The sequence below is a fragment of the Salvia splendens genome, chromosome 4, assembly GCF_004379255.2.
Source record: "Salvia splendens isolate huo1 chromosome 4, SspV2, whole genome shotgun sequence".
NCBI classification, from domain to species: domain Eukaryota; kingdom Viridiplantae; phylum Streptophyta; class Magnoliopsida; order Lamiales; family Lamiaceae; genus Salvia; species Salvia splendens.
In genome coordinates, this window is record NC_056035.1 from 40,213,804 (window position 1) to 40,282,940 (window position 69,137).

General features: G+C 35.5%; 11 protein-coding genes across 12 annotated transcripts in view; 2 read left to right on the forward strand and 9 right to left on the reverse strand.

Moving 5' to 3' along the window:
• Nucleotides 1-2,622, reverse strand: part of LOC121800053 (probable acyl-[acyl-carrier-protein]--UDP-N-acetylglucosamine O-acyltransferase, mitochondrial) — a 5,644-nt gene extending 3,022 nt beyond the window's left edge. The window contains exons 1-4 of the mRNA XM_042199612.1: nt 1,692-2,622; nt 1,000-1,192; nt 741-841; nt 71-195 (exon numbers count right to left, since the gene is read on the reverse strand). Coding sequence (XP_042055546.1) covers nt 71-195; nt 741-841; nt 1,000-1,084 — 311 coding nt within the window. The 5' untranslated portion in view covers nt 1,085-1,192; nt 1,692-2,622. The remainder of the gene's footprint in view (nt 1-70; nt 196-740; nt 842-999; nt 1,193-1,691) is intronic.
• Nucleotides 2,623-4,636: 2,014 nt separating this feature from the next.
• On the reverse strand, nt 4,637-6,930 carry LOC121800058 (serine acetyltransferase 5-like). The gene is made up of 2 exons (XM_042199616.1): nt 6,428-6,930; nt 4,637-5,289 (listed from the first exon to the last, which is right to left on the reverse strand). Exons 1-2 carry the CDS (start codon nt 6,809-6,811, stop codon nt 4,798-4,800), a joined length of 876 nt encoding a protein of 291 aa, XP_042055550.1. The 5' UTR covers nt 6,812-6,930; the 3' UTR covers nt 4,637-4,797.
• Nucleotides 6,931-7,534: 604 nt separating this feature from the next.
• Nucleotides 7,535-12,576, reverse strand: LOC121800057 (mitochondrial carrier protein CoAc2-like). The gene is made up of 7 exons (XM_042199614.1): nt 10,921-12,576; nt 9,138-9,223; nt 8,816-9,023; nt 8,407-8,533; nt 8,122-8,306; nt 7,915-8,037; nt 7,535-7,831 (listed from the first exon to the last, which is right to left on the reverse strand). Exons 1-7 carry the CDS (start codon nt 11,083-11,085, stop codon nt 7,667-7,669), a joined length of 1,059 nt encoding a protein of 352 aa, XP_042055548.1. The 5' UTR covers nt 11,086-12,576; the 3' UTR covers nt 7,535-7,666.
• Nucleotides 12,577-12,770: 194 nt separating this feature from the next.
• Nucleotides 12,771-15,474, reverse strand: LOC121800059 (thiamine phosphate phosphatase-like protein). The gene is made up of 4 exons (XM_042199617.1): nt 15,237-15,474; nt 14,780-14,901; nt 14,500-14,695; nt 12,771-13,204 (listed from the first exon to the last, which is right to left on the reverse strand). Exons 1-4 carry the CDS (start codon nt 15,375-15,377, stop codon nt 12,911-12,913), a joined length of 753 nt encoding a protein of 250 aa, XP_042055551.1. The 5' UTR covers nt 15,378-15,474; the 3' UTR covers nt 12,771-12,910.
• A 1,465-nt stretch (nt 15,475-16,939) lies between these two features.
• LOC121801316 (protein NDL1-like) lies at nt 16,940-20,666 on the reverse strand. Of its 2 annotated transcripts, none has more exons than XM_042200787.1 (11): nt 20,437-20,666; nt 19,062-19,161; nt 18,866-18,963; nt 18,693-18,781; nt 18,511-18,571; nt 18,347-18,433; nt 18,187-18,264; nt 18,060-18,116; nt 17,915-17,970; nt 17,690-17,825; nt 16,940-17,476 (listed from the first exon to the last, which is right to left on the reverse strand). In XM_042200787.1, the coding sequence occupies exons 1-11, from the start codon at nt 20,497-20,499 to the stop codon at nt 17,249-17,251; spliced, it is 1,053 nt and encodes a 350-aa protein (XP_042056721.1). In that variant the 5' UTR covers nt 20,500-20,666; the 3' UTR covers nt 16,940-17,248. The 2 variants fall into 2 exon arrangements, with proteins under 2 accessions (XP_042056721.1, XP_042056720.1); XM_042200786.1 differs by having other exon boundaries at nt 18,060-18,119.
• Nucleotides 20,667-27,447: 6,781 nt separating this feature from the next.
• On the reverse strand, nt 27,448-31,051 carry LOC121800062 (protein CutA, chloroplastic). Its single transcript, XM_042199620.1, has 7 exons — nt 30,947-31,051; nt 30,231-30,443; nt 30,023-30,138; nt 29,187-29,249; nt 28,382-28,413; nt 28,137-28,231; nt 27,448-27,849 (listed from the first exon to the last, which is right to left on the reverse strand). Exons 2-7 carry the CDS (start codon nt 30,395-30,397, stop codon nt 27,768-27,770), a joined length of 555 nt encoding a protein of 184 aa, XP_042055554.1. The 5' UTR covers nt 30,398-30,443; nt 30,947-31,051; the 3' UTR covers nt 27,448-27,767.
• A 2,887-nt stretch (nt 31,052-33,938) lies between these two features.
• On the reverse strand, nt 33,939-37,977 carry LOC121800061 (probable disease resistance protein RXW24L). The gene is made up of 3 exons (XM_042199619.1): nt 36,836-37,977; nt 34,536-35,943; nt 33,939-34,436 (listed from the first exon to the last, which is right to left on the reverse strand). Exons 1-3 carry the CDS (start codon nt 37,926-37,928, stop codon nt 34,433-34,435), a joined length of 2,505 nt encoding a protein of 834 aa, XP_042055553.1. The 5' UTR covers nt 37,929-37,977; the 3' UTR covers nt 33,939-34,432.
• A 2,018-nt stretch (nt 37,978-39,995) lies between these two features.
• On the forward strand, nt 39,996-41,005 carry LOC121801135 (heavy metal-associated isoprenylated plant protein 8-like). Its single transcript, XM_042200587.1, has 4 exons — nt 39,996-40,122; nt 40,211-40,377; nt 40,592-40,679; nt 40,767-41,005. Exons 1-4 carry the CDS (start codon nt 39,996-39,998, stop codon nt 41,003-41,005), a joined length of 621 nt encoding a protein of 206 aa, XP_042056521.1.
• Nucleotides 41,006-43,336: 2,331 nt separating this feature from the next.
• On the reverse strand, nt 43,337-46,078 carry LOC121801317 (protein arginine N-methyltransferase 1.1-like). Its single transcript, XM_042200788.1, has 9 exons — nt 45,666-46,078; nt 45,572-45,582; nt 45,313-45,468; nt 44,943-45,006; nt 44,697-44,839; nt 44,469-44,556; nt 44,260-44,375; nt 43,996-44,146; nt 43,337-43,746 (listed from the first exon to the last, which is right to left on the reverse strand). Exons 1-9 carry the CDS (start codon nt 45,904-45,906, stop codon nt 43,541-43,543), a joined length of 1,176 nt encoding a protein of 391 aa, XP_042056722.1. The 5' UTR covers nt 45,907-46,078; the 3' UTR covers nt 43,337-43,540.
• Nucleotides 46,079-47,319: 1,241 nt separating this feature from the next.
• On the reverse strand, nt 47,320-55,366 carry LOC121800066 (xaa-Pro dipeptidase-like). Its single transcript, XM_042199623.1, has 16 exons — nt 55,142-55,366; nt 55,014-55,063; nt 54,039-54,099; nt 53,386-53,481; nt 53,147-53,296; nt 52,534-52,665; nt 51,225-51,352; nt 51,043-51,085; nt 50,617-50,700; nt 49,726-49,767; nt 49,203-49,273; nt 48,378-48,431; nt 48,185-48,290; nt 48,004-48,072; nt 47,689-47,832; nt 47,320-47,608 (listed from the first exon to the last, which is right to left on the reverse strand). The coding sequence occupies exons 1-16, from the start codon at nt 55,277-55,279 to the stop codon at nt 47,477-47,479; spliced, it is 1,500 nt and encodes a 499-aa protein (XP_042055557.1). The 5' UTR covers nt 55,280-55,366; the 3' UTR covers nt 47,320-47,476.
• A 9,547-nt stretch (nt 55,367-64,913) lies between these two features.
• Nucleotides 64,914-66,827, forward strand: LOC121801136 (1-aminocyclopropane-1-carboxylate synthase 7-like). Its single transcript, XM_042200588.1, has 4 exons — nt 64,914-65,105; nt 65,207-65,335; nt 65,605-65,765; nt 65,963-66,827. The coding sequence occupies exons 1-4, from the start codon at nt 64,914-64,916 to the stop codon at nt 66,825-66,827; spliced, it is 1,347 nt and encodes a 448-aa protein (XP_042056522.1).
• Nucleotides 66,828-69,137: the final 2,310 nt, after the last annotated feature.

Below are 69,137 nucleotides of genomic sequence, written 5' to 3' on the forward strand. Positions count from 1 at the left end.
GATTCAGATTTGAGCGGAAGGAATCAGTCAAATTTAAACCAGTCTTATATGTAAGCTACAATTATCTTACATCATCAAAGTGCAATCATCCCCTATCGTTGTATGTCCACAGACATGACTCCCCGGGTATAACTGACAACCATTCCCTAACTTTGCAGAAGGTCCAGCTGTGCAAAACGGACCAACAGAAACACCCTGCATTTAGATAAGACTTAATCAGTTTACAATATCTTAAAAATGCAAACGAACAGTATCTCTGTAAAATTATAATTCCATTCTCATTCCTCAAAATATCCCTAAAAGTTAGTATCCAGGTGCCAGATGTTCTCTATTTCAAACTCAGTGGCACAAGTAAATTAACCTATCAATGGCTTTTGAGGAACTGTTTGCCAATTAAGTCTCTTCCATAGAAAAGATTCAACAATTTTATTTCCAATCACCCAATTCCTCAGAGAATGTAAAATCATAACCGATTCTTCAAAACCTCAGTTTCTTACAAAGATTCCCAGCTTCATCTTGTTCACAAGTAGCAGAGTTATCTCATTTTCATATATTGACTCAATTTGCAGCTTACGGGTATTGCAGCTGATAATATACATACTATTCACATTAATTTCACAACACTAAGTTACAATAAAGAGCTTGGCTACAATCTTTCATCAATTACTGTAAAATTTCCACATTAATTTAAAGTGCTTGGCTACAATCATCTAACATTACTCGAAAATTGATGTCAATACCTGACCTAATATGGCATCCGGATGAACAACGGCAGATGGATGAATAAAACTAGAATTGCCCCCTGTTTCCATACAGCTCATTTTCTGCTCCTCCTTAAAATCTGCCAACGAAATAAATAACGCTGATAAAAGATACTCCATTGATGGGAATAAGCGTAGTTTTGTGTGAGCATACATATACATTCATATAATCATATCTATCATATGCATATGTAATGAGGCATAGATGCTAGAGCAAAAAGGAGAAGCGTAAGCATACTGGGGAGTGAGGTGGAGAAGCATCGGTGATGGAGTCGTTGAGCTGCAAAGGACAATGGCCTTCGAATTCCGAGAAGCAAAGCCATCGTTAAGAATTTGGGGGTTTTGCAGCATTCATAGGTTTAACAGTTGAAAAATTTGCAGAATATATGAGCTTGAAGTCGACTTATTGAATTGCTACTATTCATCATGCCCTAAATTAAATAAATAAAAATAATTTAAAATCGTTAATTATTTTTTGAAAGAATTGCCGAAAAAATCGTGTTTTAGTCAAATTCTCATATTTCCCGCAATTTTTAAAGTTAGGATTTGTTCGTAGTTGCCGGAGAAAATACAAATGCCTCAATGGAATATATTGTTGATATTTTTATTCTCATATTTCCTGCAATTTTTAAAGTTAGGATATGTTCGTAGTTGTCTTATGAGGAAAAAATACAAATGTCTATATGGAATATATTGTTGATATTTTTAATCTAAAGTACATCATTTTATGTATAAAGCGATGACATTGTTTGACTCATTGATGGTGATGTTCACGCTTGATTTTCTAATTGTTACAATAGATACAATTTTACAAAAAAAATTTGTTATAGCAATTTGCCCTCTTTTAAAAGATTAATAGAACATGTCTTGCACTGGACTTGTGTTATCTATACTAATAAAAAGTAGCAGTAGGGTTAAAAGAGTTGATACCTTTTTTGGAAGGAAAATGCAAGTTGCATGTGTAATTTTTTTTTTCTTTTACAAAATTGATACTCTTCTCGAAACTGCAAAATTGATTTGACAAATAATGGTACAATGTACAGAAAGCTTCTCAAGGAAATTACAGATAATAAAACATTATTACTTGTGCTTGCTGTCAACGAGAGAGAGGTGAGAAGAAGAAAAAGAATAGTAAGGAAGGAGAGAGAGAAGTCCGACGGCGACGATTGCATCTGTGCAGACCCACCACCTCCATCTCCCTATCATGGCATTTCCAACCGCCGCTTCGTCCATCTCCAGATTCATCCAAAGATCCAATCTTTACCGCCCGGAGAGTGATTGTATCATCGCCGGCGTGGAAGTGGATGGCAGCAGCGGTTGTGGCGTAAGAAAGAGAGAGAGATGAGAGAGGAAGAAGAGAGGAAAGAGATAGAGAGAAGAGTCGGCATCGCTCGCCGGCGATGCGACTGTGCAACGCGGGGGGTGAGGAAGGCGGGGCGGCGAGGGAGAGAGAGACAATGAGCGAGAGAGATAGATGGATTTGGTTCATTTGGAGGCCGAGAGGCACGACTGCGGTATTGTGCCTTGCGGCGGCGGGGAGACTGATGTTTGGTGGGTCGGCGGTCAAGAGGAGGTGTCCGGCGGCGGCGGGAAGCTGGTGTTCAGCCGTTCCGCCGATTAGAGGGATGAAATGAGGCAATCGCCGGTTGAGCAGGCATGGCAGCTGGCGGGTGAGGAAGGCGAGGCAGCGAGCGGGTGGGAGGAAGAAGGAACCCGCTAAACACCATATTAATTTAGGGTTTGAGGAATATTGGTTTATGTATGCTATTTGGGCTATTGTTTGGGCTTATGGTATGGATTTTGTAATTAAGATTTTAGTTTATAATTTTGTAAATTTGATATTCTTTTCGGTTGAATAGAGTTTAATTTGAGTGTTGGATTTTATTATTTATATTATAAAATTATATTTAGGAGTAATAATTTATTGGTTTATGATATTACTGTATTATTCTATTTTGATGTATGAATGTTTTGAGCATTATTTATAAATTGTCATTATTTATTATAAATATTTGTTTTTTTAATTAGTTTCATGAATTTTTTAATAATTATGTATTTGGAATGTGGTTGATTTTTCATTATTTGGATGTACTTTAATCTATTTTATTGATTTATGAACTCCGTTTAGTTTTATTATTCTATTCATTTTATTAGTTGATAATCTTAAATTAAATTATAAAATTTCATTATAGATTATTTATGTCAAAGGTCAATTATAGTAGTATGTTGTATTTTCAAAAGTCGTGAGATTTTAGTCTACAGTGAAGAGGTTGATGTTAAACTTGATTCTATTATAATGTTGTTTACGAAGAAGTTTTATATAATATAGGATATAATTATTAGTTAATTATATTATTATTCTATCCAGATTTTTTATGTTATGTTTAATTCTTATATAATTTTTTTTGTCATTGATGATTAGTAGTTGCATCTTATTAATAATGTCATAAAATAACAAAAGATTACGTAAGAATTCTTGAATATTTAAAAGTATTTATTAATCATTTTTATAATTGATTTTTAAAAGCTTCAAAGCTTGGGCATATCGATTTTGTATCTGAAATCGATAATCATAAAAAATACTCATAAGAATAATTACTAAAGATAAACATATACAAAAATTCTACTACACAATTTAGTATTTAATAGAATAAAAAAGTGTTTAAAAATATGGATAAAGAAATAAAAATATGAAAGAACACTATTAATCATCAATCTTAAAAATGATTAGTAAGAAAATTGTTACTTACACAAATGTCTATTATTAATTACTAAAATAGTACACTACAAAAGTCCAAAAAAAATTTAAATGTAGATTTAAAAAAAAGGAAAAAAAGGAAGTAACGAAAAAGAGGAAAATCACACTATAACTGCTGCGTTTAATTCACTAACTTTTGCTTCTTGAAAATAACACTGTATTCAATTCCATTTATGTTTTAAATATCTATACATAGGAGAGTATTCCAGAAACTTACATAAATGCCATTGTAATTAATTTAAATTTATATAGTAGTAATAACTTTAGATTTTTTTTAACACAATTTTTTTTCTTTGACCACAGGTCTTCTGAACCCGCCTTCGACGGAATCGGATTAATCCTGCTCGACCGGGCTTGCAGATTAATGTCGAAAGTCTCCCAGCGGGTGGTGGAGTTTGAACCCGTGACCTCAAGGTCATCACAGCTTCACGCTGCCAACTACGCTTATTCTAATTAACTCATACTCTTTGATCATTAATCACACATTTTCTCTGTCATTATCTTTATTGTTTTTACCCCACTTAAATCATAAATTAAAATTGTATAAAATCATTTGCTAAATTTAAAATGTTTCATTTATTAGGGAGTGGTAAATTAATCATTTAGAATGAGACAAGATAAGTACATTTTTGTTTTTATAAATCTTCATATTGCTTTGAATTCTTATTTTCTATATATTCATTATATTTTGTATTATTATTTGAAATTCTTATGTTCCGTGCATAGCACGGGTGTTAATACTAGTTTGACAAACAAAAACGTAAATTTCATTTTAAAGTCAAATGGTCACTAAATTCACAAACTTATGCAAAATTCGTCGAAAAAATTATACTCCTAAACTTTAATCTAGTAGAGAATTTCTTGCGATTGACGAATTTTCCCAAATCCAAGCTGTTATGGCCAAATTAAAAATTTTAGTGTTGAATCAATTATGCACACAATAACAAATTTATATGCGCGCGCACACATCTATATAGTAATGGAATCTCAATATAAATACCCTTAATCATAATCATTGTTCATGCATTATAATAATTGATACTCATACATAACTTTCAAGAGGCTACATTGATCAGTAATTTTGTATGTACAATCAACAGCTTCTTGTGAGGCAAAATGGAGAATGAGGTTTCATTTATTCCAACTCATACCATAATCAAGTAAAGTATAACAGTCACAGACAATGAGGATTTATTACTAAGATATGTAGTTACCTTGTAACGGTCCTCACAGCCACCTATCAAGATAATAATCCTAAACATTACCGAACGATCGAGATCATATTATATAGTCCGACCACTCGGACATAAACGATGTGTGATCCATCGACTCTCCAGGGATCTCCTCGTGCTTCGTCGGCTGTCCCTTGCCACCCACTAATCGGGCTGGATTGCCCACAGCTGTTGTTCTTGGCGGTACATCTATCAGCACCACCGACCCTGCGCCGATCTTGGCCCCCTCCCCGATCATCACGTTTCCAAGTATAGTCGCCCCAGCACCAATGAGAACTCCATCACCAATCTTAGGGTGCCGGTCACCACTTGACTTGCCAGTTCCTCCCAATGTTACGTGGTGGAGGATGGAGACATTGTTACCAATAACAGCAGTCTCTCCTACTACAACTCCTGTTGCATGATCAAAGAGGATGCCTTTTCCAATCCTTGCACCCGGGTGGATGTCAACAGCAAAGACATCTGAAATTCGAGCTTGAAGTGCAAGTGCTAGAGGCTTTCGTGATTGAGTCCACAGCTTGTGAGCCACTCGGTGAGCCTGAATGCACATATGTGACCACTTCAGATAAGGTATATGAGCAAAGTTTAGAACAGTTCATGCAACACATAATTACAAACGCAGAATCGAGCATATTACTACATTGTTTACGTGATACTTCAAAGCATTCATAAAAATGAACAAAGAGTAATAATTGGATATCATGCTCATAGAGCGGCCACTGACAACCTTCCTACGAAAATCCTAAATACTGCATTGCCTGACCCTATAAAGGGCCATACCAATTTGCTTCCAGCATAACCAAAAAATACAGATTATCAAAAGACTTGAGTGCTTTCTTAATGTCCAAAAGGTGTTAAAAAAGACCTATTGAAGGCCATAATCAATCACTAGAAAGCTGAAAGCCCAACCAAATAAACTTGAGAGATGAATAAACTTCAACAAGAAAGTAGAAGATCAAATAATTCGTGTTTTTGTCCACCATATTGACCCAAGTGTGAAGCTACATAACACACAAGTTCAGTTCTCTTTCAAACTGAATTGTCCAAGAGGGTTTCCAAAGGAAAAATAATGCTCAGAATCAATTACTATAAGGGGAAAATCATTGAAGAAAGACATTGCATACAAAGAACAAGACAAAATTGGATGATCAAACCATTCAAATCTTACTCAAACACAGAAACAAAGTACATTAAGCAGATTTCTTCGTATATCAGCGATCAATATCATCACGCAAAGAATAAGAATTTAACCTCTTCTGCAGTAATGGCATGCGGAGTGGAACTTCACTCGATGCTGAGGAATGAAATCCTAAAACTACTACTCTAAGAATACACGCATCATAAATAATGATAATCTAAAATTTTTACCAAAGTAAGCTCCCAGATACTATTTAATTATATCAGGCAATAATCACAATTATAATCATCAATTCAATTCAGTGAAAACTCAGCAACCACAACCACAATTGTTCATACACTGTTATCAACTTGGCTAACAGGATAAGCTTCAGATAAATCGAAAACTAAATTCAGCACCACAAATTATCCATTTCATGTCACCGCTCAAAATATTCAAGCAAAGCAATCAAACAAGACGATTTCGATCAATTCGAGCTCCAATTTAGGGCGAGACGGCAATCAAATAGGTTAAAGTGCTTCTTTACAAAGCAATCTACCTGGCAAGCGAGGAATCCCTTGTAATTGAGAAGGCAGTGGGAGAAGGAGATACAGGCGGGGTCACGGAAGCGGGCGGCGCGGAGGTCGGCGACGGTGGCGGAGCGGAGGGAGGCGTCGGTGGAGAAGATGTTGAGGAAGAGGTCGTAGAGAAGCGTGGAGAGGAGAGTGGAGGAGCAGAGCTTGTTTCCCAAGTGGAAGGAGAGAGAGCGCTCCAAGGAGGAGTGAGAGAGGATTGTGGAGTAGAGATAGCTGGCCAGAGCCGGCTCGGCTTCAGCGTCTAGGCGAGCCTCGGTCTTGATGTGGCCCCACAGCCATTCCTCCTCTTCCATCGAACCCGGAGGTACCTGCGGCGGCGAAGGGTGGCGGAATTCTCCGGCGGGCATTGCGGATGAGGGAACGGCGCCGTTTTGGGTGTGGTTAGGGTTCGCCGTTGGAAATGACGGGAAATGATGTCGTATTGCGATTGGATTTCGCTATTAAAATCGATCGCTTTATAAGAAAAACGAAATGAAAGAAACATGAGTATAAATTCATGCACATTTTGTGTTACTATTATTTTCTTTCTTTTTAATTGTTTTTAATATGCATAAAAAAGTCTTCATGTTACTTCCGTATTTTTTTAGACACAAAATTTTTAAAAGTTGTGTTGGTAAATTGAGATAAAAGTTGAGCAAAAGAGAATATAATTGTAAGTAAATAAAAATAAATATTTTGTTTTTTATTTAAAGAAAAATAATTCAAGTAACTTAAGAAAATTCAAAATGAAATACAGCTCAAATGATATAAAATGGGAAAATTATTTATCAAAATGAAAAAATATTTTTATAGATGCCAAAATAAATAAATATGGGCGTCTGATTGGTGAGGATATTTGCACTTTGTAAGTACAATTATTGGACATGGAGTTTGGTTCGTACATCACGACAAGTAATAATTTAAGGATAAGTATGATTCCAAATGACGATAGCTATTTTGGATTTAAAAAATCATATTCATCTGCTACAATAACTAAAGAAATACTAGTAGTTTTTTGGATTTAAGGGTATTTAACTATATAATTATTTCTAATAAAGCCACATCAATGAGTTGAACAATAGCAAGCCTGCTTGACTCAAATAAATGGCTATATTCAATCTTGAAGTAATTCACTAGTGTACAATGTACATATATACTTGACTAAATGATCCTATATGTTGGAGCTGGCATTCAACCATATACCTTTAGGAAAGAATGAGGGACTATTGTTGAGTTTGAGATAATGAAGGTGATGAAGGAATCGACGACTGCTGACCGTGTCGTCGCCCCGACGAAACCCCAGTCACACCCTCGTCTCTCAACGGAACTCTTAGCGACGCCTTCATAACATCGTAGACGGTGAATCCGATTGCTACTGAAGGCACGACCTGAAAATGACGGACGCACTCACATTGAGTCTTTCCGGGGTTGTAAAACGAGTCGAGTATTTCGCGAAAGAGGTTGCTCTCACCTTGAGGTAGTTGATGCTGAGCCCAGAGAATAACTGCTTCCATCCTTGCATCCGGACAATCGCGACAAGAGATTCGACAGTCCCTTTCGTAGGACTGCTGTCAGATATTATCAGCCGTTGAACCTGCCACGCGATACAGATCTTAGCCGTCTGGGTTAATTTCAAACACGGATATCATGGGGGTTGAGTTAGATGAATGTGTGTTACCTGCATTTGCCGCCTGACGACATCAAGAGGGTACGTGAATGTTTGTCCGAGTAAGCCTGCAACCGAGCCACACACGAGCTTAACTGTGATGTCCTTCTTGCGATCTTCGGGGACGTGCCTTTTCATTTCCTCGTAGAAGTAGAATTTCAGTCCAGCGTAAGGAAAGATCCCGTACAGCGATGGGGCTGAGAACGAAAGACATACAAGAGTTGGAAGGAAGTTCGAGTTTTATAGCGTGAGACGAATTCAAACACATATTCGAGCCTTTGGCCGTAGGAAACATACCAACGCCTCTATAGAGGCCTCTCATGCCAGCCTCTTTGTATATCCGGGAGAAGCAATCCCGGATACCGTTGTAGATTATATCTTTCCGAGCATGCCTCTGTACAGCGGTTTTCGAGGATTCAACAACCTGCAATGCACTCAATTGTTGAACACGTTGACAAAAACGGGTTCTTGAAACAAAGTAACGGTTCAACTATGCCACCCCTAACCACTATAGGACATCTATGTCCCCCAAATTGGCGTAAGGCCCTTGTCCGGTTATACATGTGTCGTTAGCTTAATCTTCGTTGTTTTTGTCCATCCCTCGACTCTTTTGGTCCACTATTTTCGGGTTATTCATATATAGAAACTGAAGGGCAATGTTTTCTTAGGATTAAGTAGACTCAAGAGAGAGTTTCGTGGTACTTGCCTGATAAGCCAGTTTCGTCCGAACTAAATCAAGAGGATAAGTAAATAGCACAGCTGTTCCTCCCGCAAATGATCCAGCTACGAGGTCAAGGACGGGGCCTCTCCCCACGTCAGGATAACCCAAGATGATCCATCTCCGATATTCTTCATAGGCCATGTAATGCAGTGCCGCATAAGGAACAATGCGGGCGACACTAGCTCCATTCCCTCTAATAACAGAACATGATCGTGAATGGTTAGCAAGACTGATGCGACGATTAAAGGAAAATACGAAACAAAGAAAACACTATAGATTAAATGAAACAACAAAGATAAAATTCTACCTATAAAAACCAAGCACCCCTTCTGTTTTTGCAATTTTTGAGAAGGATCCCAACAAACCAAGACTATGGAACTCAGATCTTCTGGTCTGGGTAAAATATGAAAAAAGAAAAATGTTATTTGCCTTCCCCCCGTCATATATTTCCGTGTTACTTTTCCGACAGAGAAAAAACACAGTCCGGTTCACTTGGAACCAATGCAGTTAACCCAGCCCACAAGAACCACATTTTTTATAGCGATAATACACAAGCTTGTAATAAATTCTAAAGTCCACCGAATAAACAACATGAAATGCTCCTCATAAGAATGTCGTATCAAAAGATCTGGGCACAAGTGAAGACAAAACTCACTGTACATTTTCCATTCGTCTGAGGTTGCAACGAGAATAGTGAGGCCTTAAAGATGAATCATATGCTAACCTAGAAGTTCGGTAAATACAGTAAATGAACCTTTCGTTTAGTCATATTGACAGAACATAACCTACTTGCCATGCTTCAGATAGAATCAAGCTTTTCATTACGTATTCAAGGATAAGGACAACAAAATGAGAGAGAGAGAGAGAGCACCGATGTTTTCTTTCTTCTCTCTTCGCTCTTGAAAAGTGAGTTTACGTGCAGAGCCTGCGAGCTATATACCCTTCATCATACTGAAGTAATTATTACGTCATAACCTCATTCTATTTTGTTGGAAGCTAACTTAAAAACACAATTTTTGTTTTGTCATCAAGGACAAAATTTTACTCGAAGAATATGCAATGGCTGATATGGCCAAGGACAAGGCATATGCTTCTGTGGTCTGATAATTAGAGGAATATTTATGCTGTCAGTATCTTTTATTTTCTTTGGAGACGGGGACGAATATAAGGAGCCACGTTTATCTCTCAGGTTACAGGGAGACTGAACAAGGAGTGAACTATAAAACAAAAGACAAACACAAACACTAAACAAGAAGCACACTCTGCCAAAACGAACTTTTAGAAAGCAAACACTGTTAATTAAGGCACAAAGAGGAAACGTTCATGTAATCATAGGCCAACCCACCACCTATTACAGCGTAATAAATAGCAAATGCAGCATCCAAGAAAAGACCATAAAAGTTCAACAACCTCTGTATAATGCAAACCAACCCCTTCAAATCAAGTGCAACCCACTATATGGATGTCCAATGACAACATAAGATTGATAATCTTTATATAATCTAATCCTAAGTATAAGTTGATAGGTACTAATCAGGCTCTGTACATACTTTCAAGATATGCTTCCAACACCCTAATTCCACATCAGAAATTGGTTAGCAAATATGCTTAGATTGAATTATGTCCAAAATTCTCCCTCTCTCTCTCTCAAACAAACAATTCTAAATTCTTGAACCCCTTTAACCAATCTCCACATTAGCACAAAAAGGGGCATAAAGTTGAAGACTTTGAGACAAGATTCAGTACAAGAATCGCAAGAACCAAGAAACCATCTTTGATGAAGAAAACAAAAGTAGAAGTTAGGGACTAATTTATCAGGCTCTGTGCATACTTTCAACTGCAACTTTTGGCAGCAAAAGACTCAGTAATGCCTCCAACACCCTAATTCCACAGCAGAAATTGAATATGTCCAAAATTCTCTCGCTCTCATAAACACACAATTCTAAATTCTTGAACCCCCACTAAACCCAATCTTCCACATCATCACAAAAGGGGTCATACAGTTGAAGAATTTCCGACAAAATTCAGTTCAAGAATCAAGAAAGCAGCTTTGATGATGAAGATGACGAAAACAAGAGTATGAAGCATACCTGAAACAAGATCTTGACGCGTTCAAGGGGGGCAACGACGGTCTTGGCAAACCCACCAGCCACACCACCGGCAATCAGCTCCTTCACGAAAACAGGCATCCCTTCTATTAATCCATTCATCAAAGCCGCCGCCTTTTTATTCCCGCCATCCCTCTCTTCTCCCATTGTCGTATACAACACCCTCCTCAGGCCTGCTCCCCAATACAAACCTATATATGGAGAGAGAGAGAGAGGTGGGCTCTGCTCCCTCTCTCTTTAAAATTCCTTCCAAAAATTGAATTCTGCTGACTGAGTTGTGGTGTCGTTTGGGACAAGAATTGACGTCGAATCAGCGGTTAATACGCAAGCGGGACAAGTTTATAACGATCTCGGGTAGATTCCAGTTCCCGATTCTTTCCAAAAGAATATTCATTAAATAAGGTAAGTGGGAATTTTTAGTTGGTCTAATTGGGTGTTCTCCATCGTGAATGATGCGATGCTTGATTAGTTTAGCAACGAATGTGTGCTGATTATTTTGCTTTTTACTTTTCTTATTTATTTGTGATTTGTGCCCCCTACTACAATACAAGTCATAAATGTTCAAGCTCAAGAGTCAAGACCAGCATGACAATTTTTACTCTCTCAATTACTTGTATACTAAGTCAACTTGATTATGTTTAATGTGTTAGTTCTGCCATTTTTGAATTGATATAATATTATGACATTCTTTTGTGAGGTCTTAATGGATAAGTGTGTTTTTGCGCAATCTTGTTTTTAGACTTGTTTCTTGTGTATACGACGGTCTTCTTGTTTGGAATCTCATGAGTTTTTTTTTGCAATCATGTTAATTTTCTTGTGTATATAACGGTCTCTTGGTTTGATTTTGTTTATAATTTTGATTTTGTTAGATCAGTGATTTGTTTGGAATACCAAGAGGCAACGATTAGTTGGAATAACTTGTTTATAATAATTTTTATTTTAGAACAAATTGCTACAAAAATCATCAAATTTAGTTCATTTGTGATCAGACATTTTATGTGTTTTAATTTAGTGACTAAGTGTATTAAATGATATCGTTTTGATTTATAAAACTAAAGGTACGGCTTTGACTGTATATTTTCCATCTACCACATTAGACTCAATTTTTTCCAAATCTGAGAATGAAAAAATTAAGAAAAATGTAAATTTTTTATATAATCGACTATTTGATGATTTTTTTGAAATATTATTCTTTATTTTAAGTTGAGAGGAAGATTAGTAGTGGAAATTGAACCTTAATTATTTCTAATTTTATAGAGAGAGTGCATTCTTTGTTAATTTCACTCATTTACAAAGCAAAAAATCATAGCTAGTCTAGACAAATGAATTATATATATCGTTGAAAATGGACTCATTCGCTTGGGTTAATAAAGTCAAAAGCCCAACCTATCTCCATAAATAAACTCCATTAGACACTTTAGTGAACTAAACGAGAGCAAACTAAACATATATATATGTTTCATTTTCATAAGTTATGTAGCAAAATATTTCTCTATTTCTTTATATAATTGGAATTTATTACTACTATATACTTTCAAGAATATGAATACTTTTATAAGAGATGCGAATTTTAGAAAAGAAAAAGTATCAGTTCTTTTCTCTTCTTTTTTATGTTTTGTCCCCTGACGAATATTTTTAAAAGGTAAAATATGTCGAACTGAGTTATTGCTGGAAAGAAATGATCAATCTAAAGTGTCTCGAGAAAATGCTCGAAAAAAATGAGGATCTGATAATGTGGATGCTATAATGCTGAAGGTCTTGGAAATCCTCAGATTCAGCAACAGTGCAACGCATACGTCGACATATAAACTTAGATTATGAAGTGACAGAAATTAATTTCTAAAGGTATACTCTTGAACTACACAATTTGGTTAATGTAAAAAATATCATGTTCACTTAAGTAATAGAGAATGATGCAGTGATGGCTGGCAGTTCGAATGCATGTATGTTGCATAGTAAAATAGATGACTGACTAGAGCTGAGTGGTCGAGGAACTTATCTTGTCTTCGTTGGACATGCACTCGATAAGTTTCCCGAGGATCTTAGCCAGATCTTCACTGCTGTTCCATTCGCAAACCTTAGCTTTGACAAGATTGCTGTTCTTCGAGATACGGCTCAACAGAGGGAAGTCCTTCCTTGGCAACACAAAGTCTCCGGCAGCAAGCTTGAGAGTCGGGCAGAAGTCGTTCCCCCCATCACCAACATATATAAGCCTTTTGCTTTCACTTTCAGATAAAGAAACCTGGATCTGCTCGATGACACGACCCTGCAGTCAAGCACAAGAGAAGAATTGGTGTCTTACAACTTATCAACAAGATGTTAACTCGCCAAAACCTGTCCAACAAACCATCTGACTCCTTTATGAAGAAAATCAACTGCCACTAAGCATATACATACATAAAAGGACACTTTGACATTCAGAAAGGGATGATCAAATAGCCCTTGCTCTTTCATTGTAACGAAAATATGAAGTTAGCTAGAGCTAACATTCTGCAGCCAAAATATGCAGCTCGAATATTATTAATCCTCACGATGGTTTGGGCCCAACTAAAAACAAATTTTCTAGGGAATTCCACGGAATTTCCATCATATTTGGAGACTAGTTAACACAACATAGAAAGGGCAGCTACGGCTGTGTTACCTACTAATATTTATTATTGATTGTGATCCTTTAGGTTTGCTGTCATTGCATTCAAAAGAATCAAAACCCAAACAGTTTGCTTCAGTCTTTGTTACCTTTTCTTCAAATAGTTTGGAGGCCGAGGCATGCTTTGGTACATCAGGATGCACTGCTGATTAAATTCTAATTGTGATCAATAAACCCCAATGAGATTTAATAAATTTGGATGCACAGTAAATCCTGGTGGACATAAGTTTTTGCCATTGTATTAATATCCCATATTGGAATGACGCATGTCGTGTGCCTAAAGGAATCTATGGAGAAATGTAGTATAATTTTTTAAAAAATGTGGGTTAGTTGCAGTTTGAATTACAACTTGACTAACCTCTTCTTCAAACTCAAGAATACGTACATAGAATTCAACCCAATAACAGCAATGTTAATTGTTAAATGTGAATCCTTATGCAAAGTTCAACAAAAATTGCAAGTTCGTTATCAATATTGCAATTTTAGAAATATTCTAAAATTGCAAATCTGGACGGAGACTGTAATTTTCTAAGCAATTATTCGTTCCCAAGAAATGTTAAGTAAAGTTACAACTGTCATTTCAACATATTCATGATTGGACCACCTTAAAGATGGGATGAAGAACTATCTGTATGGAGAATGCAATTATATTAGCAGGAGACGTATGTATTATTTTCCCTTAATATGAGGAGATAACGAGGCACCGCAATCCACAACAATACAAACCAGGTCATCTTTGCACAATATAGCATCTAAATCTGTTAAATAACATTCAACTAGTCTATGATCTCAAATGAAGCAACATGACATTCAACTTGTCTATGATCTCAAACGAAGCAACAGTTAACAGAGCATAATACAAAGCCAAGGCACCAACACATATACACAGAAATTTAAACATCTAACCAACATACCTTGCATAAGTTGGATGGGCAGAGATCACAACCATGTGGTGCAGCTGAACCGTGGTAAGGAAAGATCCTTAACCTTCCTTTATCCACCACAGCAGGGTTCGTGATGATCTCTGAAAAACAGCTATATATACCATAATGTTCCAAAATAGTTCTGATGTAAAACTGATTTGAGTCGCTTGCCACCTTCAAGTCACATCTGAAACCACCGAAGATGCTCATATCACTCGCTAATCGAGTAACAAAAACATAAAAAAGGACGAGAATTGGGGCGAGGAAGTACCCGAGAGCATGAGCTTGCTTAATAACTGAAACAACACTAGGATGCAACGGCATTCCTCTCAAACAATCAGCAATATCATCTATTGATTTTCCTAAAACGTGCATCTCCTCCAATAGCCTATCCTATATAAACAGTGGACTAATCACAACACAATACAAAACTCATGAAATTAGCAACTAACAACAGGCTGCACAATTCCATAGCAAAATTAGAGTTCGAGTAATTCATTGAGTCGATTTCTGACATAATTATCCATTTAAAGCTTAAAACATATCGATTCACCCGAATCAAAGCACTAAATTAAACTAAAAGCAAGTGATCGGAGATAAAAATAAATCAAATCATATCCAGCTTTGAACAAGATGGAAAACTAAAAGAGAAGAGAGTAAAGGAACGCAGAGACACACACTACACTATATACGTATATATAAATGTGTATGTATAGTAATATAGATACCATGAGAGAGTTCCAAGGGAGTGTGGGGCGGAGGTCGCGGAACAGCTGGGTGAGATCCATCCTGGTGAAGACCCATCGGTCGCTGTCGTCTTCGATCAGCGTTCTATCGAAATCAAATATTATCACGATCTTCCCGGCCATTTCAGCCGGACCTCTCCCTCTCTCTCTCTTGATTCATCAGCAGACTGTTTTCTTCTGCATATTATCTCTGAGAGTGGTAACTGAGCCACGTGGAAAGGACAAGGAAATGGGCCGTTTTAACGACTTGTTAGTTGCCGCCCAGTTTATATTTGAGCTTTTTAGCAGTGTTATTGGGCTTTAATTCGTGAAAATAATTCATTAGCAGTATTTAGTTTACATTTGACATAATTTATTTTATTTATATTTTATATCTCATAATTATTTACATTATTATTTTATAATAACATAAATATCAAAGCAGAGTTTATTATATTAGAGAGTCGTCACTCACACTGCTGTTGGGTCATGGGTGCACCGTTGCCTACCGGATACTAATAGATGGTGTATTAAATAAGTATATTTCTAGATAATTTCCGAATGATATATCTATCGGGTCGATTTTTCAAACTTTTTTTCTCATCACTAAATGAAATGTCACGTAGGCTAGTTTCGTATTTTCTTCTACATTGTATGTGCACATATTGCATATGTGGTTGAATATAAATTGATAGTCTAGTTGTTATAAAAGTCATATACTAGTATACTACCAACTATGAGAAGCATTGTCATATTTTAGGAAAAATCCAAGCCGTAGAACTATAAGTATTGGACATAAAAAAGTTTTCTAACAAATAATAATAATAATAGTTTAAAATACATATTATTTCTGTAGTACACAATATAAGAAACAAAAACCAATGAAGGATTTCCAGTTGGTACACAAAAAAACAAAATTAACAACCAGGGTTACCATTCTCATTCGTGCATCGCACATATAACTGTTTTAATTTGATTAATCATGGGTCCTCCAATAGTACTAATATTAAATATTCACATTGCTATAATTTTGTTTTCCATGACTGCCACCTCAAGACAAATGGCCGACTCCATGTGCCTGCGCTGCAATCCCATTTCACTCACCATTTTTGGCTTTTTGCCAATCAACCAAATTGACAGATCACACATATGTAATATGTGTGTATACACACACGACTAACAAGATAATCATTCACACTAATTCGAATACGACAAAGTTAAGAAAACCTCTAACACGAAGATGAACTCAATTTGCAACATTCAAACCCGCATATCATATAAATACCTTAACAACATAATTTTATTCTTATTGACACGACACAATAAAGAAACAGCAATGACACAAATACATAACAACAACACAACAATGAGCATAACAAATCACATATTGCAAGAAATATGACTCGATAGCATCGTAGTAGTAGTGATTGAGGTGAAGGGCAATGAATGAAAGTATCATACGTAGGAAAATAAAAAATAATCTTAATCTTATAAAATTATGAAAAATAAATTAATTATAATAATATTAATTAGTAATGAGTTGTTTGAATCAAATCCAACTCAAAATTATCGTGTTTATTAGATCAATCAAATCAGAGTATAAATGGCTTGATACTAACCAACTAATTTCGTATTTTCATATCGTGTCAAAAATTGTGAGCTATATGTAAAAGGGGAGGGGGAGGACTAGAGAGAGAGACCAGATCTGCATTATTTATTGATAGCTCAGCCGTCATCAAAAGGTGTCACCTTCAAGATTTACAACAGATGTTTACAAGATGATGAAAGACTACAAATGAATGAATCATCCAACAAACTCCTCCCACCCTATGTCCAACCAAAGAATTTTCATGTCTTTTACAGTATACATGTACATATATATATATCTACAGCCCTCTCTCTCTCTACCCCAACATTTTCCGACAACAGTAACAACCAAAGAATATGACAAATGGTAGAAACAAGAAAAAACTATCATGTGGCCCTCCCAAATTTACAGAGTGACAAATAGAAGACTAATGCAGTCTTTGTGACGTGACGCGGGTCTTGATCGGTTTTAGTTTCAATCCCATGCTCTCCGGGGAGAGGAGCTCTGGCGAGATGCAAGTAGGGCTCAACGGGCTCCTTGGGCTGCCGCTGTACTGACTCGGCATGTGCAGCCCATAACCCATCAGGAAATACTCCATTGATGTCAACATTGCTTGCGGCTGCTCCTCCGTGACAATTGATCCACAATCAAGCACCTGCACAGCACCGTTCCTCCATTGCATAAGCAGAGTTCGCGTGTGTGTAACTACTATCATATGCAGCATTACCAATAAAGTAACACACAAGATTCGAGATATAGCCTAAAAATCACTGTCGTTTCTAAAAACTACGCGTATAAAATGATGCTTACTTTCTCCTCTTGAGATATTAAAAAATGATTTCATTCAACTTTTAAGAAGTACACGAACCTCAACTAAGGCACTATATCTCTTGTCCAGTTTTGCAATCATGTCGAGAGACTCGGAATGAAAAGGAGAGCTATCCCCAACAAATATCAGAGTTCGGCACTTCAATTTCCTCAAACCATCAGTTAGGTCAGGTCTCCTATAATTGGCAAAAAACAAACTGAATAAGATAAGATATTATCATGAAAACTTGGACATGAAATCACTATCATATGTGAGTTCATTTACCTGTCTATGGCTTGAAGAAAACGAAGCACATTTGCGCTCTGTCTTTCATCCAGCAGCTGGATTAGATATATTCGAACAAAAATCACATTATTCTCCGGGGTATTGGTTTAAAGAAAAATAACAAAAATAGATTCTTCGCACTTACTCTTCTACATGCTTGAACTATGTCAGATTCTGGAACTTCTGCATTGCCACGAACTTCCTGCTATACAGCAAACAGAAAATTGGTAACCAATAACGTCCAAGAAAACCACTCCAGAAATGTGAAATACCTTGCTATAATATCGGTAAAGTAAGCATTCCTTCAGAAGACCACACATACCGTAATAGTACAGCAAATTTGACATCACCTGCATAGTTCGATTATAGTATTTATTTCACACATCATATCATGTTGAAAGACAATAGTAATATGGAGTGTAGATGTATAACCTTATTACAGAGCCATTCTGTCCATGATGGTGCTTTGCACAAAGGCGATACAAGTATCAAACCAACAACCCGCTCCCTATATTTCATCTGCCAACATCAACACTCTTTAGTCTTAAAGACTTGATGACTATCAATATAATAATGAAACACCATTGAACACTTACAGCGAATAAGGTCAGGATGTAAGCGCCAGCCATTACTCCCATGCACATGACTGCACCAAGTCTGACCAAATCAATTTCCATCAGTTGAAAATATATATCTGGAATGACGCAAATATCGACAAGACGCAATACAAGGAATCTAAGGTTAACAAATTTAAAAATAGATGCAGCATTTAGGTCACCTGAAGTAGTTGAGCACCTCAAGAATTTGATCTGCTAAATCATCAACAGAAGGCACGGGATAACCTTCACTAATTGCAGCAGCTCCCAACTGGATATTATATAAATTTCTGTGAGTGATATTATTTATAATCCTTGGAGCATACTAACAGATAACACAATGAAAAGAACAAACCTCATGCCCAGGAGGGCTGATATGGTAAACACAGAAATTGTGAAGAAGCAATGCCGCAGCTTCCGGACAAAAAAATAAACCTTGAAAACATGATACATCTGATGAAAAAGAAACACATGCATATATACTTCTTAGAGTAATGTCACAACAATTTAAGGAAAAATATTAGTATTAGATAGAGAAACTCATTACTCACGATTTAAAGCCAAATCCGGATAAGTGATGAGAGCTGGTTTCTCTGGATCACCGTATATAATAACAGATACCGAAACAGTTCCTGTTCGCACAATATGCTCCTGATTGAAGGTACGCATCATAGATGATAAGAAAAAGTTCACAATCAAGTTTACTCAACTTCTTCAGAATATAGTAATGTAAGAGAGAGAAGCCAAGTATAACCAGTATTTTCTTACCAAACAGGAAACCATTAGTCAAACAAAAATAACCATTCATTTAGCTTGATCATCCTTCAAGGAAAGGAAAACCCCATAATTTATTCTGGCACCTTTTTCATTCTTAAGAATAAAGTAAACCATGTGCATCCACCCAACTTTTAGTGTGTTAGCCAGAAATAATTCTTACAAAAAGTTAAAGCAGAATAAACTTCAGCAGTTCCCAATCATTTGACACATCAAAAGACTCAAGTTTACAAATAGCACCAGCACCCTCTAGAATCGAACTATTGTTATGCTGACAGATATGCTAATATTGTAATGATTGCAACTTCTAATCATTTGCACAAGAAATGGAATAGACGGAGCAACAGCCAAGCTATATTACATACAACTACAATAACAAAATCTACAGGTAACACAAACCACTATAGATGACAAACCAGTTTTAACAAAAGGCTATAATCTATCAGAAGCCAACAAGCTCGAACAGCAGAACCAATAGAATCTACTCCTGACTAAGACACCGCTGATGCTTCAAAAAACATTGTGTCACACAATTTGCATCACATAGTAATTTCTCAGAATCGACAAAGTAATATCTACGTTATCATCTCTCAACTCTTCAAACGAACTTGGCTGAACTAACGTGTGCCAAAAGCTACTTAGTATTTTAGCAAGACGAACAACAAAACGAGCTGGATAAAACAGAAAACATGGTATTCTTTCCTTCAATTGATTCAGGAAACAAAAGCAAAGCTATTCTGACAATTGCTAGATTATGAAAACTTAACAAACAATAAAATAAAAAACAAATTTTTACACCAAAGCAACACAACAATAAAAAAATAAAGCTAGAGTGATTCAAAAGAAAAGTTATCCCAAAATGAAGCTGTCATATATCACGCCGGCAATCCCGAAATCACAAATAAACTAAAACGACCCCAAATTAAATCAACAGCAGCTCTTAATTCTCAACATTAGCCTCCAAGTTGTCTGGGCATATTCAAGGAGCAAACGAATAACAACACAGCCAAAAAAAAGGAAAGTAGCTCATAAATACAGCATTCAAATTCCAAATACCAAAATGAGCAAGTTTCATTTCAGAAACAATGACGCATAAGCCTCAATTCAAATAAGCAGAGCAATAAACATCAGAAAAAAAGGAAAAATCGCAACCTTCCCGCCGAGATAGATTGTCTCCACATCGAGGCAAACGGAATCAACGCTTAAATCAGCCATGCCGTCGCCTCTTTCCTCACACACGCACACAATATTGGATTGTTACTCTGAGATTCTCTCGCTAATCTAGATAAACGTAAATATCCGATTATACATACATATATCGAATGAGGGGTCTTCAGCTTTTGATGACTTATATACGAAGCGATTCTTTCGCCCCTCTTTTATCTCACATATGAATTATACGAACTGTGTATGTATGTGTACATGATGATCAAAATAAGTATGGGTTTAAATCCAGAAATGCAGACCAAATCTCAGCCCTAGGATTAGATGATCTAATGGTTAATAATTAACCAAAAACACGGAAGGTCATAATTAAGCAATTTTAGGTCATATTATAATATTTGGATTTAATGTCATACTAAGATCGTTTTAGGTCATGCTTTGTTAGCATGACCTACAAATTACCTAATTATGACCTAAAAGTGCCCTAATTATGATATTGTTCTGCGTTTCTGTATTTAAATCCAGTTTTGCATAGATCAAAACCCTATATATATATATATATATAGAGGATTGTATTCAAATCCTTTTTAACTAGTAAATCCTATTTCCTTCTTAATCTAGTCCGTCGATTTGCACTGATCCAACGGATCACATATTAAACTGAATCATTAGAATTTAATTAAGATTAGCCGTGTAGAGGGCATAATAGGAAATAGCAAATGAAGTTGGTTATGGTATGTTCCACGATTCTCTCCCTTTACGCTCAATCCATCAGCCAGAGCGTATGCTCCTGTTCCCCTCTTTTGATTCGATGGAGGTGGGGGTTGTGCCGGAGGCGACGGAGAGCTTGGGGAAGAGCGAGAGCGTGGCGGTGCTGGGAATGGATAGAGAGGCAAGGGTGCTGAGGTACAGAGAGAAGAGGAAGAACAGAAAGTTCGATAAGACGATTCGATACGCGTCGAGGAAAGCGTACGCGGAGACGAGGCCGAGAATTAAAGGGAGATTCGCGAAGCGGTCTGAGCTGGAGGTGGAGTCGCTCCTCGGCGGCGACGCTGCGTCGTACGGCGTCGTTCCGAGCTTCTAGTGAGATCCAATGATATTGCCTAGGGTTTAATCAAATTTTGGGCTCTAACATTTGACGATGATGATGATTAATACGTCGTCGTGGTGGTAAATATTGTAAGGTTACTTGTTCTCGATTTTGTACTATCGTTTTCCATTTCCTACTTTTGTATAATATAAATTGTATTTACTCCACTTTATTTGCAGATTTAAATTCGTTCTTTGTGCATCTATGTTTCCAAAAGCTATTGTACTACTAATTACAACCTCATAATTCACTCAAAATATATGCACTGTACTCAATAATACAATTTTTATAGACTTGCCGGAAAAATAATTACAGTACTGTACAACCTAAGGAATGATAAAATCAAACCCTAGGTTTTCCCCAAGGGTTTAACAAGCCTAGGGGCTAGGGTGTAGTATGTTCTAAGTATAAAAAACGTTGTCCAAATACACGAGTTGCAGTAGTTCGTCTGAGGTTGCAAATAATGTATATTTTGTATAGTATAATGCGTAGTTTAGATTCTATAATGCATTCTTTGTGATATGTAATGAACATTTATCCTGACCCGTTTAATTTAAGTTGTGCCATGTGTCGTTGTTTGGCGAACGTTTCTTATTTTCCCTAAGGGTTTGATAAGCCTAGGGGCTAGGGTGTAGTATACTCTAAGTCTAAAAAACGTTTTCCAAATACACGAGCTGCAGTAATTCGTCTCGGGTTGCACATAATGTATATTTTGTATAGTATAATGCGTAGTTTAGGTTCTGTAATGCATTCTTTGTGATATGTAATGAACATTTATCCTGACCATTTAATTTAAGTTGTGCCGTGTGTCGTTGTTTGGCGAACGTTTCTTGTTTTCCCTAAGGGTTTGACAAGCCTAGGGGCTAGGGTGTAGTATGTTCTAAGTCTTACAAACGTTGTCCAAATACACGAGCTGGAGTAATTCGTTTGGGTTTCCACATGCATAACGCGTAGGTATATTTTAAAACAGATATACATAATGTACATATTGTGTAGTATAATGCGTAGTTTAGTTTCTGTAATGCATTATTTGTGGTATATAATGAACATTTATCCTTACCCGTTTAATTTAGGTTGTGCCGTGTTTTGATGTTTTACGTACATTTCTTGTTTTCCCTAAGGGTTTCACAAGCCTAGGGGCTAGGATGTAGTATGATCAAAGTCTAAAAAACGTTGTCTAAATACACAAGCTGCAGTAATTCATCTGGGGTTGCACATGCATAGCGCGTAGGCATTTTTAAAAACAGATATAAATAATGTACATATTATGTAGTGTAATGCGTAGTTTCAGTTTCTGTAATGCATTGTTTGTGATATGTAATGAACATTTATTCTGTCTCGTTTCATTTAAGTTGTGTCGTGTTTCGATATTTAGCGCACGTTTTTTGTTTTCCCTAAGGGTTTAACAAGCCCATAGGCTAGGGTGTAGTATGTTATAAGTCTAAAAAATGTTGTATAAATACACGAGCTGCAGTAATTCATCTCGGGTTGCACATGCATAGCGCGTAGGTATTTTTTAAAACAGATATACATAATGGACATTTTAGTGTAGTATAATGCGTAGTATAGTTTCTGTAATGCATTTTTTGTGATATGTAATGAACATTTATCCTGGCCCGTTTAATTTCAGTTGTGCCATGTTTCGATGTTTGGCGCATGTTTCTTGTTTTCCCTAGGGGTTTAACAAGCCTATAGGGGCTAGGGTCTAGTATGTACAACAGCAACCATGTGATGCATAAAACAGGAAAAATAATGCATTGAAATAGCCAAATAATGTATAAAATCACTCAAATAATGAACATACAAATATTGCATTCATTCTTAGACTCGTGTACAACAACAGTCTTATGATGCATAAAACAAGATAAATAATTCATAGAAATAGCTAAATAATGTACAAATATTGCATTCACTCTTATACTCATGTACAAGTTCCGTGACGGCTTCCTTCTTCCGTGGAGTTAAACTCTTTATACAATTCAGAAACTTTGTAGGGGTTCGTCGACAATACAGATGGTCGACGTTCCTACCCCTTGGTTTCCTATCCTCCGTCTCTTCCGGAGCTGTACTAGTCCCGGCCTCTGATAAGCGCTCCCTGAATTTATGGTTAATTCCTACTGGCAGTATATCATCAACCGCCTCGTCGATGTCCAATCTTAGCTACTTTCATGTTGTACCACATACAAAATAATAACATACAATTAGTTACATAATTTACAGACTGGATAAAATAATGTGGACAGTTATACTGCATTCACTTATACACCATTGTACAGAAGCGTCAAAATAATGCCTAAAAACTGATACATAATGCATTTAATAATCAAATAATGTTCAGAATAAATAAACAAATGCACCATGAATATTGCAATCACCCATTGTCCCATGTCCAACAACAGTCACATAAAGCATAAACCATGATAAATAATGCACTAAAATAACTAAATAATATACAGATCCGGCCAAGTAATGACCATACAAATATTCAATTCACTCTTTGACTCATGTACAACAGCAATCACATGATGCATAAAATAGGATAAATAATGCATTCAAATAGCCAAATAATGAACAGAATCACTCAAGTAATGAACATATAAATATTGTACTCACTCTTAAACTCGTGTACAACAGCAGTCAAATGATGCATAAAACAGGATATATAATGCGTAGAAATAACTACATAATGTACAGATTCGATCAAGTAATCAACATACAAATATTGCATTCACTCTTTGACCCATGTACAAGATTACGGAATATGACATTCACCTATTCACCCATGTACACAAACATTCACATAATACCCAATACTTGATAAATAATGTAAACTATTAGCTAAATAATGTCCAGATTCAATAAAATACTGCACACAGAAATATTGCATTCACCCATTCACTCATGTACACAAGCAGTCAAATAATACCTATTAATTGATAAATAATGAATACTAATAGTTAAATAATGTATAGATTCAATCAAATAATGCGCATAGGAATATTGCATTCACCTAATCACCCGTATACACAATCAGTCAAATAATGGATAATAATTGACGAATACTGTGTAAACAGTGACTAATAATGTACCCAATCAATCAAGTAATGAACATATAAATATTGTATTCACTCTTAAACTCATGTACAACAGCAGTCAAATGATGCATAAAACAGGATTGCAATATTTACATCAATACCAGGAATTCTACATGCAAATGAAATAGATCCCTCACCTTCCTGCCGGCGTTGGTTGAGATCTTGAAGGGTAGTGTTTTGCGTGAGGTGGCTCTGCAAAATCCCTCAACATCAGTTATATTAATGCACACAATCATGCAAATAATGTACAAACTCGACTACATACTATTCTCAGTGACCACCACCAGCAGATATAGAATTCATCTGACGATGCATATAATGAATTTAGACAGACAGATAATGCATATGTATTAACAAATAAGGCACTCCCACATATATTACCGGTACTTTTTTACAATTAAAAACACCATTTAAATGATGCATAATACAAGATATTTTTATGCATAAAACAATCAAATGATGTGCAGATCCAAAAGCGTAAATATTCACTACTACAGCATATTTTGTGACACTAATGTCCACTGACATACAAACAATGGAAACATCAAGTATATTAATGCACACAATCATTAAAATAATGTACAAAATCGACTAAATCATCTAGGATCAAAATTAAAATATGTGAAGCAGAAAAACAGAGCAACTAATCGAACAGAAACTCACCCTTCTTATGTGTTTGTTGTGAGTTGGTAGGTCTACCTCTTTTAGACATAATTAAATCTGCGAGTAACAGCAAACAATCAAAAAACTACAAGATTTTAACAACAAATAGTCTAGGATTTGATGGTAATCGGTTGAATCTTGGTGTGGGCGATTTATTTCGGCCGGCGCTTGTTGAAAATTGACTGTGTTAACAAATGCGCGCCAATGGGGGTAAACCGTTGAATCGTGGTGTGGGTGGTGTATTACGGTCAAAAACACGGACACACTTGTAACAACTCGTAGATTGAATCAGTCCAATAATAATCGAAAAACCCTACCTCCAGAAGCAAACGCGGTGATATCTTTTTGAGAACAGCAACAGAGCACTCGTTGAATTTCAGAATGAACGGCGAGCCCTTGAGTGGTGGCGGCTAGGGTTTTACTATCGGTGGGAAATTGAGAACGGAGCGGGAGAGAGCAGCGGAATTTGATTCGGCGTTGCGTAGATGGAAAGTAGTGTGTGAATCCCGCTTAAATCTCACCCAACACGTTTGCGTTTTTTTAGAACATAAAATTACTAATTAACCCTCATAATGAACGAAAATCACTAAATAATGAAGTACGGGATGGTTAAGAAGGATTGTAATCTGGATCGTCCATCCTCCAGATCGGACGCTCCAAATCGAAAAGCAACTTAAATCTAATGCACGAAAAGGACTTTAACATGACCCTATATATATAATATATATTGTATGTCAACAATTCTTCACAGTTTTTTTTTCCATTTTTTTTCTATTTCAGTAAACCGAATATATATTGTATGTCAACAATTCTTCACAGTTTTTTTTTCCCATTTTTTTTCTATTTCAGTAAATCGATTCCCCACCGACGCTTTCTCTCTCTAACTTCTACTCCCTCCGTCCCACATAATTTGACCCAGTTTTCCATTTTGGGTCGTCCCATATAATTTGACTCATTTCACTTTTACCATTTTTGGTAGTGGACCTCACATTCCACTAACTCATTCATACTCACATTTAATTATAAAACTAATATATAAAAGTGGGACTCACATTCCACTAACTTTTTCGACTCACTTTTCATTACATTTCTTAAAACTCGTGCCCGGTCAAAGTGTCCCAAATTATGTGGGACGGAGGGAGTATAGTTTATCTACAGATATTAAATAATGAAAATCGAAAATCGAAAATCGAAAATCGAAAATCGAAAATTGTTCAGGGGGTAATTATGTCATTTCGGTGATTAACGGCCGACACCGTTGACCGTTTTTAAAACGGAAAACGCCGTTTCTGCAACTGAATTTTATATACTCCGTTTTAGCTCAAACGTCTTATTGGTGTCAGATATAATGTGGATTAGGTAATTTAATTCAAATTAATATCGAATTCATTTATTTGTAATTTAGTAAATATTTATTTTATATTTAAAAATATTTTTATGTAATTTATTAAAGGAAAATTGTCATTTTCTAGAATAAATAAAAAGGTAATGATATTAAAAATTGAGAATAAAATAAGATTATCAATTTATTTTTATTTGAAATTCACATTCTTTGTTCTTTATGAAATAGGAGAAAATTTAAATAATACTAAAAGAGTAGGGCAACGCATTGTCACTGAAAGATTATTGTTGGCTGGAAATCATAAACACTAAATAATTATGTCTTTATGCAGTTAATACTTATTTGCTATATTGATAAGAGAAGACTATAAATAATTATTCATAACATACCTTATTAGGAGTACTATATTTGATGAATGACAACCTGGATGAACACTACTACTATTGTATTGCTGAGGACATTCATTAGTCCCCCATCATATATTATACTCCTATATATGACCTCTTAAAATAGTCTATTTCTTTTCTTTATTAAACATGTATACTATCTATTCAAAAGAAATATTTTAATATATGCCAAAGTCATGTCAAATATAACCTTTAATGTTTGGTATCCATAATTTGAATTCAATACTTAACTAAATTAGATGTAGTATTTAGTGACTGTGCAAAATCGAAAACAAGTAACTGTCAAATGAGACTAGATTATTCTTGTGATTCCACATATTATTCTTTTCTTATTATCTACACACAATAAACTGATTTAGTTGGTGTAGTTAAGTGGAGTACTATATTTTCATAAAATCAATATAGAATTAACGAAATGATCAATAAATTATGCACCAAAAAAAATTGTTAACCAAAAGCGTGATTCAACTCGTGATGGATAACTCGACTGACCCAAAACTGGGCTAGTTTAGGTCGGACGGGGAAGCAAGCGAGCACAAACACAGACCATATTTCTGCACACGAAGATCAATGTATATAGTACACTACTCGATAACATAATTCATCACATATGTGAGTTTATCCATGTTTCAGAGCATGCACAGGCGTAATCCGAGGATAAGTATGCAAAGTAAGACTTATTTAATGCAGTCCAAACCGGTATGAGCGACTGCCTGGTCATCTTAGTCCCGGGTACTGTTCTTAATCCACTCCAAATACTGGAGATTGCCACCGGTTATGGGCAAGGAAATCACCTCAGGAACACTGTGGAAGAACGAAAGAAACAAAAATTAAGAATACTGATTATAAATAGGGATGTGGCTTATGAAAATTATGCTCAAGTCTTAACTAGTGTCATTTCTATCAATGAGAATGACTTAGACAGTAGAATGAAGAGGATGTCAAATAGCTAACATGTACTGCCAGGTAAATTACCACACTTTTAAGAGAAATCTTCGAGATCCATATAAAAGATAAAAGTAAAACTGAAAGCAGTTCAAATAATTGAATGACCAGATCTTCTGAGAAGCCAGACAAGGTAAACTACTCACTCATATTCATGATTTGCCTTGACATGCTCAGTTAAAGCCTCTAGAAGAGATTCCCTCGTCTTGATTATAAGCAGCTCTTCAGAATCAGTTTGTATCTGTGTGCATGTCAAATAGAACCAAGACGTAAATTCTCTATAACAACAACAAACTTTTGCATAAAGTCAGTACCAGTGGCTTTATAGTACACTCAAACCACCCATCCTTGAGACACACACACACACACATGGAAATATGAACACATTTACCTCTCCTTTCCACTCATAAACTGATTCAACACCTGCATCGAGGAGAAAAAGGTTATTTTTTGGTAGAGGCAGAAAATGTCCAGTCCAAAGATCCAGCTATGTGTTTCAAAGGCCAGACCAGTCCATGCATTTACTAAATGTGCACGGGAACGACTGCAAGTAAAAAAGGGCTGCGCGTGCCAGATATTCCGAGTTCTTTTTGGGACTCACAATTTTGGTGCCCTATCCATGTAAACTATTTCCCCCGAAAAAAAGGTAAAATATTTGGGTTGGGCCAGACATTGCCGACTCCAAGTATCACGTAAGACCAGGCATTGCATGTCGAATGGGAACATAAACATTCATCGGTAAATATCGAAGAACCATCTCTAATTATGAAGATCCCTAAGAAATTGATTGTTCAATAAACAAGGGGTTCAGAAACACAACTTTGAAAACACAATAAATTGCGCAGGTAGCAGCTTTTAGAACACCATGTCAAAGATAAGAAAAGAGAGAAGCACTTTTTCGTCTTTATTGGAAGATCAAACAATGATAAATATTGAAAACTACTTACCCCAAAATGCAACAATTCCAAGACTAGTTTAACATGTGAAAACTGTCATAGTTTATCAAATCAACAAGTAGGAGTTGAGAGTCATAATATCAAATGCTAATAACAGCTTAGCTACTAATAATCTACTGCAAGCTAAGATCTAAACTCAAGATTAGAATCCATGAGAGACTACCTATTCTTCAATACAATGAGAGTGCACTTTCATCTGTATCCCCATATTAGATATTTCCTAAATTGCAGAAACCTGACCTGGTATTCGGTTAACACACGCTGCGAGCCGCTCTTTGACTATGCTTTCAGCCAATTTTTTCCCTGCAAACAGATGAATACCCTATAAGTTTCCCTTTAAAAGTTATGATGGCTCAATAACAGGTAAACACATCACAAAGATACATGAAATAGTAAGCTATTTAGATGTCAATAACTTTTATTAGTAGATACATTAACTAAATACAATAAATATTTCCTCCAAGTTTAAGAAAAAGATAGTTTTAGGTACTTTGCTCCTATACTACCATTGTCTCACTTTACAACCTCATACTCCCTCCGTCCACAAAAAATAGGGCACTTTCATTTTCTGCATTCGTTCTGAAAAAATGATAATAAATAGTTAAAGTGGAGAGAAAGAAAAGTAAGAAAGAGAATAATATAGACAAGAGACTTCTCTACATTATTCTCTCTCGTACTTTACTTTCTCTCCACTTTAACTATTTATTATCATTTTTTCAAAACGAGTGCAGAAAATGAAAGTGTCATATTTTTCGTGGACGGAGGGAGTATTATCCTAAGGGAAACAAATCCTTATCCTTTGTCTGTAACATAGGGTGCATTTAACAAAACTCTACTTGAATATATATATTTTATGGATTTATGATAAGTAGAACTCTCCAATATGAACATTTAGTTTCTATCACTTAAAATTATTCATTAGTTTCCCCGAGATGTCTAAACTTGGCCAACAGAAGCAATGAAAAACACTAGAAAAACTGTGAGAGGGCTATAAACTCAACATATGTAACCCCATAATACCCTGAAGTTCTCCAAAGTACAAACTAAGCATAATAGACTATGAAACAGAAACAAACCTGCTTCCTTGTTTGGAACTGTAACATAAACAACAATGGTGGGTACAGTAGCCTTACTTGCTTCCATCCTTACAGTATGAAATTTCTTACTCTCAGACTGACTACCGAATTTCGTCCTGTTTTTATTAAGGAGCACAGACGTCAATCATTAGATTGGAACAAAACAATCCATTGAACAACTAATGCAAATATCCAATCATCCAAGTACCGGAAGAGAGGGGCAAAAGGGAGAGACTGAGGACACCCTGTTCTCGAAGATAGAGAAACGGCGTAGAGATTGGAGAGGCCGAAACTAAGAACACAAAAGGCACCCACCAGAGGGAGTCGCCTACGGATCACTGTGGAGGAGACAACGGATGAGAGTCTTAGAGCCATGATGAGAATTGCAATTTTGGTTTGTCTTTATGGAGTTCAGTTTTGCCTGATACCACAACCATTTACCCCGACAATTCAGACCCCAAGTAAAGAAAGCCAACACCATTACTCTATCTACTCTATACAGATGACAAAAAACAATTTCCATTTTCCAAGTAGCCAAACCACTGCATTCAACTTAGTTTCATATAAATATTTTTAGTACTTTCTGAGATTGGTTATTCCTCATCTGTGCATAAATATTTCACTGCAAATGACTTCCTCTCTCTAAACGATTCTTCATCTGAGGTTTCTTATAATAAAAAAATGAGTACAAAACAGCACTATAAGCTCAAATTTAACAGAGAAATGATTGAAAAGGCTATATCCTGAATAATTCAAAAGATAACTGCTGTAGAACCTAGGAATGTGATGTGCAACTAATAAACTGTAATTATATGATAACAAAACGAAATTGCCGCGCATGATACGATACCTAGCTCAAATTCAAAAGATATTGGGGAAGATAGAGAGAGAATGATCGGAAAATGCCACCATAGGGAAAGTTACCTTAAATTGGTTGAAGAAATTCGATTTGGAGCTGTGTAGAGGACTAAAGGATAGATGGGAATAAGGTAAGGACTCCAATTTTTTCATAGATAAATTATTCGCTTTTTTTCTATTTAACTAAGTTGATGATTGAATAAAAAAAGTTACAACAGTACTACTGTACTAGTACTAGTGCTATCCGATTTTTGGCGCTCGCCGAACTATTGCAGCCGGCGAACGCCAAATCGGCGAGAATTTCGGCGAGGGCACGCCGATTCCTGGGCGCTCGCCGATTCTCTCGCCGATCGGCTCGCCGCTATTGCAGCCTCCCAATCGGCGAGGAACCGGCGAGCCAATCTTTTTTTATGTATTTTTAAAAATTTAATATTATTAGAGAATTTTCCCGTATATGTGTCGTAAATTTAATTCTGTATTTTGTATGATTGTTTAATTATTTGTTTTTAATGCTGATGACGTGGCAAGGCTATGGCTGAGCTATTGCTTGTCCAGCTGATGTGGCAGGAGGAATTTAGTGCTGCTGATGTGGCATGGCTGGACTATGACTGTGCTATTGCTTGTCCGCCGACCACTGGAGATGCTCTTATAATAATGTACTCCTTCCGTTGATATTTTATTTTAATTATGTGATTTTTTATAATTAAAGTGAAAGTTGGATAGAAATATCTAATTATTTTATAATTTCGTTTGAAAAAATAATTTACACAACTGTGACTATCTTTGTCTTGTAATTATGATGGAGATGAAATGCATTAGCCTTAGATTATGAGAGGAAAAGCAGACTGCTTTAGATTAATTACATAAATTAATAACACAAGGTGGGCTGGGTTAGTAGGATTTGGGCTTTAATTTATATTGCCCAAAATAATAAGCCCAATCAAAATAAAATAGAAGCAGCTCTATCTTTGCATTCAAATTTTTATTAAACCTTGCCTATTCTTTTGACTAATCTGTTTCTGTTTCTTTCTTCATAATAATGCTGCCTATTTAGATTTGTTTGCTACCTGATTTTGGATTTGGACCATAATTTTGGCATTTGATCGTTATGAAGATGACAATCGTGTTCGTTACAAATAAGCTTATGTAACAAATGCCCTTATTGGTATGCTATTTCATCTTTAGAAAGTATTTTTAGGATATTTTTGATAAATTGGAGATCCATTTTAACTTAGCAAATGAATTTCCATCTTCATTTGTAGCATCATCCGCAATCCAAATTAAATATTACGGGCCTGGGTTCGTTGTTCGTGGATCGTTCAAGCCGAAAAGCTTCGTTTGCAATAGCCGTGACTTTCCGTTCGATTCTTCATACTGTAATAATCAATTTATTACTACAACAAAAAATCTAGAACAATAAATCCAGAAAAAGATCAATGAACACTATTATATCCATAACGAAAAGTATATGTATCAATAATCAATTATATTCTATTGTGAAAAAAAAATTCATCCATCAACATTCAATTGTGAGTATATATTAAAGAAAAAAGGAAGTTATAAAATGTGCAAGAAAAATAATTCATAGAATATCATCAGGATATTATGAGTACATAAACAAATTCCACAAAATGTTACTATTAATAATTGAGCCAATAAAAGCAAAAGTCTTGGGACTCTCATTATGTACGCATCAAAGTTATATAGAAAATACAAAAGAAATTGCACATATGAACTACAATCGAGGAATTATACGTTCTTGGTTATTTGATCCCAATTTAACATCTATAATCTTGAAAGAACAAAAAGTCAATAAACATTACTTCATCCATCCATCCCATCCACAAAAAGTATATATAACAATGGCAGTATTTGTGGGTCACAAAAAACACATCCAACCAACAACAAAACTAATTGGTAGAAGAATATCATGAGGATATATGATACAAGTCTGGACACATGCTGGAATAGGTGAGAGTTTCGAGTTTGAATAAGATAAGCTGTTATTGCTCAATTGAAATAATGGAAACAACAAGACTCTTTTATAATGTAAAAACAAACCTAATCCTATGTGGTTCGACTCTCGTAATCTGATCCGGGAAAGAACCACAAAAAAAAACCAGATAGAAATAAATAACCGACTCGATAACAAGACACAAAATAGAGCGGATGAGTTGGAGCTGATGTAGGTGGCTCGTGGTGAGTCGGGAGGTGCGCTGGAGAGCCTTATTATCAATATGAGGGCACCCACAGTGGGGCGGACGATAGGCCACCCGATGCCTCTGGCGCGCCATCGTCCGCCACTGTGGGTGCGCGGACGATGGACGATGCGTCGTCCTCGCCCGACAGATAGTCCGCGGAGGAAGAGCGGACGATATGGCATCGTCCGCGCTATCGTCCGCCCACTGTGGGCGACGCAGACGATGTAACGCGTTTTTATTTTTTTTTCGAATTTTGTGTATTTATTAAACCTCGTTTCTCATTCTATTTTTCATACAAACATTTCTCTCATCTCTCATTTCTCTCATCTCTCACATTTCTCCATCTCTCACAAACCAAATGAACCACGACGACGGCCGGAGTTCGTCGGAGGGTGGTAGTCCGACCTTGACTTAAGCCTTAAATGCAGTCGTTCAAGACGCATTTATATATAAGTTATAAATGAAATGAAGGTTTTTCCCAATTTTTGTATTTATTTAAATATTCAAATAAAAGAAAATGCTTAGGGCGCCCTTTAGGGCGGCTTATAGGGCGCTCCACTGCAGGTGAAAGGGTAGGAGAATAAAAATGCTGACGTGGCGGTGCATAGGGCGGGCTTTAGGGCGCGCCTTAGGGCGCCCACTGCTGATGCCCTAAGAGTACATGAACAAAATCAAGAAAGTTTTATGCTAAGGGGTTTTTCCTTAACGGTCGCCGGCGATATTGTGCGGCGAAGTAAAGCAACTCCGGCGCCCAAGATTGGGTCGGCGGAACTTAGGGTCGAACTGTGCGCGGGAGGAATTCCTATCGGGCAATCGCTTCCTAGGGTTAGTAACTTGAGAAACAAGATATTTGGGCAATAGATAATTCTTATTCATGGTCTGAATGTGTGAACAAGCGCCCTATTTATAAGTCTAAGGACCCTAGGGTTGGTTCGACTCTTAAAGCATATTGGGAAAGAACCAACAAAGAAAACTCGAAACGGAGCTTATAATTACGCTCGACTCTTTAAGCAAAATAAATAATAAAATACTAATATCCAAAAAGAAATAATAAAGAGTAGCAAAAAGATTATAAAATACTAAACTACTTAGAAACGTAGTCGCCGACTCGCCAAGCCTATCGGGCGGGCGTGCACTCCTCTTCGGCTTCGTGGTCGCGATGGACGGCTGGACCAGCGGCGAACCACGATCATCTTCCGGCTGCTGCTCTTCCAGCGGTTGCTCTTCTGCCTTGTGCACTTCGGTCTCTTGGAGAGCCGGCTGTTGTTGTATCGTATCATTTTATTATCAATTGAGGCAATAAATGCGAATAAGCAACTGTAGAGAGCCTTCACTAGGAATCAAACTTTTATCATCTGAAAGAGAAATAGCACAAGGTGAAGATGGTATATGGAGTAGAATTTAGTTATATAATACTATATGATGTATAGAATGTATGCCCACAAATTGATTACCCTTGCTTTTGCAACATGGGATACTTGCCAAAGTCCTTCACATCTACCTTAACCTTGCAATCTATAAGCCACAACTTTACTAAATTCTGACACATCTCTGGTTTGTAGTATGGAAAACTGCTACCCATATTGCAGTACCATATCTCCAAACTAACCAACGAAGGAGACATCAACCCGTGATTCAAAACCTCTCTACCATTCTCCGAACTGAAATCACAAGAGTGAACTGAAAGGTAACTCTCACGTAATTGGCTGTTTTTGTTGTTCAATACAATTAACAGGCTATCCACATCACAAACATCAACACGCATCTTCTGTAGACTAATCAATGTAGGGATATCTGCAATGCAAGTTCTCTCAGTGTTGATCTTATCTAATGTCACCAACTCTTGTAGCCCACCTAATTTTAGTTTCTCCCCTCCAATCACTTCTATTTTAGTATTGAGAAATAGATGCTTTAGTCTTTTCATCTTCCATATCACATTTGGCAATTTAATATCAGGTGATACTCGCAAATCTAAGGTCTGCAAGTATGGCAGGCTGCATATAGACTTTGGTATTTCTCTCACATTAGAATCCCTCAAACTCAAATATCTCAAATGAATTAGTTCACCCACCGTGCTTGGTAATTCCTCTCCTTCAAACTCACAACCTTCAGCCGCAAATATCCTCAAGTACTGCGACTTCTTAAAGTTAACCATACTCTCTTTGAAGCCCATGGTTGGTTCATAATGAGAGTTTTTTTGAAGAATAATAAAAGATCTAAGACCTCTAACTTCCTTTAACCCCTCTATACTTGATTCACTAAAGGGGTCATGACTGATGGCTATTCGAGTTGGTAAAAGAATGTTGGTCAGATATTTGGAAGCATCAATGCGCATCAGAAACTGTTCCTTTTCTGCTTTAGAAGAACAGAGATCATGCATTAAATCATGAAGCCCACACGAAACAAATTTCGTAAGTGGAGTGTAGGTGTTAGCTTCATCATGCAGTTGAACCATACACCTCATACCAAGTTCTATTAGATATCTTTGAGCCACATCTCTTAGAGTCTCATTAGCTTCTTTATCTTGGTAGGAAATGAAGCCTTCCGCCATCCACAATAAATACAGTTTCTCTGTATCAATCTCGTGATCCTCAGGAAAACATGCTAAATAGAGAAAGCATGGTTTCAAGTAATAAGGTAAGGCATCGTAGCTCAACTCCAACACTTGATTTACTCTATTGTATTTTCCAACACCTTTTCCATGCTTCAAATGTGATTCCATGTTCAGATTTACCTCTATCCATTGTGTGTGTACTTTATTGCGCAAAATCCCTCCAATAACACAAATTGATAGCGGTAACCCTTCACACTTTAATACAATTTTTCTTCCAATATCTTCAAATGATTTTAAATCCGGGTCATCTGCCACAATATACAAAATAAGATTAGACATATATTTAAGTTAATCTTAGTAGGATACAAAATAACAATAAGTATAAAATATAATAGTGCTCTAGAGAAATTTCTAGTCCTACCCAGCCTTACAAATTAAGATCCGTAAAAAATGTAAAAATAGTTCATAAGATTTTATTTATATTTTCCTCATTTTATTTGAGTCATTATAAATCTGTATCACTCTCTATTACTTTATTGAATTATATAAATAATTCAATTAGGCAATTTCAATTATAATAAGTTACCCTTTAATATTTATATTTAGTTTCATTAGGCTATTTCAATTTTAATATTTACCCTTTAATATTTATATTTAGTTTCATTAGGCTATTTCAATTATAATAATTTGCTCACTCCTCATAGTAACTAAGGCTTGGATTATACAAATTCTAAGTATCAAATTATGTATGTTTAAGGGCAGATATTTCTCTAATTCACAAATTTTAGCGGGCATTTAACATAAATTTAAAATTTGATCGTAAAAATAACCAATTTAAATAGTGCATTAGATTTTATATTTATCTCCCTCGTTTTATTGATTCATATAAATCAATATAACTCTCTATTACATTATTAATTAATAGTATAAATATTTCTCTACCCTAAAAAGTTACTCTTTTATTTGTTTGGATCAGTTTTTTATGTTCAGATTTCAGTTTAATTTGGTCCGATTCGGTTTCAAATTTTATAAAAATCTGACTTTTTGATACGTCTTGATTTGGTCAAAAAAGTTAATCAAAAACCGAATGTTCACCCCTACTTCTAATTACCCTCTAAATTTCTAACAAAATAACGCATGAAACATCGGCCAGCCAAACATATTTAAAAATGCAATATTCAAATAGTTAAAACTTCTGACCTGGAGAAATATCTGCTACCTTTTGAAGTAAAGTCCAACCATCGTCTTTTGTCAGAAATTCCAGCTTGTAAGGTTCGGATTGTTGATTAGCAATATCCTCAGAACGAGTGGTGAGAATGACATCACAATTCACCGGAAAAGCTTGCTTTATGATCTCCCAATGAACATCTTCCCATATATCATCTATCACCACCAAACATTTCCTTTCCACCTCCAATAAACTATGAATTTTTGTCACCAAATCGTCAACTTCCAGCTCATCAATCTTTGCCTTGCTGTCAATTTGTTTCAAAATCTTTCCCAACACCGCCTTATGTTCAAACTGTTGGGTGATGCAAACCCATGCTCGGGCATAAGATTGGAGGTCTATGTGGTTGTAAACCTTTCTGGCGAGAGTAGTTTTTCCGAGACCACCCATCCCATATATCTTCACTACTCGTTTTCTTCTGGTTTCGTCCTTCACCTTGGAGACCAAAAGCGCGATGTCTTTCTCCATGCCCACGAAATCATGCTCAACCTCATGAGCATACGTCTGTCTCAGCAGACTCTGCTGCTCAACTTCCTGCTTGGAATGAGATGATGAGCCTTGTTGATCCAACTCCGACTCTACCTTTTTAGCGAGGTCTGCCAGGGCAGATATTATGTCGCGAGCCTCATTCCCAACCTGGTGGACACTGATGCACTCACACATGATGCAAACGTATCTTTTGAATTTATCCTTGAGGCTCCTCCGCCCTTCCCTTTTGGATTGAACTTCAACGGCATACGTTTCAAGCAGATTCTCAGCTTTTTCCGCCAGATCTTTGAGTTGGGAAACGTAAAGCTTTAGAGTTGGAGAATCGCGTCTATCTCTATCAGCTTTCATCAACAAGGCATGGATGCTTCTCAGATCTGCTTTGACTTTGTCAACATCACCACTCACACTAAGCAGAGACTTAGTTTCTTCAACCAGCAAATCACGAAGGATTTCCAGAGAAGCATTTGCAACAAATTCTGCCATTCTACTTTTTTCTGTTTTTTCTTTTGTTAGATTACATATTGTGCTATCTATGCTATGCAAGTGCTTCACGTCGATATAGAGATACATACACATTGATTTAAAATGAGAGAATAGCTGTATCCACGTTGTAAAGCCTCCCCAAGTGGGAAAGTTTGTTTCAAGTTTGTTGATTTAAAATGAGAGGATAGCTGTGATAGCTTTATAAATTATAGTATCATGTTGATGGCATATTAATATAAAATGAGAGGAATGCTGTATCCGCGTTCTAGGTCTCGTGAAGTGGGAAAGCTTATTGATTTTTAAATGATACGATAGCAGTATTCACAAAAACAAGATAGAATAATCGAAACCACTTCTTAAAGAAATGGTTTCGATTATTCTATTTAGTCATTGAAAACTAAAAAATAACAATAACATTAAATATTAAATGAAAGATGAGTTTAAATTGATAGAGGACACTAGGGCTAGTGCTAGGGCTAAACCACTGCAGAAGGAAAAGCCAGACTAAGAAATGTTGATGTGGCAACCACGAAGGCAGATGATCTTTCCACTACTGGATGCTCTTATACTCCCTCCGTCCACAAAAAATAGGGCACTTTTATTTTCTGCACTCGTTTTGAAAAAATGAAAGTGCCCTATTTTTCGTGGACGGAGGAAGTATTACAAATTCGTAGAGTTGACTTCATAGGCACCACCAGTACAGGTTTCGATTATTCAACTGATATTGGAGCTGAACATGGAATCTCATGAATTAGTTTATACTGATACGTAATTTAAAAGTCATGCAAGGAGGATCATGTATTAGTTGGTATCATAGCCAGGCCCAGAGAGTTTGATAAAATGTGACTTTTTGTCATAATATTTTTTCTTATCATTGTAATTTTCTTAAAAAAGATGTTTTTTTTTTGCGGGAAAAAAGTTGCAATTTCATTATTTCTGTTTTATTTTTGCGTTTCCCGACAGCTTAGCTGGATAATTGTGCTTGATTGTTTTGGAAATTGAAGTCTAAGAAAAAAAATAGGAAAGACATGGAGTAATATAATAGGAAAGTCTTGCTTGGATTTAAAATCAATAGCTAGCTCCTAGCTGTATCAACGATTATTTTTTTTAAACAACCACTTCTTGAAAGAAATGTTGTCGATTATTCTACTAAGATTAGGTGTAAATATAGTTGACTTCATATATAGGTACCGGTTAAACAGGTACGTTCAATAATAGTATACATTAAAAAAAATAGGCACCCTTTTAATAAATTCTCATATCATGGCTGATAATTTCCCCTCCTCATAATAGTTTTAAATCATATACTATTATTTTTTAAATATACATACTACATCAGTCACTTATGATAAGTATTTTCATTTTAGATCGTCCCTTAAAAATAAAATTTTTCTAAATTTTTATTTTAGGACGTGGACCCCACAATCCACTAACACTACTTCCACTACTTTTTCTCTTCTCTCTTTTACTTTATCCATTTTTCTTTTCTCCCTCTTACTTTACCAATTCTTCTCTCTTAATTTACGAACTATACATCAAAACTTGTGTCGTTTTAAAAGTTTCTATTTTTCAAGGACGGGGTAATATATATTTAGGCACATCTGCAAGCCAATACGGACTAAAAGTTAGTCAATTATGTAATTCCATCGAATTAGAAATGAGAAGATAGCCTATTAATTCACCATGCGATGAGTGATGACAAGTGTATCTATGATTATTCCTATGATTTATATGAGACGATAACTGTATTTATATTAATAATTTTATTTCTCTTTTTGTTAGAGGGTTACAATTTTTATTTCCGTTACTGTTATATAGTACTTAATATGAATTTATTAGTATATGGTCTTACTATTTTAACCAGTGTTTAAGGGAAAAAGATCCCTTAGTTTAGGAAAACATCAATACATTAATCTAATTTTAGGTATATCAAATTTTAGAATCTAATTTTACTACAAAAATGAGTAATAGATTGTTTAAAATGTAAGATTAATATCACTTTCTACTTTGCACCCTACAAAATTATAGTAATAATAAAATCATTATTGCTAAGATTTTTAAGCATTACTCCCAATGTTCCATGTAACACCTCATAGCTCACATATATATATAAACTATGATATGCAAAACTATTAATTTGCATATATAATAACAAAAAAAATGACTTGCGTAGCAACCAATAATCAGAATGGCAACAACAATCAGGAAGGGGTAATAGTTTTGGGTGTTTATATTCACTGTGAAGGCTGCGCAGATGAAGTGCTCAACCATCTTCGTGGATTTCAAGGTTTGTTGCTATAAAATATTAAATTAATTACAAATATAGTTAGAATTTGGATTAAATATAATGTACTTATAATTTGATAATACTGCAGACGTGGAGGGGGTAGAAATCGATGCCAAGAATCACAAAGTGACAGTGAAGGGAGCAAATGCAGACCCCATCAAAGTTAGTGAGAGATTGAGGATAAAAAGTGGGAAACATGTTGAATTGATTTCTCCTCAAACACAAGACAACAAGGAAGAGGAAAAGAAACCTGAGGTAATAAGTTTCTTAAACATAAAACTATCTGAATAGTAGCGGATTCAAAACATAATTTTGGGAACCGGAAAAATAGTTTTTTTAAACTTTAATGAAGAGTAAAATTGAAGAAACAAAATATCGCCATTCTAATAACATTTAGTACTATAAAATTAACTTGGTGTATAGATAGTACTTCAAAATTTCAAAAAATAGTTGATGATTTGTTTTGCAGCCAACGGTGTCCGAGGTAGTGTTGAAAGTTTACATACACTGCGAGGGGTGTGCAAATGAAGTGAAGCATTGCATCCTAAAAATGGAAGGTTAGGCATCGATCAACGATCTTTTCTTTCTTAAACTTTGACCCGATCGACTAGGCCAACATCATTTTTTGTGGACGATATATGCAGGTGTGCAAACCGTGAATCCGGATGTAGCGAAAAACGAGGTTACTGTGAAGGGAAGTATGGAACCGAAGAAGCTCGTGGAGTTCATCAACAAGAGAGGTGGGAGACATTATGAGATTTTGAAGGAAACCGATATAGACAAGAATGACCAAAAAGATGCGAGTTTGGATGATACTCATCAACTTGTGTTTGCGCCTCAGTTGTTTAGTGATGAGAATCCTAATGCTTGTTCTTTGATGTAGTATTTAGCAATTTCATAAGCCGTTACAATGTAATAAGGTGATATGATGATTTTAGAAACAAGAGAAGTTGAATGTTTGAAAGTAAATTGATGTGAAGATTGAACTAAAAGAAATGGTTACTTTAGGTCATTGTTGTTTTAGTAATTCTCACAATTTTGGTCTCTAAATTTAACTGAGGATGAGGCTGGTTCAATAATCGGAATAATCGGTTTCAATTTCAAGGGAACTGGAACAGTAACCGACCAAGCAAGTAAGTTCACTGATTCAGCAATTCATGTAAATTGGTTGTTTCTGACCAGTGAGAGACTCTCTCGGTTACTTCATTTGGCTATTATTACAGACAATCCTATCTATATTATATAAAATATTCTATGGAATTCGAACCCGAACTCTATTTACATTATGATGCATTATTTTTATCTTATTCTTATTAGCTTTTCTTATTTATTATTTCAGCATACCAATTTAGGTCTATAGAGAATCACAAGTCCAATTTAAAAGTCATACATGAAAAGAAGAGTTGAAGGCATAGGTTAACAAAAAAATTGTACAAAAAATATTAAATGGATTGATTCGTAATTGATTAGAAACGGTATGAAAATTGTACAAAAAATATTAGTAATAGTAACAAAGAATTATACAACTAAAACATACTAATAAACTTGAAATAAGTCATACAACAAATTATAAAAACTTTGGAGAACTCTCAGTCATAACAAAAGGATGAGGAGCATTTGAAGCTACTATCATTCAAATTCGGCAATTGAAAAGATTGATCCATTCACGTCATCTATAAAATACAAATCTAATTTATAATTACAACATTTTAATGATCAACAAACATATCATAAAGATTAAAAAATATTTAGAATCAATAAAAACTAAAAACATCTTCAATACTACTACTTATATTTAAAAAATCCTAGAATGTAAATAAGAAAATTTTAATTTCAGACCAACTATAATTAAATTATTTATATTTTAGAATATATTTGATAACTCAATAATAACAAATTTATAAAATTGATATGCAATAAAAAATCAATTAAATATAATTAACTAACAATTCTGACAAATCCAAGCCCCTTGGCCTAGCGGTAAAGGGTGCTGGATACCGCGTCCATCCTGGAGGTCTCGAGTTCGAACCCTGGGTGGCGTAATTTGTGTTTCCTCCTTGTTATAGGAGTTGATTTGTAATTTCCTCCTTCATATATATGATATAAATATATGAAGTTAATTTTAAAAAAAAAAAAAAAAAAAAAAAAAAAAAAAAAAAAAACTAACAATTCTGACAATATCAAAATAAAAAAATTTCATAAAAAACATGAAGAAAAAAACTCAAAATCTATCGTGCTTCTAAATCCAAAAAAATTAAATAGGTATTTCACCTTATATCAAGATGCAGATACAAATGGTTCCTATAAATTACAAAACTTCCCCAAAAAATACTCCAAATATTTGTAGATATCCCAAAAAATCATTGATTTTATAATTTGTACATGTCATAATAATGCACAACATAATACATAATGAAAAGGTGGTTTCAAAGTAAAGATGGAAAAGATTACAAATTTAGGATTCATACTGCCATTTCATCTTGGCTTTGGAAATACCCGATCTCTAGAAATTCTAGATGCTCGCCAACACTTTGAAATCCAAAGATGGATCTAACCTTCTCAACAACACCGTTATCCTCCATCCATGGTGGCAATTTACGCCTTCTACCCTGACATCCCCCGACCCGATCACCATACGCCAGATCTCCATTTCTTTCACCTCCATATCAGTTCATCACCATGTCTGCTAGCTTTTTCCTTCAAGCTCCTACTTGAATCGCATGTCGCAACTGTAGGCTCTCCAATCTCCCCCAACTCAAAACCAAACCAACACAAGCTAAATTTATAGAAGATAGGGTAGCTTTTTGCGTTCTTCTAGTAATAAAAACACACACATGTCTCATTACATTCTTACATTTAAACCCCTTAATTATTTGCATAACCGTAAGCATTAAAACTATTAAATTGTGTAATGCTTTCAAACTTCCAGTAACATATTGGAGGCCAATATTTCTAACCGACAAACATTTAATATTGCTTGTACCTCACATTGCCTCTTCTTGTTATAAAATCAATATTTTAGTCAACGTAACTGTTCAATTATGGAGGATTACATTTATACTACATATGAAACTGTCATATAAGATTCCAAATTTGTATCTAAAAGTATTATTTAAAATTTAAGTAATTGCAATGGTACCCAAAATTCATAAATATTCAAAATTATACCCAAAACTCGCCTTTTATATTTGTATAGATAGATAATGCCTGGGGCTAAACAAAAGCAAAGGTAATATAAAATTGAATAAAAATAACAAAATTCAAGAAAACAATAGATACTGCTATAATGTTACATGCTGGTGACACGAATAACATAGTTCATCAGAAATGGAAAGCCCTGTCTATGACAGTAGAGATGGTAAAACACCAAGCAGAAGTCCATTTGAATCCCCTCCAACGGCATAAGGGAACGCATAAATCAGCGCATTCTATAATGTTGAGTTCTTGAGACCTGGCAGTGCTTCCCATTTACTGAATACTTAACAGTTATATCCACATCACGGGGATTCTTCTTGTTAGGCGCCACAGTCATGGTCCCCGTCAATGTCTCCCCTTGACAAATGCTAAGCACATCTTCTAGGTATAACACGGTCTGTTTCCAGTGAGTGGCGCGGGACTTTGGTCCTATATAATAGAGTACAGTTGTGATCAGAAGCAGAAGTGAAAACGATAACAATCTATGTTTTGAGACTGTAGCAAAAACAACTACAATGCCACAAAATAGGTTTAGACCAAACAGTCTGCAAAATACTATCTAGAAGCACACAGAATTACTGCTTTAGTTTAGCTATGGAAAACAGCAGATGTAGTAAGAATGTGGCAGACTAGGATTCACAAAAAGCTTTAGAAATGTAGATTTGTAACAACACCTACCTGTAGAGAAGCCCATCAATTTATGGCATTTGGTAAAAGAAACATCAAAGTAAGCAACCAGAGCATGGACGTAGTCATCCCGTTCAGCCACAAGCTTAAAGGGAGCCGTAAAAGAAGCATCTACTGAATCCATCTTTGAAATGTCCATGGTCTGAAATCATGAAATACAAATAATATAAGAAAGCAGCTCTCAATGTACAGTATGACCTAAAGGATCGATATTGACAATTTTAAACCGAGGGAAGTCAGAAGGGAAGTTCCAACCTTGAGCATTTGGCAGTTGGTAACAATCTGATTCTGTTCTACAGTGTCTACAAGGGGTTCTGCTATGGCTTGCTTTCTAATGCAGCTCATGTTAAACCCGTATACATTATTCCAAACTGCAAAATAGTGAACATGCAGAAGAATGTTGAGCACTACATAGAGAAAGAAACCCAGTAAGGGCAATGCATTACAGAACGATTAAAGCTCACATTCAATCTTGTCTTCCTTGTAGTCAGCATCTTCAATTGCAGTCAGATGAAGGGAGGCTTTGTCAGGCAATACAATTCCATCTTTGGCCTGCAAAGAGAACGCAACAAAACATAAAACATTGTAAAGAACTGGTCAGAATACATAAATATAGTATTCTCTGTGTCATTTATATGTATGTCAGGAAAGTATACACCAACTATTGAAATCGAAGCTAAAACATCACTTACTAGCCACTTGTCTCGAGCATAAAGCACAGAGTCCAACATGTTCTCATACACTAGAAAATACCCCATCCACTCAGAAATGATAACATCAACTTGAGCAACCGGAAGCTCAATCTCCTCTATCTTCCCCTTAAGAATAGTTACAACTGAAATGACAAAATAGATGGGTGTTAAAAATCCAAGGCATCAGAAGGTATAACTGAATAATGGCACGGGATTTCACAAAATATACACCAAAATGAGCATTACCATTTGAATATCCATTTAGCTTTACGATCTCCTCAGCTGTACTTGCCATGCTGGAGCATTCTACCTGAAACACAAATGAACATAATCAGATATCCACTATAAAGAAGTTCAAAACGCAAATTTTCATCGATTTATCCTGTTTTTCTGCTAACCAATCTGGTAAATATTCTGATAGCCATTTATCACAATGAGGATAGCAAATAAGAGATACACAAAGTCATAGGGATGTAAGAATCCAGATTCATCATCTTCATTGCAATTAACTCAAAACAAACAGCAGATAACTAAATATATATGCCAATAATAACAACTAAACAAAATGGTATCGACTTTCAACAAAATACTTATAAAATAAAATTAGCTCCATTACCGCATAAACGTGTTTAGCACCAGCTTTGGCGCAAAAGAGTGATAGTATTCCAGTCCCAGCACCTACATCAAGAACTATTTTGTCTTTGAAAAGGAAGGAATTCTTATAAATCACATTTTGGTATGTCTTTGTCCTAATCACGTCCTTCAACATTTCCTGCATTTCAAAAGTTACAAAAATAAGATTGGAAGATTGGAAAGTCATCTTAAAAACATAAAGAGAATGCCCTCCAGTTATGCTTCCAAATTTTGGTACTTACTTCATGGATGCCTGCAAATAACCAAATATTAGTTCTTCAACATTCAATAGGTACCTCAAATTTAAAAAAGAAAACGAAAAAATCACATAATTACCGAAATGCGAGTAGGAATCGAAGTAGTAATCAGCGCTGGTCTTATCATCCCCAGTAGCTAATGATTCCTCCCGATCGCACATGGTGGAATCCTCATCGAGATTCGATCCCTCGGTGGCTACTTCTTCGATTGTTTCGGCCTCTTCGTCCTCATCGTATTGGAACTTAATCTTCGTCGGCTGGTTGGCTGTGGCGGCCAAGCTCCCGCTGGCATTGGAATCAGCGTTATTTCCTACATCCATGGCTTCGCTCCGATGATCCGAAAATTATTGAGTTGGGGAAAATTGAGGCGCTGGGATATCGGAGATTGGGAAGTAGGGTTTTAGAGTGGGGGAGAGGATTTCAGTGGATGGAGAATTAGGGTTTATGGTGCTCTTCTCTTTAATCATTTCTCGCCTCAAAATATCTGCTTTCCTTTTCTTCTTTTTTCCTTTTTTTTCTCTTTTTCCTTTAGTGGCCGTCGAGTTGGCATAAAAAATATAAATATAATGGCTATTGTGTATTTTCACAAATTTAAAACTTCAAATCATAACTAAAATTTCCCATGATTTTGAATTTATGCAAAAATATATATGAAAGATTTTAAATTCAAGTAAGAAACAAAATAACGCCGTTCACACCTATTAAAAATTTCTTATGTTGACTGTTTGTTCAATAGCATAATCAGATGTGTCATATCTAATTTAATTTACGAAAATAGAACTCGTGGGGAATTCTCTACAAGGTGTAAATTCATTATATTAGCGACCAAGTGTTTACTTTGTAAAAAATACGAAAATTCGGTTGAACTTTGTAATTTTAGGGACCATACGAAAAGTCAAATAAAGTATTAGTCTCTACAACCAAGAACTTTGCCTAAATTTTGGTACTTTCCATTAACTTTGAAATTGATCTCTAAAACCATGAAATTTGCCTAAAATTGGTCTATAATTTTAGATACCATTATCTCTAATATTATAAAATCTTGTAAGCATTCCATTTTATAACTGAAAAGCACAATACGGACGAGGGGTACAAACTACAAAGTATACTACTAAAAAAATAAGCATGAATTGATCATCTATTTAGATAATCTACATAGATCATGGTTCAAAATCCATTAAATGCCCACAAATCATTATTTCCTTATCTCATATGGAAAAGGACGAAATGCCCACTTGTGTATCTTCTTATGCCTTTGCTTGTGGATCCTTATTGTTGAGAAGAGTAAGTAATAAATAGTTAAAGTAGAGAGTAAGTATCATAAGAGATAATAATGTAGAGAAGGGTCTTTTCATTCACGTTCTCTTTCTTACTTAATCTCTCTCCATTTTAATTAATTTTATTTTTCAAAATGAGTGTAAAAGAAGTGACTCAAGTAACGTGTAATAGAGGGAGTATATATATTGACACTTTTTGTACTATGATTTAGGTTAACCAACATTAGCTATAGACTTATAGTAGCCTTTTTTTCAAAATAATTGTCCAGCCAAAAAAGAATAAAATCCTGATTTCCTTTAAGTTCTAACATAAAGAGTTTGTGCTTGGCAGGATTTAGAAACTGTTTGATAGCTGGTAATTCACATTTCAAGCATATATATGCAACGTTACACAAAATATGTGCGACGAAGCCTATCGAATTACCATATGCAGGAATAAATATGACAATGCCAACATAAAAAAAGGTACTACTACTATTATGGATCAAAGTCTGATAAATTCAAGAATCACACACCATTTCACATGAATGCTCCAAATCTTTATCTATATGAAACACTGTAGCTTAATATCCATAGAAAATATAAAGTTAACAGTGGTGGTGGAGTAAGTTGATTAAGTACTAGAACTGCTAGAAGGAATGGTTGTGGTTTTAATTGGCCAAGGAGCACCAGCCATCACAGCCTCGATGTCTTTTATAGCCCGCGGACACTTGGTCATGTTCACGCAACCATCGCAGCTAACGTACTGCAAAAATATGCCCACAGATACATCAGCACAAATAAAGTAATGGTTGAGTAGGAAAAGGTAATCTTATGCAACTTTACCACATCGCTTTCAATTCGAACCCCACCAAAGCCTCTGAATCTGCTGATCTCGTGACGGTTGAAAAACTTAGACGTTTGTACATTTTCCATTGCAGGAATTAGCAGGGCATCAATGAAGTAACACCCAGGTTCTACTGTTATCACCTGCAGTAATTTATGTCCGAACAATTAGAGATACAATATATATACTCTACATGCTAATCTCTTTTAAGTGATGAAGCTTATGCTGCTTGTAAATCTTGAAACACCACTCAATAAAAGAGATGTTGAGAGTGTCAGAAACTCAAATTTTCCCATCTGCAAAGCAATACATACCATTCCCTCAAGGAGTTCTCGACTAGTGCGCAAAGACTTCAACCCAGGTTCTTTCGGTCTTTCAGCTCCCTGTAACAAATGAATAACTGTCAAGTAAATAATCTTGCAAACATGTCATTGTTTCGAAATTGCCAACACCTGCAAGCAACAAAAAGTATGTCCGTGTAGTGAACATGATCACCTTTAGATAACCGCCAGGATCATGAGTATCAATTCCTAGAAGGTGGCCCAGACCGTGAGGTATAAAGACAGCTCCTATCCGTTCTTGAACCATAGCATCCACATCCCTTTTAAAGTCAGGCAATCTTGATGAGATCATAATCAAGTCCAGCAAAATGAGAAAATGTGAAGGAAAAGTTGAACAACACGCATACCCCAACAAGAGGTTTCCTTTCTTCAACGACTCAAGAATAGTTCTTTCAGCCAATCTGAAGATGAAGAAAACGTTTGATTCAAACTTTAAAAAAATGCAGAAGTATAACTGCATATCTTATATAGTAAGGTTAATTCTGTCAGTGCATAGAAACAAAAGACTAGACTTATATTTTTAACTAGTACTCTTTCAGGAATACACAAAACCAGGTGATAAACACAGAGACAAGTTCATTCCACAATTATCTGTTCCCTTCATCTTCCCATGAGCTACTTTACAGAATATACAGCAGTATGAGGTAGTGGGAATCTCGAAAAGTTTTGGTAGAGAGACTGGAGAAAACCATCAGGAACAATCCTGTTCCAAGTGCTATTATCGACCTTTTATTATACTGCTTGATGCTTAACCTAGTGAAGAAACGATGTATCAAAATATTCTGGCTAACCTAGAATTGGTATCTGGATTGAGTTAACTTTTAGTAAATTTGAAAAGGGAATTAAATAAATCATGAAATTCAAAGGAGTAACCAGATAGCCACTTCCTTGGAAGTCACACAATTTTCATCACTGCCTTATTTTCGCGCATGTAAACACAGTCCATAGCTATATCACTTTTATCAAGTTATTGCATGTGCAATTAGTAATTCTTGTTATGGCCTTCTCCAACACATTATTTTGGATATCACTGACATTATCTTCTTGCCAATCATAGTCCTCTTTTCAATTTTACTACAAATATATCTTATATCTAGAAGAAATGATATTAAACCATTGGACATCCTAATTTGATTTGGTTTTTCTCTGACAGCCTTACTTGAGTTTCTTACATGTGCATATCAACCCAGCTTACTCCTGGTCGCATGTTGGATATGACAGCATCATGTGCAAGAAGAACAGCCTGCAAATGAAGAAATAAGCAAAACATTATTATGCATCAGCCAAATATTTTTCTGGAAGAAAATGTATTACAATATTCTTCTTATACAGGACTTTTAGAACATATCTATCAGTGACAACAAAGTGTTGAATTTAGTAATCTTTTCCAGCACAATAAATTATCATTGGCATTTGACTAAATGAAAAAAATGAGCATACTGCACTCTGCAGAATATCATTCTTCTTCATTCAGCTTGCATGCTCTCTTTTTCTGAACTATAGGAACAGATGACAAAATCCAAAAGCCTGTACTCTTGTAGCTGGCATGCCTATGCATATTGTTAGGACTCCAAAAGCCATTTGAATATTAATTAAATGCTTAAAGTAGAAATTTTAAAAGACTCACGGTGTAGGAATTCATGAACTCTCTATGCATTTTTGTACATAAATCCACAGATAAGTAACAGTGCTCACATTATATATAAGTGATTGGTCATCAGTAAACTTTCCATTGACCTGCATGTGCAATCAGATTTGTAACAATTACTAAACAAGAAATAAACAAGCTTGTGGAAAAACAAGAGGTTCTCAAAGACAATTATTAATTAAAAAATATATATCTTTCAGCTTTAATAGAGTTAAGACTACTAACAAGAGTTATATTCAAAAGATGAGCAGGATCCTTCAATTGAGAATACAGATTAAAAGTTATATTCAAAATCAAATTTGCAGGAAAACTTCAACCAAGAATCTTCATCGCACTGGTTTATATACATGAAAACATTCAAGAAATAAGTACCAAAAAACTGCATTGTATTGGAATAAATACATTTCTAGCAAACATGTGCAAGAAAAGAGATATTGATTTTGACTCTGCCCTGAATATGTATGCCACATCGCAACACTGATAAAAATGTATATGTGGGTCACCCTGGACCAGAATCTATCTATATTGAAAACTTCCCATAATGGCTTGCATATTTATTTATTTTAACCACCACATCACATGTGTACTACACTGAGAAGTGTATGTAGAGCTTGATTGTGGATAAAATTACAGTTTCAGAAAGAAATTCTTATGTGTGTTAAAGACATTCTGTTCATGGCATAACTTCTTAAATCTAAAGACTGAACTAAAGCGGTGTTCGTGAACTTCGTGTGATGCCCGAATCGGGATAATAATACCCAGTTGTGTTGTAAGAAAACAAGACATTCACTTTGACATGTTTTAGTATATTATTATTAATTATTTAAACAGTATCCAACATTTACACACAAAACTCAACACATTGTTTTATGTTTAACTTGGCATGTATATAAGAACATCCACAATAGCATGCAGTGTATATGGCTACCCATGCTCACCGGAAAAGAACAAGTTATATCAGAACCATAAAAATGGTATTCAGCTCCCATGTCAAGCAGTGCCATATCTCCATCTTCAAAGATCTTAATAAGAAAACAACAAAAAAAGTATGGCCTTAGAAATGAGAATCAACCTCCCATGGAAACAATCATATAATGTCAGTTTTGTATTGTTATTCACATGTTTTTTCACTAAACTCCCAACAAAACAGAAGAAAAGGGGAAAAAACACCAACCCCCAAGCCCAAATTTTTATGTCACTCGTACCTGAAACTTTTAGTAAACTTTTAGTCTTATACCATGTGTATCCATCCATCCCACTCTAACTAACAATAATTTTAAGATAAGTAATCACCAATGACATGCAAACAAAATCATCATCCAGTGCATAATGCTTCAGATGTATAAACATCTAGCTCAACATACCCTGTCGTTGGGAGCTGCTGCATGTCCATAGTGTAGCACAGAACTGTAAAAAAAAAAAGGCTAAATTGTAAGCTAACAACGCAAGCAATACACTACTGAGTAAGGAAAGGTAGTACTTTTTTAAACCCATAAACCAATCCTTGTTATACATAAATATCATACAAAAAATAAGGTAAGCATACCTGTTGCTGCCAGTTGCACATATACAAGTGTACGAACAATGTCTACATCCACCGTACATGTATGTGTGATGAAGAAACATACTTTCTAATTGATATTCTTTCATACCTACTTTTGTTTTCCTCATAACCTACATAAAATGATGTAAAAGCAAGTCAAATACCTTCCTCCATTAGCAACCAATTCAAACATAAAAACATGCAAATGTATTATTTCACATATCATAACAAGATAGGAAACAGTTCTTTTGTTATCTTACCTATATCACTATATGTTGAGCACATTTCCCACTTTACATCACAAATAACTACCAAATCCATTATCGAACAAAATCAAATTGGATAGACTTTCGTTTTATTCTTTCGTAGGTGGCTATATAGTAGATAATAAAATAAAGATTGAAAAAATTACTTATGTTCTCCTGAGTTCAAAACAGCAGATTCAGAACTTGGACATCATCATTTAAGGAATGCCAAAACCATAGTTGTTCAAACACCCGACCAGATGAGAAATGTCATGGAGACTAAAACTTGGGTTTTCATTAAGACAAAACAATAAATAAGCAGTTCAATAACCATTGCAAAAGGAACAACGAGAGGAAATATCTGGACTGATGATTTAAAGGTAATCAACTGTCTCCAACAATAACATTGTATGACAAAAGGTCCAAGACAGCCATAAGACAGGAAATAGAATTTTCATTAATAGTTACTAAAAATTATGTAAATAGTAGCAGTATGTATTGAAGTGCATAAAATTTTTGATGTACCGAGTAGATGTGTTAAATGCTTCTCCTCAGTATCATGATATGCAATGCAAATTAACAGTGATTGGTCAATATGAACGTCAAAAGTCACAGCAGGTTGACCTTAAAAATGATGCTTCTTCAAATGCAACAAATAATCCAAATTCTTATATCTCTCCTTGGTTGAGCTTTTTTAGGGAATGATGATGATTTTCTAAGATAAGAAATTTCCAACAAATCACTACCTGTATTCAAGATACACTTTTAGGAGGCTATTCTAAATCTCATCCCATTATAAAACAGAAAAGAATGACCGAGAGTAAATGACCATTTTACATATAATCATGCACTGAGGTTACTTTCGAAAATTGCCACCAATACTCCTTCACTATGATCTCAGGAAGGAATGCAAATCATAATGTGTAAGGTTGAAGAATACATAATATTTTTGGGAGTCAATAAAACAAAAACAGAAAAAAAAAAAAAAAAAAACTGTGCACTTACTGCAAGCAAAGACTGAAATTTTAAGTGACTCGACAAGAGGGGCAAGGTTCAAGATTGTAAACCTCAACATGAGCTTCAGAGCTGATATCATTGGCAAACTGGATCACAGCAAGCTCAAAGGCTGACTTTAAGACACGGCATTCAGTCAAAATAGGATGTAAAGCATTTAGGTCTGTCTCAAAATTGTCAATCCCCTGAGAAAAGATAAGCTTAAAGTTAATCATTGCTATGCAGATAGTCGTGACCATGCAAGGTTATTAACACTTTTTATTCTCCACAAACTTTGCACAGCTTAATGATTATACCTAGTAGCGCTAAACAGTTCTGAGTTTTCACATATTTAACAAATTAACCAATATATATATATATATATATATATACACATATATATATATATATGTTTGTCCACTTATGACCATATATTTATATAGGTTTTAAAAACATGTAATGTTTCACGAGGCGCCACAATGTTTGAGAATGTCATTCAAATCTAGATTGAATGTTCTTAAAGAGGATGCAGTATTATTAACTTTAAAATACATACACAGATTCAATTATGTTTGTAGGCAATACAGCATTTTTAATTATCATCCATATATACAATGAAGTTTGTTCAAAACTAATGCAGGTTAGTGAACTCTTCTTATAAAATTATTTCAGTGAAAACGATAATACCTCAAAATCTGCTGGCTTGGAAAAGTTGTTACTATCAGTGTTGAGCCCATGCAGGAGATAAAGCAACGGTTTTCCTGGTCCTCGGTATTGCTGATTCAGAACTTTTGCAATCTCATCAGTGTAATATACAGAGCTAACCATGTAGCTTTCCTGCAAAGGACGAATATATATGCTATAGACGCAATAGTCCTAATCATATTCACCATATGAATTAAGAGCATACTTAAGAGTAAAATCACCTTGAAGTATGCTGATGGCTTAATTTCTCCCAACCAAACTGCATAATCAGCAGGCAATCTTGGAGCAAAGAGTATTGAGTCTCCACTTGCTACATCCTTCGTTTCAAAATACATAGCAGTAAGCTTACTTTTCTCAAGACTTTTATTCAGTAGTATTAAATAAATGTAGACTGCAGAGAAAGTCAACTCATGATGGAAAGGTATTTTTGCACATCTCAAACTATAAAATAGGAGTAGATGAAAGTAGCTCAATTTTGCAAGCTTTTCCAGCATAGTAAAACAGAGGAACCAGAAAAAATGACTTAGTTGTTGCATGCATATGCAATACAACAAAGCAAGCAGCAACTTCAACTTCAAAAACATAATTCAATCACATAACACTAATCTCCCCAGGTAACTGCTTATGCTTTAGATCCATGAGGGTCGCAAAATCTACCAGCTCAGGGAGTGAGATGAAAATACTACAGCATTATCCCAGCATTATAGGAACATAAGAAAGAAGGAACATAAGAAAGAAATGTGGACACATGACATTCAATTACTTGAACCTTTACCAAAATACAGTTATATTCAGTCAGTGGTTTTAACATCCATGTACCCATTACTTCTGATATTTCATATTTAATTGAAAAGATAAGCGTAAATGAACTTACAATAGCTCCATAGAACCCGGGTTCTTGCACTCCAAACAAGTAAGCAAAATAGCTCTCCTGCCTGGGGATCAATAAGATTAAGGGTTATGAATTAAGAATATGTGATATACATAAAATGGCCACCTGCTGTAATAGTTTAATTGAAAAGAATGAAAGGTTGACCTAAAGCACCAGACATAATACTTGGCTTTATGATTAATCATGCATGCACATAAAGGATTTGGAAGCTTGTTAGTGCAAGTAGCTGCAAAATAGATCAGTTGTTCTTCATTTGAAGTGGAGAAAACACGAGTATGATCTGGATAATTCTCACCCTAGGTTGTTAGTGATTTAGGGTCTAAAGAATCCTCACACCAACTGAACACTAAGATTTTTGTGAAGCAAGTCCTAGAGGAGTATGTCAGTCAATCCGTGGATTAAAAGAATCTAAACAATCTGGATCATAACCTCCTCATAATCCTCATGTTTCTCCGAAAATTTGTCTATTTGGGAATTAAGAATCGATCGATTCTACCTTGACCGAAAATCATGAGGCATATGGGGTTCTGCATGGTGTGGTAGTAGCACCATATAACACAAGCAGGAGTTTCCAAATGACTCCATTTTAGCGCTATCTATGAATATATGATTGGTACTCAGTTACTACCAGGGATGCTGTTCTTCTCAGAGTCAGAGATGAATAAGATGGTTGAAATATGCCTTGATGACTTGCTTCTCTGCTCTGACAGAGAGGAAATAAGATTTTCTATCTCGATTAAAAAAGAAAATTTTGTGGAACTGCATCAAACCAACTTACAGCTTGATGCTTCACATACACCCTGCTTCAAACACCTAGTAGGACGAATCTTGGAAATGATTGTTTCTCTTTCTCTAGAAATTATTTGCACATCTCTTTCTCCACAATATACTAACTAGCACATCAACGCATATGGGGATAAGAAACGTACAATAAAAAACCGGAATCCAAGGAAGTACCTGAACAATTCGATATGATCGGTGCAGTGGCGATTCTGCTCTTCGCCACCCTATCAAATTGAAAGTTAGGTTATCAACTGATACAAGTAGCAGTCTGAATAAAATAGGGAAGGAAGACGTCACAGTACCTGGAGAAGGATGAAGCCATGGAGATTGCGAGAGGAGATGGAGAGATGATCGCGGAATGAGTCTAGGAGCTTCTTGCGGTTTACTACGTGTAGCTGCATCGGCACCTCCGGCGGCGAAAGAGACGACGGAGAACCCATCGGAGATCCCCTTTTGTTTCTGTTTTTCTTAGCAACTATGAACTCATACTCCCTACATTCTTCTCTAAGCTAGTCTCTTTTTTTTCTTTTCTTTTTTTTTTTTACGAATTGTTTGATTTCTATGTAATTCCATATATTTAAAAAATAATTATGATTATATCATAAATTAAATATTTTTTCCAATTATCTATAATCTAACGATTTTGAGGGTTTTAGGAATTTCTTTACCTATAAGAGCATCCACAACCGTGCTCTTGCCAGCGAGCACGGTTGTGGGCCCGGCGCCACTATTCATGTCTGCTCTCTGGCAAGAGCACAACACCCACAGCTGTGCTCTTCCGCAAGTACGAGCACAATTCAATTTAAAATTCAATTAAACAAAAATATTTCCATAATATGAAAATTCATTAAAAAAACCGAAATAACATTACAAATTACAAATAAATTTAAAAAGACATAATTAAAATCCTAAAAATAAAAAATTACATAATTAAAATCTTAAAATTAAAAAAATCACTACTCGTTGCCGAATTTCGCCCACATGTATTTGATTAGGTCTTCTTTTAGCTGAATGTGGGTTCGGGTATCGCGCATTGTGTGCCTTGTCTCGATCCTCTGGCCAACCGTCGTATGCGCACCTCGGCGTGGGAGAGACCTCGCGGTTGAGCTTTCGGCTTCATCCTCGTCGTAGAAGCTAGCCGCCATCGGTCCTTCATCGGCTATAATCATGTTGTGTAAGATAATACACGTGAACATGATGTCGGCGATATTATTCACGTACCACAGCCGAGCCGGGGCCTTCACAATGTTGAATCGGGCTTGAAGGACCCCGAAGGCTCTTTCGACGTCTTTCTGCGCGGACTCTTGACGTTGCGCAAAAAGAACCCGTCTCGGGTCGTGCGGGTTGCTGAGCGTCTTCACGAAAGTCGACCACCTTGGGTAGATACCATCGGCAAGATAGTAACCCATGTGGTATGTAGTTCCGTTGACGGTGAAGTCGATCGCCGGTGCAACACCATTCATCACATCATTGAAGAGTGGTGAAGAATAAAGCACGTTCAAGTCGTTGTTGGATCCGGCAACGCCGAAATATGCATGCCAAATCCATAGGCGGTAGTCGGCGACCGCCTCAAGGATAAGTGTTGGGCCGCCGCCTTTGTGGCCTCTTAAGTGTTGCCCCCTCCAAGCAGTCGGGCAATTCTTCCACCTCCAATGCATGCAGTCAATGCTACCAAGCATTCCGGGAAAGCCATGGACTGATTCGTGAAGACGAAGCAACCGTTGGCAATCATCGGTGGTGGGTACCCGGAGGAATTCATCACCGAAAGCTGAACGAACGCCCTCGCAAAAATTCTTTAGACAAAGGATTCCAGTGGACTCACCGACATGCAAATACTCGTCGAAGAGGTCGGCCGTTTGCCCAGTAGCGAGTTGTCGGATTGCACACGTACACTTCTGCAACAGCGTGATACTTTGCCGGTCGGCTGCATCTGGACCTGTTTGGAAGTATTCAACACGTGCGGACAATGTGTTGACAATTCGCATGAACAGGCGCTTTGACATGCGAAATCGGCGCCTGAAGTAATCTGCCGGAAACCGCGGCTGGTCGGCAAAATAGTCGGCAACGAGCCTTTCGTGAGCTCCCTCCCGGTCACGATGGATGTAGCGGCGAGTTAATCTAGTTCGTTGAGGAGGAGGAGTGGGGGTATTCGCCGCGACATATGCTTCGCAAGCGGCCCGATGTTGTTCGTAGTATTCTTGTTCTTCGCGCTCCGCTTCCGCCATAAGATGGGTGAAATCCATTTGAGGTTTTGAGTGAGGGATGAATGTGTTGATAGTTTGTATGAGAATTATGAATGAGAGATGATTTGAAGTGATAAATGGATGATGAATGTGTGTATTTATAGATGATTTTAGGGGAAAAAATAAAAAAAAAATCAGAAAAACGGTCAAAAAACGGCCATTTTTTATGATTTGGAAAATATATTTTTTTATTTTTTTTTTCATTTTTAAAAATTAAATAACGAATTTAAAAAAAAATCAAAGGCAACGGCTATGCCGTTGCCCAATCGCGTGCCGCCACGTCGCCTGCTCGCTGGCACGGCACTGTAATGTGGGATACATTTTTAACATTTTTTTTTACTAATTTTACATTAAAATTTGTATTGTCTCAAAAATTTCTATTTTTAAGAAAAAAGGGAAGTATTGAGTATCTAGATATTTGTATAGACAATTAGATAATTCCATAATTATAACCTTCTATAAAATGTAGTAATACAACAACAACAATATTTTATTTTATATATGGAGTATTTAGATATTCTAGAAATATTTAGATAATTTCACAATAATTTTAGATAACTTTTTGTAAAGTGTAATAGAACAGCAACACAGTCATCAAGCAACAGATCAGAAATAAAAGAAACAACCAACCAAAATATGAGATATTTCGAGCTGACTCTGTACAAAATTAGCAATATCAAATCAAACAACAAATCTGGCAAAGGTTTTTCAAATGAAGACAACACCAACTGTGACTATGCAGATAAAAACTGATGATTCCCTTAATCTTTGGCTCTTATTACTTGCATGTATAGCCAATTTGTTATCTATATAATCTTTTTGCTATGTGATTCTACCGACAATATATGCATAATTATATTGATCAGTGATCACCTTAAGAAAACTAAATAAGTTATCTATATATACTTTTTAATAGTTTTTGATTAGGTAGTCTTCTCCCATCTTTTTGCTCATCTATATTAAACTACAAAATTATTTGTGAGTTCCAAAGCAGTATAAATTTGCTAGATTTCCTACATTATGAACTGCATGAAAAGCTAGCTGGATTAATGATTATTGCTGCATTTTTATTTTAAACTAAATTGTTGACCTTAAAACTTACATATGTAAACACAAATTTGAAATTAAATATTAGAACCGTGTACGTGTGGTGTGTTAAAACCGCAGCAAATGGTGAGATATCAAAAGGCCAAACATCATTATATATTTTCTGTATTATATTTTATGTATAAAATCACAAGTTGGTATATATGTGAAATGATTATTTGAAATAAAATGAAAAAATTAAAGTATTTAGTGATAATCATATAATGGAATAGTGTCTGTCATCCATCGCCAATAAATTGGGATTTTATGTATTTTTGATATTCTAATTACACTTTTATTATATGGAATACTTCATTTGTCCACAACTAAATAAGTGCTTGATTTTGACTTAGCTCGTATTTAAAAAAAATAATATAAAGAAAAATTAGATAGAAAAAATTGTGTGTTTATAAAATTGAGTGGGACGAATCATTTTTACTTAGTGTTTATGCGAATAAATTCTTTACAATTATTGGTGTGTCATTACGACATGTGACTCCCCTACAACACCACACGACTGTAGTGCGCACTCTGGAATAGAAACCCTCTTCATCGTTGTTGATGTTCTTATCATATGTGATATGCAAGAATACGACTAAAATAGCATTATAAGTGTCTATATATAAGGCATGTTATTGGCTTTCATGTGAATAATACTTTTTGTCCCACGAAAATTAGGTAATTAAACAATACAGCAAAGAAAAAAAATTGAAAACATTATCTTGTATATATAATTACAATTATTTTTTAATTGATAAGATCTTCAATCAAATGAGTAGTCAAAGCTACTGTGGAGGAACTAGCATCGCATGTTTAACTACTGATTTGTTTCATGAATATTATTAATAATAGGCATTTATTTTTTGAGGGAATATTTTCTGGGCATTAATAATTACTACTTTCATCCACTGTCACCCACATACATCTTCATATAGCAAAGTATTTACTAGGAAGCTTCTTCCATTGTGAAAATACTTCGATTTTTAATCAAGTTTAATATTGTTGATATTTTGGCTTATGCAAGAGAATTAGTATTCGGTTTTTAATTAATTGATTTGTCGATAGACGATAGTGATGGTATGCACACTCGACTAATTTGGGGCTCACCAAGGTCATTTAAGATCAAATGAAAAGGATTAAGGAAACTTCAAATGTTTAGAGAAGGGTGTATAAAATATAAGTAATAATTTAATAACTACCTAACTTTATATTTTGATATTTAAGTGTACTTTGAAGAGAACAAGTCAATGTTTATCTTTGTAGTTTTAATTGTATTATTCACCGATTTTAATTACTACTATTAATTAAGACAACTTAAGCGTGTGCGTGTGTGACTGTGTGGTGATTACATTTTAAGTCAGCTAATTAAGATATCAGAACATAATACAGAGAGAAAGAAAGGGTACTTAATTACATTACATCTAATTAATTAAATATTCATTTTTGTGCACATCGGTTTTTCTAAATTTGAAAAGCAGCATGCCACCAAAATTTTTGATACTTCATAAAAAAATGTTTTAATACCAACGATACGAATTTTAATATAAAATTAATAAGATAAGAGAGAGATATAAAGTAAAAATGATTTCAATATTATTAGGAGAAAATGAGACTTAGCTAATTTATTAGAAGAAAAAAAACTTATCAAAGTAAACAAAGACTATTTTAGTGGACGAACTAAAATAAAAAAAAATATTACTACTACTTTCTATGTGCAAGTTGATTAGAGTTTCTAAATAACCTACTATTTAGGACAAATATAGTAGAAACTCAAGTTTGTTGTTGAAATATTGTTCCCTATCACGAAAGAATTATTAATAGAAACTAGAAGGGTTGTAGCGGTCGTGGAGATACCGTGACACTGAAGACAAAGTTGTGGGTCGTAAACCAATTAATGGAGTTTTTCGACGCCCGAATGCACAAAATGCTCAATAAGGAGTATGAAAATAAAAGAAATAGTATTAAATCTTGTGCGCCAAAAAAACATGCAAAAATCTTGTATTAAGGGAACAAAATCTACCAAATATTCATGTATCTTTAAACGATCTTATCATGAAATATTCAAATGAAAAGTTTCTCCGACGTGGCAAAGGGTCTTTGGCTTTGCATCTTCAAAGAAGATTTGTGCCTTGCAATTTGGATACAAGATAAAGTTCTCCCCAATTTATCAATTAATTTAACGCAAACTCAAAAAATAAAAGTCATACTAGTAAGCATTTTAATATCTCAAATCAATAATATGCTTTGGCTTTTTAGAGTCCTTTTGCACGTTTAATATAATAGGTTCATACGTGATAAAGTAGTAATAATGTCAAAGATAGTTCATTGTGTCAGCTGATCTCTACACAATCATAAATTATATATTTACAAGATGTTATTATATTAATATATAATGTTATTGCCTGACATCTTCATAGATTCTAATTAAGAACAACTATGCAATAATAATATTCAACATGTTTTATAAAATTTTACAAGATTAGGGATGCTTAATTCTTGGTACGATACTGTGATCAGATTGTGATTAAGCCATGCAATGACATTTGTTATTAGTGTGTCACCTAATCACACTCGAGTTAATTTGCAAAGTGATTAGGTACCTGATACGGTCCTACAACGAACTGACCCTGAGCCGGCAGAGGACGAGTCGCCGGAGTTCGATTCGGGTGGAAGAGCGCAAGAGGAGCAGCAGCCGCCTCAGTCCATCGCAGCGACGAAGCCTGCGAGGAACAGAAGGCCGGCCGGAGAGACTTGGCGAATTTGTTCCCAAATAAGAGTCTTGGAGTCGTGTTTTTTCTTTTTGTTATTTTTATTCGATATTTTTATTTCTAGAATATTGGCTTGTTATTATTTATTTTGCAATTGAGTCGAGCGTAATTATAAGCTCCGTCGGGTTTTCTTGTTGGTTCTTTCCCGATGTTAGGATTAGGTCGAACCAAACCAAGGGTCCATAGAATATAAATAGGGCTATTTTGTTCATAACCTATCATGAATAAAAATATTATTTGCCCAACATATCGTTGACAATTGAAAACCCAGGCGACGAACTGCCCGACGGGAACGAATTCCCGCGCACAGTCGATCACCTCAAGCCGCCGACCCGATCACGGGCGCCGGATATTACTTTTCTGCCTTCAACTGCAGTTGCCGGCTGGTTGAGGGGGAAAAGCCCTTAACAGTAACTCTAATCATTCTCATAGTGACCATCTTAATTCTTACATAAATAAAATGTTTAGTCAATATTTCATTTTTGATGGCTGATTAATAGGATTTTTCGGTGGTACTCATGAATTAGTGACAGAATCGGTCGATTCTGTACACATCACTAAATCTAAACATGACTTGAAATCATTGAATTTCATTTTTTTGTTGTGGCTAGCTATAGCTATTCCGAACTATTTCTATATTGCTCTACAAGTTTGACTCTTAGCATTACTTTTATACAAAAAAAAATTAATGGATCCTCATAAATGGAGTCATCCCTATATGTGCCGCGTAAATATCTACTACATATATAGTTGTCTCACTTATTAAATACAGTACAATTTAATACAAGTATACTGCTTAATTAATTTGGTTTCGATAAAGCTAATGGTACTAAGTTAACTACAATTAGCAGCTAAATGGCATATTAATGAGATCACGAGAAAAGGAATCTCTTATTAATTTATGGTTTAAAGAATAATGAGATTGAAGTCCAAAACTTCAATAAAAACAAATTCTTTTGCTGTCTTTTACCCATGACATACAGACATAGTGAGCTGTAAACTAGTGAAATTGTCTATTGTTTGATGACTCTAAAGTCTAAACTCAAACTGCAAAAAGTATAGAAAAATAAATAATGTATGTTACATAAGTAGTAAATAATGTGTTTCTCAACTTGTACTAATAGTACTGATGCTTGTCTGTTGTTTCTTCTTTCAATACTAGTGCATTTATTTTATTTTATGCTTTCTTCAAATATTAGCGGAAAAAAAATTATATTTTTGTCATGTTCAACTCTTTTTAGTTTTTGGCAAATTGGCTTATAATTAGTAGATTGAAATGGTGGCTTATAATTAATCCACGGTTTGTCATATGGTTATAAAATAATGGCACTTATATAATTATAAGGCGATGTACACCTATTTACACCAAGTTATTGCATTTATTTTCCCTCCAAAAAAAGTTGAGTAGTAGTAGTACTACTATATTTATTGGAACAGTAATGTTTAGTGTCTACAATATTATAATGGCAAATATTTCACGACAATTCTGCACATGGGATTTTGTCGATGATATACATTATTCTCTCATCATTGAAATATTAATTCTTGAATCAAATACAAGCCTCAATTAATTAGTTTACATAGGATTTGACTAAACTTGTGAGTTGTGATTACCAATAATTAGAGGATGTTTCAATTATAGTTAGAAAAGGTTTTAAGGATGTTAGAACTAATTAACTCTGTTGCAATATATTTAGACATATACTACTATATGATTAATGTAGATTGTGGGAGAAATGATATATTCTAGTAGCTTTCTAATTTTATTTTATTTTATTTTTGGGTTTGTTTCGAAGATCAGTATCGGAATCTTAATGATCTTGGAAAAATATCTATGTCAGTTTAGAAAGAAAAACTTAACCACTATTAGATCTTCTCGAATATGATCTGCTTATAGTTTTTTGTCTTGCAATTATTCATCTTGTTAGTTAGAATTCTTGGTTGCCTTCATTTAGGTTGATGGGTATATTATATATACATATATTGGGAAGATATTCATCTTGATAGTAGTTGGAAAGGATAAGACATGCCATTTCATACGAGATATTTGATTCATAAATTAACAAGAGAACTTTTAAAAAAAATATACATTCATAAACACACATATATAGTTTAAACATTATAATAATACATAAAATCTTGATAACCATGACGCTTCGGTCGATGCTAACGCCATTAGTTCATGGGGTGCATTTGCAAACACTATAGTAGTACTATACTATATTGTTTTAGAATTTTTGCACCAAAAGTAAATAGGTAGTAGTATTAATTAGTCCGCTATATTTTCTTTTACATGCATGTTTCAAAGATTTTATTTTCTATAAATGTTTCAAAGATTTTATTCAGAATGCACTTAAATATATTTATAGGTGCATTTTGAGTAAACCTCCGAATCATTCTCAAGCGATATAGAATTTCGTAGCTTTACATATATTTTCAAACCCAAAAATAGGTCAAGGGTTTATGTAGCTCATGCTTAAGATATTTGAAATGCTTAAAGAATGCACTTAAATATATTTTTAGGTGCATTCTGAGTAAACCTTCGAAGCATTCTTGAGCGATATAGAGTTTTATAGCTTTACCCAAATTTTTAGAGATATTTTGAAACCCTAAAATAGATAAAGGGTTTATGTAGCTCATGCTTAAGAAGATGCTAAAAGACAAAGAGTGGTGTATAGATCTCAATTTACACAACCCTATTCTCCTCAACTGAAAATACTATATATTGAAAAATACAAGTCACAATTACGTAGGATTGGCTTAACAGAATTGTAACATATTGCACCCAATCATGATCAAATATTGCAATATACTCCCTCCGTCCCGGACTACTTGCACTATTTTCCTTTTTGGGCGTCCCAAGTTACTTGCACTCTTTCCATTTTTAGTAAAAATTATCACCTACAACCGCAATTGTTGACTTTGCTATACACTCATTCCTTAATCTCCGTGCCGAAAAGCAAATGTGCGAGTAGCCCGGGACGGAGGGAGTATGTTACATGAAGTATATCATACTAATGTGTGATATGGCACATGAAGTATATGAGTCACATAGAGTACATAACTGTATTCAATGCAATGGAAGATTTAGACAGGGTCGAGGGTCGACCGATCCCACTGTCAGCCCATACAGGTAGGAAAACTCCATTAAATTCAATTTGTAAAATTGTCGCCGATTTCATGGTCCGCCCAACCATTCAGGATTCAAGCTCACTTTCGTTCTTCGTCCACCATCCATTGCCAACGACAATGACTGCATCACCTCTGTCATATGATATCAGCGACAATTATATTTACTTCGTGTGACCCCACATGCACTAGATCATCATTATCTCAATGTACTCTCCGAATCCTTCATAATTTGTGTTATCTTTCCAAAAAAAGATTATTGGCCACACAGTCAAACACTAAACACTAAAGATTATTGGCCACACAGTCAAAAAGATTATTTGTTAAGTGCACACATGCTGCATGCCCAAAGTAACATTAACACACAGTATAAATTCTCAATTAAATCCTCTAATCACTCCACAACACATTATTGGCCACACAGTCAAACACTAAACATAAAATAAAAATAAGAGTTAGAAAATGATATAGAAAAGAGCAGCCACCCCCATTTCAACTACCCTATTTGATGTGAATCTCGTGGAGAAGATTTAGATACATAACTTATACATATAAATATATAATAAACCTAGCTTTGGCAAAAAAGATGACGTCAGCAACCAGTTGTCGCCAGTCGTTCACTCAAAATCATATCATCATTTTTTTTGTAAAAAGGCAAATTTTGATCTCAATCAATCATTGCCTCTCTTTCCACATTTTTATTTTTTTTTGTCAGGAATATACATAATTCCACGTAAGCCAAGGCATAAAAATTCCTCTATAAATGGGAAACATCGGCTTCAATAAGCTTCATTCAAACAGTTGCTCTCATCTTCTTCTCATCCTTTCTCTGAAAAACAACAGCAAAAATGGCCATCAAACCATTAAAGCAGCCTTCTTCCGTCTCCGCCGCCGCCGTTAGTCTATCGAGAATCGCGGTTTCCAACACGCACGGCGAGGACTCGCCGTACTTCGCCGGGTGGAAAGCCTACGATGAGAATCCGTACGACGAATCTTCCAACCCTTCCGGCGTCATACAGATGGGACTCGCGGAAAATCAGGTGAGTTTGATCCGTCCAACGTTGTATACCGTGGATAGTTTCTATAACAATCTAGAATGTTTGTTGCTGACAAATTGTGTTTTTTTTTGTTTCTTTCTAAGGTTTCATTTGATCTTCTTGAGAAATACCTTGAGAAGAATTCCTCTGACCCCACCAGCAGCGGAAGAGTTTCTAGTTTTAGAGAGAATGCTTTGTTTCAAGATTATCATGGTCTACTTTCTTTTAGAAAGGTAACACCCTCGTCCTCTCTCCTATCACTCTCTCCGTCCATCGAAAATAGACCTAAAGTATAGTTACACAAGTTTTCATAAAATTAATTAGAGTATCATGAGTAGATAGAGGTTTGTAGCTTATATATGTTCATGGAAATGAACTAAGAAATGAAATAGGAGTAGTATTTTTTATGGACGGATGAAGTATAATTTAGGAGCCTTCTTTAATTGTTAAGAGTTTCTATTTTTCTAAGTCAGTCACTTACTAACGTATGCTGCTATTTCAGGCAATGGCGAGCTTCATGGGGCAAATAAGAGGCGGGCGGGCAAAATTTGACCCGGAAAGAATCGTGATCACGGCGGGAGCAACGGCCGCTAACGAACTTCTCACCTTCATTTTGGCTGATCCAGGCGATGCCTTGCTCGTCCCAACTCCATACTATCCAGGGTAATTATTATGTTTATAAATTCTTATTAGTCCACTATTAAATCTCTTTGGCACAAATTTTAATATATAAAATTTAAAATATAATACTTTGATATTTAATGGTAAAATATCTATATGTAGTATAAAATATATTCCACGAGAAGCATAGTTAAGTGTGACATCGAAACTAACCAATAATTCTTTCATTAATTCCGCAGCTTCGATAGAGACTTGCGATGGAGAACCGGCGTCAACATCGTCCCCATCCACTGCGACAGCTCCAACGGCTTCGAGATCACTCCTGCCGCCCTCGAATCAGCATACTCTAACGCGGAGTCGAGGGGCCTCCGCGTGAGGGGTGTCCTCATCACCAACCCCTCGAACCCGCTCGGCGCCACCGTCAAGCGCGCGGTGCTCGAGCACGTGCTCGACTTCGCGGCACTAAAAAACATCCACCTCGTCTCCGACGAGATCTACTCGGGCTCCGCGTTCTCCGACGGCGAGTTCGTGAGCATCGCGGAGGTCCTCGAGGCCCGGGGCGGCCGGGACTCCGAGAGGTGCCACATCGTGTACAGCCTCTCGAAGGATCTCGGCCTCCCCGGGTTCAGGGTCGGGACGATCTACTCGTACAACGACGCCGTTGTGACGACGGCGAGGCGGATGTCGAGCTTCACGCTGATCTCGTCGCAGACGCAGCAGCTTCTGGCGACGATGCTCTCCGACGAGGAGTTCACGGCGGGGTATATCGAGACGAACCGGGAGAGGCTTCGGAGGCGGTACCGGATGATCGTGGACGGGCTGGACCGGGCCGGGATCGAGTGCTTGAAGGGGAATGCGGGCTTGTTTTGTTGGATGAATTTGAGCCCGTTTTTGAAGGAGGAGACCGTTGAGGAGGAGTTGGCTTTGTGGGAGTGTATTTTGAGAGAAGTCAAACTTAATATTTCTCCCGGGGTGTCGTGCCATTGCGCGGAGCCCGGGTGGTTTAGAGTCTGCTTCGCGAATATGAGCGAGCAGACGCTGCAAGTCGCGCTCGCCAGAATACATGATTTTGTCGAGAGAAGAAGGGGAATCAATAAACGATAAATGAAGAATCATTATTGATTATTTTGTAATAAGTTATGGGAAGTGAAATTTTTTTAAGCTTTTGATTTTGTTTAATCCAATGTATATGTAGGTGTTTAGATGGAAGTATAGCTTGGCCCGTTCAAAGAATGGGTTTGTGTTTAAAATTACATTGTATTGATATTCATCGAATGAGATAATTTAACTGATTGCATATTTGCATGTAAACATTCCCTTTCTTATTTCTTCTTCTATTGCAATGAGTTATCTAAGCAAAATGTGATTTGAAGGTGTCACGTTTCTTAGAACTGGAAAGTGTATTAGCTATTCTACACTTTGACTCTATTCTTTAAAATATTACATACTATATGGAGTGCATGTATAGGTCAAACACAAATTTATGATATTTTGTTTCAATTTATTATCAAAACTAGTACATGGCTCGTTATTTTTCTAATAAAGTGTAGCTTCTTCTCTACCCAAGATACAAATTGATTAATATTTATTAAAATTATTATTTTTAAGGTAAAATAATGTCGTCCTAGCTTGCACAACACGGATTGATAATCAATAAATCACTATTGTAACCAATATTCGTCAACCACCTCTAATAGCGTGGAAGATGAGACAACATTGTACAATTGAATTTACCTTCGAAGCAGTCAATCAAGTTGCCAAGTAGTAGCTTTTACTCTTTATAATCACCAATTTCATAATCTATTGTCGACTTCCATATATATTTTATTATTATATATGGGTTTGACTATCGGGGGATTGCCGTACATATTATAGTATACATATCCATGCCGTGTTTTGGTCTACCAAACTCCACTTGTGTGGACCATTCAATTTTTTCTTATAGATTGGGGGTCCATTTGTGAGCATGTATAGTAGAATGAAAGGCCTTCGGGCTATGGATAGTGCCATAGTGGGTCCAAGTTTAATGTCAGATTCAGGTGGGATCAAGGTCGATTGACTCCATCGTCGGCCCATCAGGTTTTGAAAACTCAAGATCACATAGTGTGGGCGCAATGCCCAAACCATTAGGGGTTAGAGTTTACTTTCGTTCTTCATATGTCACCCATTGCCAACAATGGCTGACGCACTGCTTCAACATTTCGACGCCGATGATTGAACTTTTTTCTTATATTTAACTCCACGTGTTTCATTTCCTACATTGGTGCTGATAATTAATGATCTTATGTAGGAGTTGTTTTTCTTCCTACTCATCTGCAACAAATAATTACAACATGGAGTACTTTTTTTCTTTGATTTTTTTTTCTTCTCTTTATTCTACGACTCGGTTAACATCTTTCTCACTTTTTTTCATTTTTTTCATATGAATAATTAATAAGCAAACTTATTTAGTTTAACTTTAATGATACATAAAATTGGGTGTAGGCATATAGCTCCTTGTTCCCGGCAGGATCCGCCACTGTATAATAAATCATTTTTTTTTCTTAATAATTCGTGATAATTTAGTTCGTAGTAGGTAATTTGATCCATTTTTGCAATATTTAATTATATTTGTATATTACTAATGAAACTAGCTTTCTCAGTGGTTGATAACCTATGATTTTAGCTATAGTTTTTGTTATTCTCGTTTTAACGAATAACATATGTAGGTCTGCGTCATGACTCATGCATGAGAGCAATGTGCATAAATTATATTTCTCTACATATGCTTGTGAGAGTGACAATGTATACATGTCAAACTTTTTTTGAAATTTTCAAGCAATCTCAATATTTGGCCTGTAAAATTAGACCTTTATTACTAATTTATAATTACCTTATAATAATGTACAGTAACTATTTTGACATTATTACTAAATTATTTAGAAATATACTATAGGTGTAGAGGGTCGTGCCCGATCCCATTTAATAATATTACTAATGCTTACTTACAAAGTCAAATAGTATTATTTAATCAACATATACCTAACCATTAATTTAAAAATAAAATAAAAAATAAACCCCTTTGAAGCTATTTGACAATGGGGCATTGTGTCATTATATGGAATTATCAACTATCAATATTTTATTTGGTAGTGAATATATCGATTGAAATCAAAAGCTTCATTACCTTCAAAGGCAGCGGACGTAAGTTTCTTTCATGATGGTCATGACCAAATTGACAACAATTGATATTTTTCATTAATAAGTTTACTTTTTGGTGTTATAATATTATACTATATACTAATTCTATAATATATTTGACTTTCTCAGGCAATTCTGCGTGGCATAAAATTTTCAATCCATGTATCGCCATTAAGTTTTTATTAAGGAGGCGGGGAGATTTAGCATTGATTATTTAATTAGTGACTTTAAGCA

Excerpts from the sequence above, each read along its gene's own strand:
- LOC121800058 (XM_042199616.1), bottom strand. The coding sequence starts at position 6,811 with ATGCCCGCCGGAGAATTCCGCCACCCTTCGCCGCCGCAGGTACCTCCG. Across the intron at positions 5,290-6,427 it reads AGGGATTCCTCGCTTGCCAG|GCTCACCGAGTGGCTCACAA; the intron begins GTAGATTGCTTT and ends ATGTGCATTCAG.
- LOC121800057 (XM_042199614.1), bottom strand. The coding sequence starts at position 11,085 with ATGGGAGAAGAGAGGGATGGCGGGAATAAAAAGGCGGCGGCTTTGATG. Across the intron at positions 9,224-10,920 it reads GCGTCAAGATCTTGTTTCAG|ACCAGAAGATCTGAGTTCCA; the intron begins GTATGCTTCATA and ends TATTTTACCCAG. Across the intron at positions 8,534-8,815 it reads GGACGAAACTGGCTTATCAG|GTTGTTGAATCCTCGAAAAC; the intron begins GCAAGTACCACG and ends AGTGCATTGCAG.
- LOC121800059 (XM_042199617.1), bottom strand. The coding sequence starts at position 15,377 with ATGGCCGGGAAGATCGTGATAATATTTGATTTCGATAGAACGCTGATC. Across the intron at positions 14,902-15,236 it reads TCCCTTGGAACTCTCTCATG|GATAGGCTATTGGAGGAGAT; the intron begins GTATCTATATTA and ends CTGTTTATATAG. Across the intron at positions 13,205-14,499 it reads GCCCATCCAACTTATGCAAG|GGTCGTGTCATCGAGCAGAT; the intron begins GTATGTTGGTTA and ends GCTTGACTGCAG.
- LOC121801316 (XM_042200786.1), bottom strand. The coding sequence starts at position 20,499 with ATGGCTGATTTAAGCGTTGATTCCGTTTGCCTCGATGTGGAGACAATC. Across the intron at positions 17,826-17,914 it reads TTTCTTCAAGCCATAGACAG|GAGACCTGACCTAACTGATG; the intron begins GTAAATGAACTC and ends TGCCAATTATAG. Across the intron at positions 17,477-17,689 it reads GATATAGTGCCTTAGTTGAG|GTGCTTGATTGTGGATCAAT; the intron begins GTTCGTGTACTT and ends GGTGCTGTGCAG.
- LOC121800062 (XM_042199620.1), bottom strand. The coding sequence starts at position 30,397 with ATGGCTCTAAGACTCTCATCCGTTGTCTCCTCCACAGTGATCCGTAGG. Across the intron at positions 29,250-30,022 it reads AGTTCCAAACAAGGAAGCAG|GGAAAAAATTGGCTGAAAGC; the intron begins GTTTGTTTCTGT and ends ATCTGTTTGCAG. Across the intron at positions 28,232-28,381 it reads TTTATGAGTGGAAAGGAGAG|ATACAAACTGATTCTGAAGA; the intron begins GTAAATGTGTTC and ends ACATGCACACAG.
- LOC121800061 (XM_042199619.1), bottom strand. The coding sequence starts at position 37,928 with ATGTGTATGTATCTCTATATCGACGTGAAGCACTTGCATAGCATAGAT. Across the intron at positions 35,944-36,835 it reads GGTAGCAGATATTTCTCCAG|ATGACCCGGATTTAAAATCA; the intron begins GTCAGAAGTTTT and ends ATATTGTGGCAG.
- LOC121801135 (XM_042200587.1), top strand. The coding sequence starts at position 39,996 with ATGACTTGCGTAGCAACCAATAATCAGAATGGCAACAACAATCAGGAA. Across the intron at positions 40,123-40,210 it reads CCATCTTCGTGGATTTCAAG|ACGTGGAGGGGGTAGAAATC; the intron begins GTTTGTTGCTAT and ends ATAATACTGCAG. Across the intron at positions 40,378-40,591 it reads AAGAGGAAAAGAAACCTGAG|CCAACGGTGTCCGAGGTAGT; the intron begins GTAATAAGTTTC and ends TTTGTTTTGCAG.
- LOC121801317 (XM_042200788.1), bottom strand. The coding sequence starts at position 45,906 with ATGGATGTAGGAAATAACGCTGATTCCAATGCCAGCGGGAGCTTGGCC. Across the intron at positions 44,557-44,696 it reads ATGCTCGAGACAAGTGGCTA|GCCAAAGATGGAATTGTATT; the intron begins GTAAGTGATGTT and ends TTCTCTTTGCAG. Across the intron at positions 44,376-44,468 it reads CAAGGAAGACAAGATTGAAT|TTTGGAATAATGTATACGGG; the intron begins GTGAGCTTTAAT and ends ACTATTTTGCAG.
- LOC121800066 (XM_042199623.1), bottom strand. The coding sequence starts at position 55,279 with ATGGGTTCTCCGTCGTCTCTTTCGCCGCCGGAGGTGCCGATGCAGCTA. Across the intron at positions 52,666-53,146 it reads CCAAGCCAGCAGATTTTGAG|GGGATTGACAATTTTGAGAC; the intron begins GTATTATCGTTT and ends ATCTTTTCTCAG. Across the intron at positions 48,432-49,202 it reads AGCTGGGTTGATATGCACAT|ATTGGCTGAAAGAACTATTC; the intron begins GTAAGAAACTCA and ends CTTCATCTTCAG.
- LOC121801136 (XM_042200588.1), top strand. The coding sequence starts at position 64,914 with ATGGCCATCAAACCATTAAAGCAGCCTTCTTCCGTCTCCGCCGCCGCC. Across the intron at positions 65,106-65,206 it reads TGGGACTCGCGGAAAATCAG|GTTTCATTTGATCTTCTTGA; the intron begins GTGAGTTTGATC and ends TTTCTTTCTAAG. Across the intron at positions 65,336-65,604 it reads GTCTACTTTCTTTTAGAAAG|GCAATGGCGAGCTTCATGGG; the intron begins GTAACACCCTCG and ends CTGCTATTTCAG.